The sequence below is a fragment of the Bos indicus x Bos taurus genome, chromosome 11 (genome assembly GCF_003369695.1).
Source record: "Bos indicus x Bos taurus breed Angus x Brahman F1 hybrid chromosome 11, Bos_hybrid_MaternalHap_v2.0, whole genome shotgun sequence".
Taxonomy (NCBI): domain Eukaryota; kingdom Metazoa; phylum Chordata; class Mammalia; order Artiodactyla; family Bovidae; genus Bos; species Bos indicus x Bos taurus.
Window position 1 is genome coordinate 14,096,595 of NC_040086.1, and position 72,089 is coordinate 14,168,683.

The 72,089-nt window shown below is 45.9% G+C and overlaps 1 protein-coding gene across 1 annotated transcript; it reads right to left on the minus strand.

The window, feature by feature from the left end:
* Nucleotides 1-539: 539 nt before the first annotated feature.
* On the minus strand, nucleotides 540-60,649 carry XDH (xanthine dehydrogenase). Its single transcript, XM_027554952.1, is given in 37 exon segments — nucleotides 540-1,147; nucleotides 2,759-2,935; nucleotides 4,429-4,617; nucleotides 6,185-6,250; nucleotides 6,890-7,004; nucleotides 8,942-8,994; nucleotides 11,904-11,978; nucleotides 12,603-12,731; nucleotides 13,367-13,462; nucleotides 14,170-14,251; nucleotides 15,330-15,475; nucleotides 15,653-15,844; nucleotides 19,318-19,404; nucleotides 20,336-20,423; nucleotides 20,795-20,928; nucleotides 21,657-21,781; nucleotides 22,904-22,991; nucleotides 22,993-23,001; nucleotides 23,489-23,608; nucleotides 25,337-25,460; nucleotides 27,124-27,293; nucleotides 29,516-29,599; nucleotides 30,975-31,146; nucleotides 32,699-32,883; nucleotides 34,838-34,947; nucleotides 36,319-36,412; nucleotides 37,659-37,810; nucleotides 38,378-38,470; nucleotides 40,989-41,130; nucleotides 42,222-42,308; nucleotides 42,645-42,713; nucleotides 46,417-46,478; nucleotides 47,423-47,549; nucleotides 50,571-50,679; nucleotides 52,276-52,372; nucleotides 55,216-55,273; nucleotides 60,511-60,649. Coding segments are annotated over 37 exon segments (3,999 nt in total). The 5' UTR covers nucleotides 60,553-60,649; the 3' UTR covers nucleotides 540-1,096.
* Between the last annotated feature and the right edge of the window lie 11,440 nt (nucleotides 60,650-72,089).

Genomic DNA, 72,089 nt, shown 5'->3' on the forward strand with positions numbered 1-72,089 from the left:
ATTTATAGACTTTCAGATCCAAAGAAGACCTTAAGAGAGTATTCCAGTCCCATCCTTTCATTTTGCAGTACAATGAATCACAGAATAGGGAAGTGACAGTCTAAGGTCACAGAGAAACAGCTGGGATAAGAACTCAGGGTCCTTGGCTGTTTTTTCTCCAGCTGACCTTAATTCGAGTAGCCTCATTTCTAGATGGGAACTACTGGCTTCAATTGAAGATTTTTAAGCCCGATCTTTTCTTAATGCACAGAGGAAGAGGAAGAAACTGGCACATTGTAGGTACTGAGTAATTGGGTTCGTTGGCTTTTGCTTTTATGGATTAATCTTACTTCATGCAACTTAAGAAGGTTAAACTCATGGGACTTCCCTGGTAGTCCAGTGGCTAAGACTGCACTCTCAATGCAGGGAACCTGGGTTCGATCCCCAGTCAGGGAACTAGAGCCCACACACAGCAACTAAAAGATCCTGTGTATCACAACTAAGACTCGGCGCAGCCAAATAAGTAAATTAAAAAAAAAAAATTTTTTTAAAGAAGACAATTCAAGTAATGAATTTCTCTCTTTATTCTCTCCAATGAAGTGATCAGAGGTTTGAATTGCACCCCACTGTCCCATTGCAAATCTAAGTGTGCATCTGAGGTTATAATATGATGTTTATTGAATCAAAGGAAAGGCTTTTTGAGGAAGACACCCAGGCTTAGAGTAACTCTGTTTTAAGCTTCTGGAGGCATGTTAGAATCTTCTTTGAAGGAGAGACGCTGTTAGCACTTGAGCGAATACAAGCTGTTTAGGGAGTTAGGACATAGCACGAATACTTCCTACACCTATTTCAAATACGTGATTAAAACAGACATGAAATGATACTAATTGCCTATTAGCCATTCAGGCCTAGTAGTTTTGAATTTGCTTATCATCATGATTATAAATCATATTTTTATCAAAATCTTCCAATCCATTCAATGTTCTTCCAACCATCATCCTGAAGAATAACACCTCTGTCATCCTGAAACTTTCAGAGATTCATGTTCTGCAGGGCAAGTTCCATCTTCCACGGAATCCCCAGGGTAGCATAAGAAGACTCCTATGGGGCTTCTTCTTCAGACCCTCAGAGACCAGGGTTTACAGTTTCCTGGTGCACCAGTGACACACTAGGAAGAACGACAGAGAACTGGTTGAAGGGTCTTCCTCCAGCTCAGGACGCTGCGCCACATCCCCGCACCGCCAACCACCACCCCCAGACCAAACACCACTCTGCAGTCCCAGCTGGGGGGATGCCTCCGGGGCAGGACCCCATCCCATCCTGGCCATTCGTTAATTTTCACTGTGCATGCCCCATGTGTCAAGCACTGCGGCAGACTCTGGAGATACTGGGATGACCAGATACAGAAGTGGTCCTTTCTCACATGGCGCTCACAGCTTTTCAAAAGCCCAGCTGGCTCATGGATCAGCTGCTCATGAAAATCCATAGCAGGGATTTTTAAATCACTTCTGTGTTGCAGCATAGCCAAGGCACTTGGGTTAGAATCTCTGCTTGAGTCCGGGGCCTCAGAGGGAGGGGCTCATCAGATGACTGACTTCTGCATTAGATCACTGACTTCTGCATCAGACGGTTTGCACGGAGCTAATTTTACAATCTCTGTGAGCTTACTGGGAGCCAGGCAGCAGCTCTGCTCTCAGAGAAGGTGGGTTTGGATTACTGTCAGCCCTGAGGCCATGGTGGGAAGGTTCTGGGCTACAGCGAGGTTGCTGTACATTTGTAGGCATCCTTGCTGCCTGGGAGCCCTGCACATGGTCTGTGTGTGTTTCACCCTGAGGCTAAAGCTATTGCAAAACTTGAAGGGCCGCCTGACTGGAGACCCATCTGCCTCCCTCACCCTCTGTGCTGACTGCAGATCTGCCTGTCTCCAGGGCCTCTCCTGTACCTTCCCCCTCTGAAACCCAAAATGTCTATCAAATTTCCTATCAAATACCCAGGAGGAGATATGACTTGGGTATCAGGAAGAATCTGGTTCTGCTAACTCAAAAGAGGCTGCAACAGCCTTTGGAGAGTGAGTGCAAGGCCCACTCGGCCCAACTCAGAGACTGGGCTGCTTCTGAGGCTCCGACAGTGGACGAATCTGTCCTGGCATGGTCTCCTTTCACCAGGCATTGTTCCCCACAAGTATCACACAGGGACTTCCCCAAATGATTCCAGAGACCATGGAGTTCTCTGCTACACACACCTCCAAGGCAGTAACCAGTCACCACACAGGGCAATCAACTGGTGTCTGAAAAGGTTGCGATGCCTTCCAGGGCACCTACACATCCCCGGAATCAGCATGGCACAGGGTGACCACAGGACAAATGTGCTCTGTCTCACAGATTCATTTTTTTCCCTGTCTCCTTAGTACCGCACACAGTGTCTTTAACAAAGAAGGGTCTCAAAAATGCCACTGCTGGACACTAAAGATCAGGCTCTTCTGGAGTTTTATCCATTACCCTCATCTTTATGCAAATAATGGAATCAGTGGGTGATAAGGGCATCACACAGCCCTCCTTCCTCTCAGGAGACCCAGCCCAAGCTGCAGCTTTAAGGGGATTCTTGTTATCTTCCTGCATGTTGGAGGCGGTGCCTCATGGCAGAAGGCGGTGTGGACCCATGGCTTCCCAGCCAAAAATACAGGAAGGCTGAGAGACAGCCTAACATCTCAGCCCTCCCTCTGCAGCAGAACTTTCCCCAGCCTGTGGCCCCACCTCCCTGGACTGCGGGGCCCTCGTACCAGAGTGGTGAACTTGTCCACGCAGGCATTGCGGATCTTCTCCGGGGTGGCAGGGCTATCTAGCCGGAAGAGCTCCTTCGTGTTATTATTTGTGTGCTGAGCTCGAGCCGCGCGGATGGCATCCTTGATGGCAAAGAAGACGGAGGCGCCCAGGAAGAGGGGCGGCTCCCCGACCGCCTGAGTAGACAAGAGCAGAGCACAGACAGGGAATCAGGGCCAACCTCCACAGCTGCAGGGCTGGAGACCCCAGGGACCCCAGAGCAAGGCAGGAGCTCAAAACTAAACAGGGGCCGAGAACAAGCAGTCTAATAAATGATTCCTCCTTGTGGGCACATGTCTTTTAAATTTCACTGTGTGATTTTCTCTGATGACACCATGCGAATATAATGGACCACTAAAAGTTGTATGAAGCATTATATTTTACAGACAAAAAAAAAAAAATCTGATCCTTTCCTCATAGCAATAAACCTCAGGGAATAATCTACCTGCAACTCTGTCACCAATATTTACAGTCACCATAATTATACTTACAAGTTGCTGAAACAGAGGTATCATGACCAACAGGATGGAAACTATTTTCTAGCAAAGGCCGTTTCATCCCCCAAAGCATAGATCAGAGACTGCGCATACCAGAGTCAGCAGGGAGACTTGTTAAAAATGCAGGCCTGGGCTTCCCTCGTGGTCCAGTGGTTAAGAATCCACCCACCAATGCAGGGGACATGGGTTCCATCCCTGATCTGGGAAGATCACATATGCTGTGGGGCAACTAAGCCCAGGCAACATAGTCACTGAGCCTGTCCTCTAGAGCCCGGGCACTGCAGGTAGAGAGCAGCCCCCATTCTCTGCAAAGAGAGAAAGCCCACGCAGAAACGAAGACCCAGGGAAGCCAAATATAAATAAATATATTTTTTTTAAATGCAGGTTTAAGGACCCTACCCCACACCTACTGAATCAAAATTTCTAAGGGTGAGTCCCATGGAGCTACCTTTTTACCCTGAGCCCCCAGTGACCCGACGCACGCTAAAGTGTGAGAGCCGACGGCAAGGACCACAGTGTTCCAGGCCCTCCCAACTGGAAAGTAAACTGAGATGTGTTTCATTGACGACAAGTAATTATCTGTCTTCCTTCTTAGACCAACAACTGTGTCAATCAGTTTAATGAATTTTATTAACTGTTTTTCATACTTATTGGGGACACGGAGGAAACCGAGGGTAGTTATAACCATCCAGGCATGCTGATCAAGCCTCAAGGTCTAGTGGCGGTCATTGAAGGAGGTGAAAGTGTGTGCACAGGGGAATGGGCTGATTCTCAAGAGACAACAGGGGAGCAGGACCTGCGACAGCATCTCTGGGACCAAGCCTCAAGGATGCACACCTGAGACGTGGGTGTAGGTCAGGACTTGACCTATAAGACTGACCTAAGGAATCCCTCTGAGTACACCCCGAAAGCTGGCTTAAATGACAGGGAGGTGGTGTCATCCTCAACCCAGTGCCCTGTGCTTCCAGGCAGGTCTGCTCACCGCCCCCCTCACCCCACCTCCAGCCCTGCCCGCCCATCATCTGCCCCAGGCCCTTCTCTCTCTCTTCCATGCGAGCTCCCTGCAGACCCCCATGGCGGGTGGTTTCCCACAATGCAGACCGGAAGGCAGCACAGACCGAGGGCAATAGTACCTTGGAGGCATAGATGGCCTTCTTGTTGGGGCAGTCGCGAAGCAGGGACACCCTGAACTCTGTGGGGATGCTGCCAAACGCGGGGATCTTGTAGGTGCTGGGGCCGCGGGTGTGCAGGCTCCCCTCAGGGGAATAGTGTAGCTCCTCCAGGGTGAAGAGGCCCAGGCCCTGGACAAACGCCCCTTCCACCTGCAGGACAGACAGAAACCATGGCTACCCTGCCTCCCACCCCTCATCCAAAGACAGGTGCTGCTTTCCACAGCAGGCACCAAGCCCCACCTGCCCAGGCGAACCGGAGAGAAGCTGGAAACAGCCCCTACTGCTTCCTTCTCCGGCTCCTGCCCCAGCCTGGGATAACCGATCTGGGCCTTTGCCAGCATTGGTGTAGGCAGAGCAAAGGCAGGGACACTGAAATCGGTTTCAGAACTTGTCAGCGGTTCCAGGAGCGGGACAGGCAGTGGTAGGCGTAATTTCCTATGAAACCTACTTCAGGGCCGATGCAGATGTTCCTTCCATGATGCCACAGGAGAAACGGCACCCCCGAGCTGAGAAGTGAGCTCGTGGGGTGATGGTGGCTGAGGGTGTCCCTCAGGGGACCACTACCCCCCGTGTACTGAGAGGGACCATGCACTTTGGGGCAGTCCCACAAGACAGGCTCGATCTCTGGGTTGCGAAGATCCCCTGGGGGAGGCCATGGCAACTCATTCCAGTGTTCTTGTCTAGAGAATCCCCATGGACAGAGGAGCCTGGCGGGCTACAGTCCAGAGGGCTGCACAGAGGGGGACACAAATGAGCGACTAAGCACGCAGCACAAGACAGGACTTTCGTGGTTAGTAGATTCCAGGCTTTTTGAACTCCCAGTCCTGCCTGCCCTCTGGGAGAAGACGGCCCCTGCTGCAGCTCACAGATCTCTTGAAGGGCACACGCCACGCTCTGCTGGCCCACGTGTCTGCTCTCCCAGCCTCACTGCTCAGAATCATGGTATGTGGCACCATCACGGCTAAACAAGTGTGTTCAGAGGGAGACCAGACGCTGAGCATCTCTGTGTCTGCTATGCCAAGCTCAGTGCCTGCCCATAGGAGGGGCTCCCCACACCGCTGTTCAATGACTTAAGAAACAGTTTTATGACTAAGTTTCTATATACTCAGTGATTGTCCAGTTTTGGGAAATACAACGAACCTTTTCTACCGCATGTTCGATACGTCGGTTCTTGATTTCTCCCCCTGACTCTGTTCTACCTGCTCTGCTCAATATTCTCATATTTTCCCAAAGTGACTTTCTTCCAGCCATCCCTTTATTCCTCTTGCTGGAACCTGGGGTGGACTCTCCACAACCTCAGGCTTGGTAGCATTTACTTGCTAGAGTACAACAGCCATCATCAGTGGAAGAGGAATAAAGAGGGAGAAGATGCCTCTGCCCTGAGACCCCACTGCCTGCACACTGAACTCAAACTCGATCTTCACTCCCCTCGGTGCCACGTGTGTGTCTGAATATTCAGTGTTCCCACTGCCCATCATCTTGCTTTCTGCCGTGTGAATGCCCTTTTCAAGTTTATCCATGTGGATCTGTCTTCTGCCTCAGGAATTGGGTGGACTCTCATCCACTAAATCCCACTCTCAGGGGGACTCACTTGGCACCATGCTCAGACCTCCTTAAAAATAACAGCGGGGGAGACACTGTGGCCAGGGATCCTAGGAGGCAGTGGGGCACATCGGTGGCCAAGTCCCTCACCACCCTGATCCCCCTGGAGCCTTACCTGTCCAATATCGATGGCAGGGTTCAGACTGGAGCCAACATCCATGACAATGTCTGTACGGAGGTTCTAGAATGGATAGCACAACAAAAGCAGTTTGAGAAGAAAGGGATGTATGGAATAACAGATGGGTCAGAGCAACCCTTAGGTTATTAAGAGCAATAGGAATAGTTCTTTCCCAAGCAGAGAGCTCCAGGCACCCTCAGACAGCAGTGTGAGTAGGAGGGGCAGGCACCCAGCTTCCTGGGGCTTTGAACCTGAGTCCAGGTCAGTCATGTAAGAAAGGCAGTGACAAATACATCCTATGGGCTGAAAGCAGCCCGTCCTCTGCTTCTGTGGAACTTGTGAGCTAATAATGGTTTTCATGGTTTTAAATGACTGACAAAAATAATAAGAATATGTTGTGACATGAAAACGATATGAAAATCACATTCCAGGTGCATAAATTACATTTTGTGGGAACACATTCACGCTCATCTCTTTGCATACATTCATATCTATTTTCCTACTACAAGACAGAGTGGAATAACTGAGGCAGAGTCTCAGAAAATCTAAAATATTTAGTTTTGGGTTCTTTTCAGGAAGTTTGCCAAGCCACGACTTGGCACACTGTTTTCCCAACCAGGAAGCTCATTCCTCCGCTCTTCGTATTACAGTTTTAGAGTTTCTCTTTTCCCCTTTCATTCTAACGTTTTGCAAACTTCTCACCTTATGATCCCCTGTCAAACAGTCAATTTCTACTTCTGAGCAAGCCACCCCGTAGGTGAAATAGTGGAAGGCATTCCCTGAGTTGGTCTCAAAGCTGTAGCCAAGGTTGGGTGTCCTGGGGAGAAGAGAAAATATCGCATATGAATAAGATGGACATGTCCCCCCTCCCAACTCATACACATACAAAGAGTTTGTCCCATAAAATCTTAAGACCCTAAAGGCTTTATTTTTTATTCAGCTGTTCTTTAAAAAGTCTGTGAGTTCTGAGCACTTTGAACCTGTCTGTGAAACCCCTGCACGGCTGAGCATCTTGCCCCTTGTCTCTGCTCCATTTTGCCAATGGCCTTCATATGAATCACTCTGCAGAGCTGAGCGGTGCAGGGTCCCAGCACGCCGGCCTCTATGTGGTAGAAACAGAGGTGACAAGTTTGCCTGAGCTCATGGAGGACGTGCAAGTCATGCTCCAAAGGATCTACTGAATTAGAATTCAAGAGCTCAGAACCAAAGGTTCCTTCTGGGCTGGCTCCTGGGCTGTTCATACAAGCTCACCCGGGGCTGCTCACCTTTCTCAAGGTGAAAGGTAACAAGATCAGTAACCCGTGCCAACACGGGTGCAGCCACCTGGTATTACTCTTCATCTACGGACCCCTCCTAAGTTTCAACAGATGATTTGAGCAAAGCGCTGTTAAAAAAAAGCAGATTTTCTTTTTTACATTTTTTCTTTTTTTTCTATTCCTTTTTAAAAATTTATTAGCAAGTTTATTCTAGCATTTGGTGTTAGGTTTTAGACTTGGTTCATTTCTTTTTTTTTTAATTTCTGTATTTTGATTGAAGGATAATTGCTTTACAGAATTTTGTTCTCTGCCAAATATCAACATGACTTTTTTTTTTTCAATCCTGACTATCTTATATTATGATTCCAATTTTGCATGAGCTACATTAGTTGTGTGTATGTATTCTCTGTTTATAGCACTCTGTACCTGAGCTATTCTATACCTTACACAGAAAGAATAATGTGAGCTGATGTGATAAGAATTTGCATGAAAACAAAACCAATACAGGGCTGAGGGAAAAGTCTTTTCCCAAGAGATGGCCATGTTCTTTGACCTCTAACCTTATCAAGTTCATCTGGGTGTTCCCTGATAAAACTCCAGTTCTATCAACTCTAACAATGAAATAGGAACTTATAAGAAAATCTTCATTAGTTTGTGTTTGTGTAAGTCAAATATTACATAACCAGGGAGCACTGGCAAAACATTGCTTTGCCCTAAAAAATACATATGTATATTTATTTTACGTATATAGTGTATATATTTATAAATTTTCACACAAGACCTTTTAAAGTAAACATCCAACTATTTTGCACATCCACTGATCCGTGGAAGAAAAGGTCTTAGTTAGATTTCCCAGAAAAAGCTAAAACATTATGGCTAACAGTAAATACGATCATTTCTTTTCACAGCTTCTAGATCAGACAGGCAAGGCCTCTGCTGAAACAGGGTCTCACTGAATTTTCAAGTTTCAGAAGATGCTTTTTTCTAAATCCCATTTTATGTTCCACTCTACATTTTGTAACAAGACCACGTGCTCTAGATCCTCCTCTCATTCTTTTGCAGGAGAGCCTGCTTAAAGCAATCTGACGCAAAGCACAAATAACACACACGGGTGACCCTCAGAACACCAGACGCCCCTGGTTCTTACAGGAGAATGCTGAGGGGCATGGCTGGTGACTGACCCATTATGTCATAAAAAAGGAGACAGGTTGAGAGAGGGACCAGTGACCTCCCAATGGAATGGTACACTTTAAGACCAGAACTAGAACAGAGGTCTTTCGATACGATAGCTCATGCTTTTGGCACATAGTTTGGTAAGCTCACGTATTTCAGGGCCCCTTCAATACACTGAAGTTAGTGGCAGTCCATTGGAGAGAGAAGCATTTTGGTGGACCTGCTCTCTCCTGACCAAAGGCTGATAGAGTGCAGCGCTGGAGGGGCCTGCAGAGGTTAGGATGACAACTCATTGTGAGAGGGGCAAGGTCAGCACCTTACTTACCTGTAAAACCCAGTGGTAGATAAGCTCACTCTATCCTGGTAGGCAGCCATGACCTGAAGAGAGGGAATGGCATCAGGAAGGGGGAAGCATGGCTTCCAGAAACCCTGGCCCGGCACCAAGCTTTCATGAGCTCCTCCTCCTCACCTGGAAGCTGATCAGCTTTTTTTCAATAGTGACTCTCGCTTCCACATGGCACCTCCTGCTCTTCACCACCACCCCCTGCACTAGGCCCTGGTCATCTGAAGCCTGGAGCACCACAGTAGCCTCTTAACTGGTCTTCCAGCCTCAAGTCGCCTCCCGCCCTGCCATGTAGCCCAGTCCAGTCAGAGGGATCATCTTAACACACCACACAGTCCTTGTCACTTACCTACTCTAGAGCTTTCCATGATTCTGCATTGTGTACAGAGCCACTGAGCAAATGCCTGACAGTAAGGATTCCAGTCTTCTCTATGGCTTCCAGTAATCCACACAGCATTGCTACTCAAATCAAAACTCCAGCGTTAACTCTCTCCCAATCCTTCTCATCCCTACACTTCTGCACCTTCATTTATGTGGTTCCTCTGCTGTATCTGTCAAAATCCTTTGCTTCATCAACAATCAGCTCAAGCTTGCCTCTTCATTCACCTCTCCTGTGATGACTCCCTACTCTGGCCATTACAACAGCAACTCTGTACAATGCTCATTCCTTACTTAACATATTAGACTTGTGTTCTATTAATAAAGTTGTCCACCTCTCCACCCATTCTGTCTCTTTAGTCACTGCAGACAGTGACTTCAGCCATGAAATTAAAAGATGCTTGCCCCTTGGAAGAAAGCTATGACAAACCTAGACAGTGTATCAAAAGGCAGAGACATTACTCTGCCGACAAAGGTGTGTTTAGTCAAAGCTATGGTTTTTCCAGTAGTTGTGTACAGATGTGAGAGGCCATAAAGAAGGCTGAGCATTGAAGAATTGATGCTTCTGAACTGGGTGCTGGAGAAGACTCTCACCGAGAGTCCCTTGGACTGCAAGGAGCTCAAACCAGTCACTTCTAAAGGAAATCAATCCTGAACATTCACTGGAAGGACTGATGCTGAAACTGAACTTCAATACTTTGGCCACTTGATGTAAAGAGCTGACTCACTGGAAAAGACCCTGATGCTGGGAAAGATTGAGGGCAGAAGGAGAAGGGGATAATAGAGGATGAGATAATTGGATGGCATCACTGACTCAATGGACATGAGTTTGAGCAAACTCCAGGAGACGGTGAAGGCCAGGGAAGCCTGGTGTGCTGCAGTTCATGGGGTTGCAAAGAGTCAGACACGACTTAGCAACCGAACAACAACTACATAATAAATTTTTATTTTATTCTTCCTTCCTTTCTTCATTCCTTCTCTCTCTTTCAATATTCACAGTTCTAAATTTAATTTGTTGTTGATGTAGCTTGCCTCATGATCATTGTCAACTTCCAAGGACTTTACTATATAAAAGATGCTATTGAGTCCTTTGCAGACACTGCCTTACTTAGTGTTCAGTACAACCCTATAAGATCAGTACTATTATTACATTCATTTTACAGATGAGAAAACTAAAGTTTACAGAAAGAATTTCTCTAGGGTCTTTGCTATATGACATCAGATATATACATAGATAGTAGTGGTGGCAGTAATAGCTTGCCTTTTTCAATACAGTACAGACACTAAAAAGCTTTGATGCCTGTCATGTCCCAATCACACTCTTCTGATAAAACCCTTTTGGAGGGTTACCTGCTTATAAGGAACACTGGACTACATGGCCAGTAGATGAAGACAAAGCCCAGGTCAACAGATTGTAGAGACTGTCGTTGAAAATGTTGACATTGTCTTACAAATCCATGCTAAAACCCACACTACCAAAATCAACCCACATTCACGTGGTATCTGTGAGTGTGGACAGGGAAGGACAGGTTGTGTGAGGCACAGTAAGATGAGTAGGTCTAGGAGAAACAGCTTATTTTCTTTGGCTGTTTTGAGGGAGACTTGCACAATCTGAGTTGGTTCATGTGTGGTCACATTTTATGGGTTACTATTGTATCCAGTCCTTTCATTGGAACATGAGGGGAAGGTCAAGTGGGGCCACCATCGCATGTTTGCTTGTGGGCGGAGCTGAGTCTCCCATCGGAGAGACACTTCCTGGCAGCTTCCCTCTGAGGGTTTCTGACATGCAGGCTTCTAAACCAGAAATCAGAGAACTGGGCTCATTCCTCTCATGAGTGCTCGTATCACTCCTAAAATCACAGGCATGATATAAATTTGTGGGGAACATCTTTTGGAGTTTCCCAGGTGGCTCAGTGGTAAAGAATCTTCCTCCCAAGCAGGAAACACGGGTTCAATCCCTGGGTCAAGAAGATCCCCTGGAGGAGAGCGTGGCAACACACTCCAGTAGTCTTGCCTGGGAAATCCCACACAGAGGCGCCTGGCGGGCTATAGTCCACAGGGTCCCCAAGAGTCGGACACAACTGAAGTGACTGAGCATGGACACAATGTCTTTTTCCCTGTTCCCTCACAGACAAGAGTCTCTGTGGACCCAGACTCCAGAGCTGGGTAATGCAGGAGGCTCCTGGGGCAGCCCTCTCAGAAATGGAGGTTTGAAGAAATTGAGACTCTTTAAGACTGCAGATGAATGGGACATGGGATGACCTCTGAGAGAAGTCTCAGTAAGGCAGGAGTAGCAGTCACCCCCATCTTATGATGCTCAGGGCAGGTGAACCCCCAATTCCCTCAGGGCTGTCAAGATCTTGGATCAAAAATTCTCAAGTGACTTCCCTCAACTATGAACGCTGTAGAGAAGGGGGCCAGCAAGGCTGAACATTTGCTTCTCCTGTGAAAGCATACAGACACCTCAACTTCTCTTTGCCTTTGTGACTAGATCCTGACCTCCTCTTCCTGCCCAGGGTCGGGGACACAACCCTGCTTTTAATTTCTCTTTTGTCTGCAAACTTACCCAGTCTTCCCAGGAGCCATCAGGATTCTTTTTCTTGAAGGGTTCCAACCTTTTCAGGATGGTCTGGCAAGCTTCCTAAAGAGGACAGCCCACATGGCAGACACATCAGTCCTCTGCATTCCCCAACTCAAGCAAAATCCTGAGGTTCTCCAAGCAGTGCTGTGCCCAGAGTGCCACTCAGACAGCCATGCCACCCTCTCAGGAATGTTCCAGGCCCTGGGTAGGAGCCACTTGCCCTTGTGCAGAGAGCACTTCACGACTCAGTCCTGAAGTTGACACGAGGGGGAAATGCTGAAGGATCCCTAAGGAGGTGCCTTCTCCCTTCAAACTCCTTTGTTTGATGACATTACCCACCTTGAGGTGGGGGAAGCACGGGGATGACCTGGCTGACCCCCAATCAAGGTTCAATTTTGATCCATTGTCTCCTGCTCAGTTCTACCACCAGGGTGTGTGTCCTCCCAGAATCCCCTGCATTCCTCCAACTCCCCTCCCCCTCTACGCTCATCCTTCCAGGCCTTGATGGAAGTGGTAATGGTTCCTGGGCCCCTCTTTTAGCCTGGTGTCCTCCTGGTGAAGAGAACCAGAGGCACGGCCATCGCCACAAGCCCGCAAGGGAGCCATTGCAGCTCCTATCTGGGGACTCTCCCGAACCCCTGCCTTGGGCTGGCCCTCAGCTCGGCAGCCCCCGAGGCTCCTTACATAGACGGCCTGTCCATAGATGTCGGTACTGACGGAGGCGGCCGTGGGAGAGGAGTTGGGCACCGTGTTAGTGCTCGTCTCGCTGATATAGATCTTAGAGATGGGGATCTTCAGAGCTTTGCTGGCCACCTGCGAACAAAGAGGACACTACCTTCTAGGGAAGGCCCTGGCAGGGCTTGGCTGCCTTCTCCCCAAGGTGGGATTCAGATTCACTCTTAACAGGCAAGAAAATAATTTCATAAACCACAATTCTACTGAGGCTGGGATGTTCTCACATCAGTCTGAATCTGAAGTAACACTTTATGGAGTGGTTTGGTTGGATTCAAAATATTCAGAAACCTGATGGTGATGAACAATGCCTTTTTAAAACTAACCCTGGCTTTAAAAAAGATTCAGCTTGGCCAGTGCCCACAAGCCAAGCAGGTGTGACAACTCTAATCCAGCTCCACTGAGAGGAGTCTCATATGTGTGAGGGAAGCCAGTTACCTTTAACACACACCTTACACACGGGCACAGAGCCCTTAAGTGCTGGTGATGGAAGTGGCCCGAATCATCACCAACACCTTTGCATAGATGGGGAAACTGAGGCCAAGAGGAGGAGCAGGCTTGCCCAAGGTCACATGTAAATAAGCAGCTGGGCAAGGGCCAGAACCTGGGCCTGCCTCTGCTTCTGGGATGTGGCACTGCTCACTTTTTCACAGCATCATACTTCCCCCAGACATCACGGTGCTGGGGAGGATGGACACTGTCTCCAGACTGCTCACCTGCACCATCTTGGTGTGAAGGCCTTGGCCCATCTCTGTGCCCCCGTGGCTCACCAGCACGGAGCCATCTGTGTATACGTGGATCAGGGCTCCTGCCTAAGAGAAGAGAAGAATGCCAAACACAAAATTCAGCAAATCCTAACTCAGTTTAAGGCCCGGGACCAAAAGTACTGGAGCCCAGGAAAAAGAAAACCAGCAGTAGCATTTTGAATAGAAACCTCAGACAAAAATATCAAAGTAGTATACATCTCATGATTTAATAATGTAGACCTTCAGTAGTTTGCAAAACTTTAAAAAAAAATCTCTGTCACCCATCCTCAGAGGGAGGGCAGTCATATATGTTTGTCCCGCTTCTCTAGACAAAGAGATGGGATTAGAAAGGCAGAGCAGCTGTCCATAGTCCAATAGTCAGGAAAATAATAACTAGGCATTGACCCCAGGTCCAATAGGGAGGTACAGATTAAACAGCAGAGAGTTCCTCTGGTCAGCCCTGCTCCCATGACAATATGTTCTTGTTGTGTCGTGCTCAGTCATATCTGACTCTTTGCAACCCCATGGACTGTAGCCTGCCAGGCTCCTCTGTCCATGGAATCTTCCAGACAAGAACACTGGAGTGGGTTGCCATTTCCTACGACAGGGGATCTTCCCTGATCCAAGGATCAAATCTGCATCGCTTGTATCTCCTGCATTGGCAGGCAGATCATTATTACCACTGTGCCACTTGGGAAGTCTTGGAACAGTGCAAACAAGGGGAATGGGACCCCAGGGCAGTGAAGATGGACAAAATTATGCAAAGCAATTACCTGATTTAGAAAAGGAACTGTGAAGCTTATTCCAAATTTGGTAGGAATTATGCACAATCCTCTCTTTTTCCAACAATTCTCCCTAGAGGAAAGAAAAAAAATCTCATAGTAACTTCTCCACCATATTCATGTCAGATTGGACATGTTTCATGCAATATCTTTGTAAAATTGGAACAAGGTGTCCTTGGAAGTGCCCACTCAGTCTTGGTCATAACTGAATTGTGCTTCGATTGGGCAGACAAAGTGAGAACAGTGGGCATTTGGGTTCTGGATCCTCCAGTGGAGCTGGAACAAGGTCCACCCTTGAAAGTCTCGACCTTAAAGAGTCATCACTCTGCTTCCCTGAGAGGGATCAGGATTGGGTCAGAGCGCTCTGGTGGTCTTGGACTGTGACGATGCCAGGAAAGAACTGTGGCTTGTTGCTGATAATACTTCCTCTGTGCTGTATATTTGCTTATCCAAGTAACTCTGTGAGAGAGAGGCCAGCACAATTATCCCTACTCTCCAGATAATGAAGCTGAGACCCAAGGAGATGGAGTGACTACCAAGGTCACATTTATAGATTGGTGTCAGAGGCAGGCACATAATTATGGTGTTCTTAGTCCTGGGCCAAAGCATCGTCTGCCCAGAAGGCAGACAAAAGTGCGAAAATGTACCACACTGCTATGATCCTGAGTGCTGTGACCCGGGGTCCCCTGGGCTGCAGAACATATCAGGATCTCAAAGAGATGGCCATGGATGAGTCAGCAAACACAGCAGCCTTCTCCGTTATCTGTTGCTGCTGCTGCTAAGTCGCTTCAGTCGTGCCCGACTCTGTGCGACCCCAGAGACTGCAGCCCACCAGGCTCCCCCTCCCTGGGATTCTCCAGGCAAGAACACTGGAGTGGGTTGCCATTTCCTTCTCCAATGCATGAAAGTGAAAAGTGAAAGTGAAGTTGCTCAGTCGTGTCCGACTCCTAGCGACCCCGTGGACTGCAGCCTACCAGGCTCCTCTATCCATGGGATTTTCCAGGCAAGAGTACTGGAGTGGGGTGCCATTGCCTTCTCCGTCTCAGTTATCTACTACGTTATTATTCTTATTTTGAGTTCAGCGAAAGGGCTATAAAATCTGAAACCCTAGAGAACCCCAGAACGTCAGGCTCCTCCCCCACGGCGCTTACTTGTTGAACTTGTCGACCTCACTCTTCCGAGCGTAATACTCAGAGCTCTTCAGGCACTCATCCCAGCACCTGGGCACGCTGAACCCCTCAAGCTTCTGGTTGAAGTGGGTCAGGTCCCCTTCTTTGTACATGTTCTTCCACCGCACCTTCCCAAGCAGAGAGACGCTGAGGCCATGGCCGTGGCAAGAGACCAGCGGGGCGTAACCGGAAGTGGAGTTTCCCGCCCCTCCCAGGCGCCTGCCCATCGTCTACCCCGACGGAGATGTCCAAAATCCAAAGTAGGCTAAGCCCCTCTGACTTGTTCCTCCAAATTCCCAGCTTACTTCCTCTGCAGGCAGCCCACAGGTCACTGCAACTTCGCTCATCCAGTTCTCGGCAATGAACAGAGCCTGGGGCCCCCCAAAGCCCCGGAAGGCCGTGTTGGAGGACAGGTTGGTCTTGCACAGCCGCCCAGTGCCCCGGATGTTGGGGATTTTATAGCAGTTGTCCATGTGGAATAGAGCTCGTTCCATTATCTGAAGCACACACAAGAAACCAGATTGGGAGAGAACAGTGCATGTATCTCATTGGCTCCTCAGAAAAGGAGGCGAGCTTTCAACGTCTGCAGCCATCCCTGCCTTTGCCAGCCCCACAGTTAAACGCTCTTCTTTGGGCCCACAGTATTGTTTTCCTGGGATATCACAACACTTTCCTTAGTGCACTCCTGGCCTGCGTCTCTTCCCTCTAATCTATGCTTCATACTAAAAGGTAAGATCATAGCATGTCAAGCACTTGCTTCAGAGTGCCACTTGTTAACACCAGAATAAAGTCTGTATATCTTTAAGTGTGGAATTCAGGACACTTTCTGACCTTTCCCCAGTATATCTTTTATCCTCTTTTCTGATAGCCTGTTACTCTCACCTTAACGCCCCTCCCCACCATATCCACCTGCTAAAATCCCCATTACGGCTCCCACATGAGGAAGCCCCTCCCAGATCCTCTAGTTGGAATTGATCATTTGCCTCTTTTAAAAAAGTTGGTGAGTTTATTCCATTAAACTTGTACTACAAATAGTTCTAAGAATCTAATACTTCCGTAAGTCATGTAATGCAAACCAGCAGCCCCTCCTTCCACTCCCCAGAAGCAACCACTTACTCTGCCAGTCGTTTACATTGTCTTCCACGTCTCTAAATAATGTATTTACATTTCCATTTCTTGTTCACTTTTAGACTTTTATACTGTTTTCCCATCATGGGAAAGGAGGATTTAGTCCTCTCTCCCCCACCCCCGCCCCAACCCTCTTTCTCTTTGTACACACCGGCCTCCTGTCTCCCACCATCCCTATATAGTTATATATTGATCTGATTAACCGTCCATGTAATAATTCTGTAAACATCACTTACAGTTGAACCCTGGAGTTATGCTAGAATTACTTCTCTCTTTATTGATAATATTTCCCACTTGGAGCTAATAATTATCTTTACTTTTTACCTTGGCTTTGTTTTCTATGCACATATTTCAAAAAAAACTGTTTTCAATATGTTCAAACATATTTGATTTTCTATCAAGTCTCATCTTTTTTAAAACATTGTTTCTGGAGCCTTCTGACCAACTTTCATTTAAATTGGCTGCCCCAGGCGTCTGTGGTGGTGCTTCCCTGGTGGCTCAGATGGTAAAGAGTCTGCCTGCAGTGCAGGAGACCCAGGTTTGATCCCTGGATTGGGAAGATCCCCTGGAGAAGGAAATGGCAACCCACTCCAGTATTCTTGCCTCGAGAACTCCATGGACAAGAACCTGGTATGCTACAGTCTGACGCATCTGTTCAGCTGTCACTCACGGGTTTTCCCCTCAAATTCATCCCAATGATTCCTTCTGCCTCTCTCTACATTGCATTTCCTCTTTCTAGATTCCATGTCTTCCCCTTTCTTAGTTTTACACCTTCATATTATTGGAGTACAACCTTCAATCTTTCCAAAAAGAGTATATAGAGAGGTGCCTTTTTGAGAACTTGCATGTCTGAAATGTCTTTATTCTGCTTTCAGTTTTAATTCATGATTTGGCTGTATATAGAATTCCAGGTTGGAAATAAATTTCTCATTTACCCTCAGCATTTTGAAATCATTAGCTCACCAGTACTGAGAAATCTTATCAATACCTTTTCAATTCTTGAAATGAGTCCTGGTTTTGTCCTCTCTGAAAATTGTGAAATCTCCTTTGTCCCCAGGTTTTTGAAATTTCACAATAATGTAAATTAGCATAAGTCTATTTTCTTTTTTTTAATTTTTAAAAATATTTAAAAATTTTATTTATTTACTCTATTGGAGGATAATTACTTTACAATATTGTGAAGGCTTTTGCCATACATCAACATGCATCGGTCAAACTGATGCAACCACTATGGAGAACAGTATGAAGATTCCTTAAAAAACTAGGAAAAGAACTACCATAAGTCTATTTTCCTTTATTGTGCTGGTTCCTGGATGGGCTCTTTTAATCTCAAAATGTATGCCCACCAGTTTGGGGAAATTTCTTGAATTCCTTCTTAACAGTTTTCCTCCTCGCTGTTCTTTCTATTCTTTCTTTCTGAAGCTTCTATTATTTGGCTCTCCTGGATAGGTCCTCAGATTTTCTTGTATTTTCTCTACTATTTTCTGCATTGTTTCCTCCTTTTTAAGAGTGTGTCTTCAGTTTCTTTCAACCCTTTCACTTTCACAGTTTTAATTCACAAGACTTCATTTTTATTCTTGGACTGCTCAATTTTAATAGCATTCTGTTCTTTCTTTCTTTTTTTTTTTTTTTAATTGAGGGACTTCCCTGGTGGCCCAGAGGTTAAGACTCCTTGCTTCCAAGGCAGGAGGCTCAGGTTCAATCCTTGGTTAGGGAACTAAGATCTGTTCTTTCTTTAAAGTGTAATGTCTCATCTCTTTGATGAGCTAAGTGATAGCTTTTATTTGTTTGTTTCATTTTGACTTTAGTTTACTTCCCCATTTGTAGTCTCTTTCCCACAGGTTACTTTTCAGTCTTAGTCATCTTAGATGATTTTCATGTGTCTCAATTCCATTTTTTGCTTTCCTTAGTACTTTCAATTGTACTTCTATTTCATTTTGTCTTTTATTATCTGTCTCCACCATATTGTAACCTTCTTGAGGGTGGAAACAATGTCATATTCTTTATGTCACCACCCTAGGGGTTCAATAAATATTTGCTGGATTGAATTTTAACACTTGTAAAATCTTTGGGAATAAGCCCTGTATCTTTCTCAACCTGATTTTCCTATAACATCAAGAAGCAAGCTTTATAGTTAGTAAGACTACTAGAAATGTTTTCTTTTCTGAACAGTTTCTTACCCTAGATCTGAAGTATAAAGCTTCCAAATTGAGCCAATTAGAGAAGCCCTTAGCATGTCCAAAGTGGGAATAATAGAGAACTTCTGTTTTTCTGAAATTTCTTTTTTACAGGAATCTATAAAATCCCATGGACGGAGGAGCCTGGTAGGCTGCAGTCCATGGGGTCATGAAGAGTCGGACATGACTGAGCGACTTCACTTTCACTTTTCACTTTCATGCATTGGAGAAAGAAATGGCAACCCACTCCAGTGTTCTTGCCTGGAGAATCCCAGGGACAGGGACGCCTGGTGGGCTGCCATCTATGGTGTTGTACAGAGTCGGACACGATGAAGCAACTTAGCAGCAGCAGCAGCATACATATATAACTAATATAGTCATAAAGTTAAGATTTAAAAATCTTAAAGATAGTACCATCAAAGTAACTTTGTTAGTTTTTAAAATGACAAAAATCTGTGTCATATGGGAAGATTCAAAGCAGCATTGTCCATAAAAACTAAAGAGTTGAAACAGCCCAATTGTCCATCTAGTGATGAATGGGAAACAAAATATGGTCCTTTCATACAATGGAATATTCTTCATCAATAAAAAGGAATGAAGGAACGATCCATGCTATAACATGGACCTCCCAGTCACCCCAGGATGCAGGGGCAGGTCTGACATACACTGTGAGAGAGGTCCCGGCTGTTCCCGGCATTGCTGTAGTGATCCACCTCTAGAGCCACAATCGTCCCTGTCTTCATGAAGCCAACCTGGTAAAAAGGAGAGTGAGCTCTCAATAATTCCCTTCCTTTGTCTGTCTCTAACCATCTCCTCCCACTTAAGCTACCTGGAAAAAAACAGAAAGAATAAGACAGCACACCATGAAATAAAGGAGAACTTAAGAGATCCGCAGACTTCACAGGTAAAGAAGAAAGGAACTAACATCTCCCACCGATGGACCCTTCTCCCTGTACTTGTCGTTTTTCCTCTCTGCTCCTGGCTTCTGTTCTACCAGCAGATGTGAGGAGGTAGAAAAGAGACCATTGGTCATGACAGGTCAGGGAGGGAAATGTTGGGAAGAGAAACTAGGAGAGGAACCAGAGACCCCCCCCTCATAGCTTTTGGGCAGCAGATAGCAGAAGTTACACTTTGCACAAGCATGAACATGCTTTCACTTCCCCAACCTCTTGTGAACTAGACACACAAACCCTGACAGGCCATTTCTTGAGCAAGGAGCCTGAAACCTCCAAAGACCAAGTTACTTGCTTGGAGCCCATAAGAATTTGGGAATGAGCAAAACAGTTTCTTTTGGTAAGTTAAGTCATGGAATGAAGTCAGAAGAGGCCAAAGAGGAGGGCTCCCAGGATTATAGCAAATTAACATTAGACCACTTTGCAGAATGGATTTACCCCAGGTCTGCTGATAAATTGTGTTTGAGCCTGAGTGGACAAAGACCAGGCTTGGACCACAGCAATTTCACAGAAGTTGTGCATAACAACCCGGGCATCTCCTGGGAGCTGGCCTGCATTACCCTCCTATGTTGCTGTTGGCTTATTTGAATTTCTCTCCTTGCTATTTCTTCTTTGAAATTCATTGGTTATCATGACAAAAGTCAGAGTGTATCCCAGGATCCCTGAATCTTCATCCCCAGTTTCCTAAGCAGATGACACTGCCCACCCGGCACAACCCGACATCTATAACCTTGTATCTGGCCAAGAAGGGGTGTCTGCCGCCAGTTATCAGCATATCCTCATTACGATCCAGCATGCAGCGCACCGGGTGTCCAGTCCTGAGGGAGACACCAGAGGGTGAGAAATCTCTACAACAACCGAGCCTGGTGAGTCTCAGGGATAAAAACTGCAAGGAAGCCTTCTTTCTCCACCAGGACACTATGCTGGACAAGGTAGAGATATATGGGTGTGGGTTATGGGATGTGGGCTGTGTCCTTGCCATCAAGGTACTCACAGCCAGATAGAGGAGATAAGACATGGACACAATGAGCCAGGGGATATTGCCTTCACCCCTATATTCAAGAGTTCTATAAACAGAGGGCTGTGCAAATTCCAAGCAAAAGGTATCTACTTTCCAACAAAGGAAACCCAGGAAGTCTTCCCAGCAGAGGCAGCCTTATTTTTCTCCCCAGAGCCCATTGGAACTCACTTGTATGCAGCCAGGGCCACAGCCACAGACACCAGGGTGCTCCGGGTCTCCTTCCCTCCAAAGCCTCCTCCCATTCTCTTCACTCGGACCAAAATCCGGTTTACTGGAACCCCCAACATTTTTGCAACAAAGGACTGTGGGCAAAAGAACAAAATACTCCCAGTGAATGCATCACAGGACTTTCTTCATGCTTGACCCAGAGCCTACCTGACACACAGAAGCCTAATTATTGCTGTGAATTCTGAAATTCCTTGATTCAAGAATCCCCTTCCTGTCCCAGGGCACCCCTTGGGTAGTGGTGCCAGGGTCCGGCACACATCAGTTACTGCACACTGAGTTCACATACTTGTTTAGTTGTTTTATTCAGAGGGGTAAGCAGCTGTTCACAGCATACTATCAGGGTCAAAACCCATTCCATTTAGCCAAGAACTGGTGGGTCATGAGGGTAAGACCAGTTGCCAAAAACACTGGCAACCACTGTCATGTTACACACAATAGAGAAATGAGGACTAGCTGAGCCACTGCAGATCATCTCGTGGTCCCCGTGGCTCTCATTAAGCTCAACTCCTTCATTTAACAGATGAGGAAACTGAGGTCAGATATGATCTGTCCAAAGCAATACAGCATTGGAATGACAACAGCTAACACTTTCTAGGCTCTATCCAAGTTTTAAAACTCATCTAACCATTACAACATCCATGCCAGGCCCTATTTTATAGATGAAAAAGGTTATATAACAAGTTCAGTCATACCAACTTGTTGGAGACAGGGCCTGGCTTCAGACTACAACCCTCACGTCCCCTCCTGGACCAGCCCACATCTCCCTCTCCCCTGGCCCCTTGTTGACCTGCTGGATTCCTACCTGGGTTTTCATGGCATTCTGTGTGGACACAAAGAGCTCCATCTCCCCTTCCTCGCCTTTCGGGATAGCAATGGTGCAGTGAGTCTCCAGGTAGAAGTGGTCTTGGCCACCAATGTACAGCTCACCTGGGGAAGCAACAACACTGCCCACAGTGAACCCAATGCTGCAGAGGTTGTGAGTTTGCTTAAGGACAGAATGTACTTGTCCAGGGCCCTGGGCAGTACCAACGGTCCACAAGGAACCTTTCAGTTCCCTAACCAGGGTGGGCAAGAGTCTCAAAGTCTAATCCATCTGGCAGCCAAACCCCAACAAAGAAACCAGGACAACACTGAAATACGTCGGATGTGAAGCTTTCTTCTCATTGCAGCCAATGGAAATCAAAGATTTTTAAACTACCATTGTGAAGTGAAGTGAAGTCGCTCAGTCATGTCCGACTGTTTTCGACTCCATGGACTGTAGCCTACTATGCTCCTGTCCATGGGATTTTCCAGGCAAGAGTACTGGAGTGGGTTGCCATTTCCTTCTCCAGAGGATCTTCCTGACCCAGGGATCGAATCCAGGTCTCCCGCACTGTAGGCAGATGCTTTACCATCTGAGCCACCAGGGAAGTCCTTTTGTAAACCTTTTAAACCATTGTAAACCTTTTTAAAAAATAGAAAAAGAGTTAATGAATGTGACTGAGAAGAAAATAAACCGCATCTTCCAGAGCTGAGGTTTTCAGGCCAATTGGAGAGTTGGCTTATTAGTTACAGCAATGCACAGAAACTGATGTAAAAAACAAACCCCAAAGGGGTCTGATCAGTAGCCTTGCCCTAGGATGTGAGCTCTAGACCTAATTGCACAGTGGGAGGAGGAGGAGGTGGGGAGAGGAGAGAGCACTAGCTGTCAATGGGTGAGGACTGCCTTCATGCAGATGGGGAGGACAAGGATTCTGTGCAGCTTGGAGCCTGGTGGACCCAAGGCTGGCTAGACATCTGTGATTCTTATCTTCTCTAGGCAGTCTTCCAAATCCAACATGCCTAGAATCACTTAGGTGTGTCTGGTCTAGAGACAGGAGAGTGGAGACTAATGCTAACGTTCCATCTTTCCCAGCCACCTGTCTAGTATTTTTTACAAACATCAGAGAGACTCTTTTGTTAAGAAATGTCAGGAAATCACTTCCTTGCTGCAGGGCTCAGGTACATCTCTTAAATTTCACTCAGAAACCAGGGCCACCCCATTCCTACCGTTGCATGGTGCAGCCATACCTGAAACCACATTATCTGCTTCTGAAAACCCCTTCTTGAGGTCTCCTTTCTCAATCTTCAGCTCAGATCCATAAAAGGAATTATTTTTTTATAGCATCCTGAGGATTAAAAAGAAGTTTCAATGACTTGACTTTAAAGGATGGAAGGTGAGTTTAAGGGGCTGGGGAAAAGAAGCTCCTGAATGATTACTTCTTTCTCCTCGCATAAATCACACAGGCATCTCTATCAGTATTTTAAGCAGACTAAAAGTAAGCTCAGTTGTAACCCAGGGTGTCTTGTTTCTCTGTTTCCTCAGATATAGACACACAACCCTGGTTCTTGGGGAAAAGCAAAGAACCTCTCAAGAAACCAGTTGAAATTGAAATTGTAAAGGAAGAACTCAGTTTGGCCATTAGTGGACTGAGTCTAGGATCACGATGGGGGAGGATTCACAGGATCACATAATCACAGGACTGGAGAGATTTAAAAGCCTATCTGGGAAAATCCCACCTGCACCTCACATCTCCTCTAGAGTATCTTAATAAAGGTGCCTCCAGGAACAGAAAGCGTTCCCCTCTCCAAGCCAGCCCATCATCCCCCAGTTACCTCAATTGTGATAATGGCAGGAAGATCCTCATAGGTGACTTTCACTACATGGGCAGCTCTCTCTGCATGTTCTGGGGTGTCAGCGACCACAGCACCAATGATGTGACCAACACAAGTCACCTAGGAGCAGAGTCAGACCGTTAAAGAACATAACACATTCCTCATGAAGCAAATTATTTTGGATTGTTCAAAACAACAAAGGAAGTCCCGCCCCCATAGTTTTCTAAGGTACATTTAAGGAATGTCCTGGGACCGTTTCATGTTCTTATCTTACTACTGGGGCTTATGTGCTTCTTCCTAAGTGTTTTGAATTAGCAGAATTGGAGTAGGACTTGGAGATAACTAGTCTCAGAATAGCAAACTTGATTCATCCCTAGGGCCAATTCTGAGTGCAACCTGTTGAGAAGCTGCTCAGGATAAAGTGTGGTGATTGATTAGTGATTTTGCCATGAGCAGCAGAAGGAAAGCATGGCACCGTGAAGTGTATCTGTCCACTCAGAGCCACACAACACCCTTGTTCTTCATATGAAGAGATGGAAACCAAGACAGAAAGATCTAAATTGGCTTATTTCTGGACCATAACTAAATCTTAATCCCTGACTTGTAGTATTATTTTCTTTCTACCACTCCACTCTTTTTTATCTTCTCTTTCTCAGATTTATACCAAAAGTTTCTCAAAGGCAGCAATCATGTCCCATAGTTCATCTAGATGCCCCAACGCGGTAGTTCTCAAATACTGGTTCTTAGTCATGATAGTCTACAAGTCAGTTTTTTTGGTTATTAGACTTATAAACTAATTAATAATTATTATTTTCTCTTCATTGAATGAACTCAGTTTCTATTTTAAAAACTTTATGTATCTCCTTCAGGGATGTTTTCCAACATCATCCCCAACAACAAAAATTGTCCAGCTCATCACTTTGGAACATAATATTTTTTGACAATAGGAACCAATATTTAACATGTCTGTCTCTCATAATTACCTCTTTAGGACTCAATTAAGCTCTTGACTTAGCTGGTTAGCATAGAGGATTTCCAACCTGGACAACTCTCACTAACCATAATTATGATCTTAGAGGCTCTTGAAGTTCGTAAAGCAATTTGTCTTCTATCAAATGCTCTCCTTTAGTTCTAATGACTCAGGGTTGTAGTTTTGAATTCTCTCCTTCATGTTTACATCAGTAATAAGTTGAATTTGTCCTTAAGCAACACCTACTCACTGTCAACTTGCAATATTTGATCTGTACTGGAATTATAAAATGACTATCTGAGAACTATCCTATAAGTATACAGGTTTTTGTAGCACCTGCCTTGAATGCTTAAATTTTTTTTTTTTTGGCAGAACTCCATATATGGTTGAACTCAATAGTTAAACGCTCATGTAAGTGAATTATCAGTTCACATAGTAGTGGTAGTATAATTATTTTTATTCTGTTTACTTTCTGCTTAATGTATAGATTAATGTATGTAATACATTCTGCTTAATGTACTTTTATTTCCTTTTAATAAAGGAGCTTAATATTGTACCCTAAGAACCTGATTTTTAGTTAAAATACAGTCACCAGCCTTTTTTTTAATACCACTCTGGCATGGAGTCATCCTACCATGTCTGATACTCAAAGCAGCAGCCATCAATTAAATAAGTAAGTACATCTTAAGTTAACAGTGCTGCCAGGCATATTTCTCCCTTTACTGATTGTCCCAAATACTGCCCAGTTGGATGATGGCCACAGTATGTGCAAATGCATAATCTTTTCAAGATTAGGGGTTTGAAGAAATGAACACAAATTAAAGCTTAGATACTCATTCCACTGACTTCATATTTAAAAAAAAAAATCCAAGATATACCGTATCCTTCGCAAAGACTGTCTCATCATTAAAGAGTCCGGTTTCATTACTCCCGGGAATATCATCAGCAGAGAGAAAGCAAACAAATCCTGGCACTTTCTGAGCTTCTGAAACATCAATGGACCTGCAAGAAGGAGTGTGAGGAGTCAGGAAGGAAAACTGAAGCGGAAGACCTGTCACCTGATAAAGTGCCAAACTACGCCACACCTCAACCTTGTGTATCAGTCATTTTTTCCCCAAAGATTGTATAGTAGAGAAAGTCTCTGAAATACCTTCAACTGTATTTTGATACCTTATAAGTCTTGCTCTTTGTAGTTCCCCATCCAATACCATCCATCCCTTTGCAGGAAGAACAGATACTATCATTTAGAAAAGAGATCTATATCCTCGAGGGGTCCACTGATAGAATTCAAGGATCCATGAAGTTAAATGGCAAAACATTTTCCTTTTAAAAAAAAGATGACCCATTAACCAATCAGATAACCTTATCTTCTTTTCGACAGGCTTTCCTTCACCCTAATTCTTCCTCTTGCTCCCTCCTATCCTATCCTATTTGGCAAATGCTGCTTAGATACTTACCATGTGGAGGCCATGAGCTGAGTGCTGGGGGGATATAAGATGAATAGGACAAGTCTGTCCCCATAGGCCCTGTTCTGGTCTCCACATACAAGGGAACCAAACAGCATTTACTCTGGAGAGCTCCAACTAACACCCACATCATAGTTAATAACCATCCAGAATCAGCACGTTAGGGCTCTTGCTGTACCACTCAGTTTCCTTACCTGGAACATGGGGATAATAATAAGACCTGCCTATAGGGCTGTGGAGAGGAATAGATTAAACATTATGTATAAAATGCTTAAACCAGGCTACAGCAAACATTAAGTGTGATATGAGTATCTATTCTTTATTATCATCATCGTCTTAGAGGTGGCAATTCTTGCCATTTGGGCTTTCAAAATTTAATAAACAAGTACAAGTGACTGTTCTCTACTGAGTCCTTTGTGGACACTATCATTTTAAATATGCTATTATACATGGGGAAAATGAGAGCTTAAGCACAAGGTCAAGGTCAACTTGCTAGGCACTGGAACAGGAAGTCAATGCCAGCTATGCTAAGGCCTCCTTCTTCCCTTTAGTGCTGACTCAAGTTTTCTGAAGATTTGTACTGAAGTTTAGCCTATTATGCGGAAGGCAATGGCACCCCACTCCAGTACTCTTGCCTGGAAAATCCCATGGACGAAGGAGCCTGGTAGGCTGCAGTCCATGGGGTCTCGAAGAATCGGACACGACTGAGCGACTTCACTTTCACTTTTCACTTTTCATGCATTGGAGAAGGAAATGGCAGCCCACTCCAGTGTTCTTGCCTGGAGAATCCCAGGGGCAGGAGAGCCTGGTGGGCTGACGTCTGTGGGGTCACACAGAGTCGGACACGACTGAAGCAACTTAGCAGTAGCAGCAGTTAGCCCATTATCCACAGTGCAGATCTAAGAAAGGTCTTTCAGCAGCTCCTCATCACTTTTTGGGCCAAGTGTAACATCCCTGGTCAGCACCCCTAAGGCTTTCCTGATCTGGGCCCTGACTATGTCTCCATTATCATCACCCCACCCTCCCAGGCACCACTGAGCCCCTCTTGTATCCTGCTCCTCTCCTGTCTGGGTTTAACACAAGTCACTGTGCTCCTCTCTGGACCAGGAGGCCCTGGAGAAGGCTCATTGTTGTGGCATCTCCAGTGCCTGGCAGATGCTCCCGGCGCCCTCCTCCCCAAGTGTTTTCACTGCACGCACTTGATCTTGGCGTGGGCCCGGGTGCTGGTGACCAGCCGGAGGAACAGCTCATTCTCGTAGCGAGGGATGTCGTCACAGTATACGGCCTCCCCAGAGGCTTGCATGGCCGCGGCCAGGTGGGGCAGGGGCCGGCCCACTGTGTCCTCCTTGGACTGACCATTGGGCACCTCCTGGAACAACATGGTCACAGGTTTCAGAGGACACTGTTCCTCTATAGGCCCTGGGGAACCGTGGAGAGCTTCAGGCCAAGGCAAATGTGAGGAGTGAGAATGGAGGAGGCAGGAGAGCACAGGGGCAAGGAAACAGTAGGCAGGTAAGAAGTCACTTGAAGAGTGGTCACAGTATCACTGTACAGTCATCAGCAGTGTCTGTGGGGGACTGGGTCCAGGTCACCCCCCGGAGAGCAAATCTACAGGTGCTCAAGTCCCTTCTATAAAGTGGTGTGGTCCAGCCGGCCCTCTGTATCCATGGATTCCACATACACAGATGAGGGCTAACTGTATACAGGAACAAACAAAACAAGGAGCCTAAAGGTCCATTTGTTGAAGGTTGGGTAAATAAACTAGGCTATGCTCACAGGATGGAAAATACACAATTGCTAAGAGATATTTTTGAGGAATTTTAATTAGAAGGAAATGCTCATGTTAAGTGTAAAAACAGGGCATACACTATTGTATGTGTACATGTAATGATTCAAATTCTGTGGGAAAAACATGGTAAAATGCAAATATGTCCATATACACATAGGAAAAAAATGGAGAGAAGTACACAAACATATGGGCTTCCCTGATAGTTCAGGTGGTAAAGAATCTGCCTGCAGTGTAGGAGACTCATATTCGATCCCTGGGTCAGGAAGATCCTCTAGAGAATGGCAACCCACTCCAGTATTCTTGCCCAGAGAATCCCATGGACAGAGGAGCCTGGTGGGCTACAGTTCATGGGGTCACAAAGCATTGGACACAACTGAGCAACTAACTCTCTCACTGTCTCACACAAACATAATAATAATTTTCTCTTGGAGGTAATAAGCTTCCCTGTTGGCTCAGAGGGTAAAGCATCTGCCTGCAAGGTAGAAGACCTGGGTTCTATCCCTGGGTCAGGAACATCCCCTGGAGAAGGAAATGGCAACACACTCCAGTACTGTTGCCTGGAAAATCCCATGGACAGAAGAGCCTGGTGCAGGCTACAAGTCCACGGGGTCACAAAGAGTCGGATATGACTGAGCGACTTCACTTTCACTTTAACTTGGAGGTAAGGTTTGGTGTGATTTCTATTTTCTTTTTTATGTTTTTCTATATTTTTCAAAATGTTCTAAAGTGTATTCAGTTTAAAATAAAATTCCGTTTTATGTGTTTTTTTTTTTCAAAGTAATAATAATGATGGCTAGTATTTATTTAGAGTTTACTATATACTGGAATTATCTGAGTTATTTACTTTTATTAACAAATTGAATCCTCAAAACTGTGCTGTGAAACAGGGACCCACCTTACCCACATCTGCAGCTGGGTATAATTATCTTGCCCAAGAGGCACAGAGAGAAAGTCACTTGTCCAGATGTTACATGATGGCAGAGTTTGGATTCAAGTCCTGGCAGTCAGGCCCAGAGTTCATGCTTTGGATTGTTACACTCAGGAGCAGAGGTCTTCAAATTGTGGACAATGGCCAAATCTGGCCCACTCTCCGCTTTTGTAAAGTTTCAGTAGTGCACAGTCACGCACATTCATTTATGTATTGCCTCTGGCCCCTTTTGTGTTACAATGACCAAGTTGAGGAATTGTAGCAGAACCTATGTGGCCCACAAAATCCGAAAAGTTGATCCTTTACCTAGTGCCTCTCAAAAAATTGCTGTTAATAGAAATTTTTTAAAAAAATTTTGTTTACTTGGTATGCTCAAGAGAATGCCTAGCTTTGCACATTAGCCCATGGAGGAACCAGAAAAAAAACAAAATGGAAAAAAAAAAATTTAAGAAACAGATGAAGGTGAGAGTAAGCCCAAGAGAGAAATGAGGTGAGCAAAAGGGGAAATAGCTTCATTCACATTGATATAATTCCTGTTTCCCTCACTAGACATTTATGCACAATGGTAAGGAGATTTAGGCACTGACATACAATGTAAATCAGCCACTCACCAATGGTCAGCATCTCTGAAGTGAAGTCACTCAGTCGTGTCCGATTCTTTGTGACCCCATGGACTATAGCCTACCAGGCTCCTCAGTCCGTGGAATTTTCCAGGCAAGAATACTGGAGTGGGTTACCATTTCCTTCTCCAGGGGATCTTCCCGACCCAGGGACTGAACCCGGGTCTCCCACATTGCAGGCAGACACTTTATCATTTCAGCCACCAGGGAAGCTCCAGGGCCCCTGATAATAGCCACATAAAGTATGTACTCACTTGGAAGAGCTGGATGTTGGCTGGAGGGTCTTTCTGAAAGAGTAAAGTGGCGCTGGTGTAGGTGGGGTCCAGTTTACCACACTTCTGTGGAGACAAGGTGACAGGTGATCATGACCATTTCTATCATTGGTCCCAACCTTGGTTGCTCCCAAGTGGTAAAAGTAACAGCTTTCTCATCTCCTCATCTGCACTCCTTCTGATACTGGCTGGATCTATCTCAACATTTTAACGTGGGCTCTGTCAGCGTCTCTTCTCCCATCCCTGCACCCTATTTCCTCTGACATGCCCAACCAAGTTTTCCCTGCTTCCTGCACTGATGTGTGCTGCTCTGTTGGGAATATCTTTCTCCCCCAGCCTTCCTGGAAAAGTCATTATTTTCCCCCTCAATTTTGTGGGAAATATCTAATATAGGGGAATTATTCATAATATAATCTCAACAAAATTCAGTGGCATGTGAAACTCTGTATGCAGCATGATACCAAATCTGTTTAGAAAATAATATATCCAGATCAAAAGACAGGAAGATGATAGGTTTCTAGGTAGACAGATGGAAGGGAGACAGAAAGACAGGGCAGACAAAAAGGATTACACACAGATTGGACAGATAGACATGGGGAAAAGATCAGAGGAATAAGCAAAATACTAGCAGTGGTTTTATCTAAGATCTGAGAGTAATTTTAAATTTTTCTTTATACATTTTTGTATTTCTAAAGTTTTCCACAAGTTTTTTACTTCCATAATCAGAAAAATTATTATAAATGTTTATAAAAGAGGTATCTCTGCTGTCCCCACAGATGTGAAGCCTTTTCTCCTTGGTGTTCCCCCCTCCCAACTCCCTCGCCTCAGTAGTCACACCAGGCTGGCCTTTATTGATCCTATTCTCTCCCACACTTAGCCACCCACCATGTGCAGTACAATCTTATGACATAAAAAGTACGAAATAAATGCTTGCTGGCAAACCCACCTCAGGAGCTGGGCTCCACTTCAACTAACACCCTGTTCTGAATGCACAACAATCCCACCCACCCTGGCTGCAGCAGCCCCACCTCACATTCTTATCACACTACACTCCCATTCAAAGTACATAATCACAGTTGTATCAGCTACGCTGCAGAAGGCTCATCAGGTCTACCCACCCCCAGATTTTACAGCTAATGCTTAGCAAGAGTGGTGACCTATTCAAGTTCTCATCTGAGGTAATGACACAGCCAGGACAAGAACCCACATCCCTGACTCCCAGCCCAGTGCTCTGTCTCTCAACCACCAAGTTGGCTCATTTCCATGTGACTCTCTAGGCTGGGTCCCTGGTCCCTACTCCTCTGTCCTTAGACATCCAGAGGAGAGGAGCATTTGCCACCTTGTCCACAGCCCGTTCCTACCTCAGTCAGCTTCCCAGATCCCAAAACACAAGTGTTCCAGGAGCACACAAGTGCTTGGCCTCGCCAGGCTCCACACTCACATCTTTCGAGTCCTTGCCCAGTTTCTTCAGTACTGTCAGGTAGAACTTGAAGAAGAAGCTGAGGGTGAGGGTGCGTCGGAATTCAATCATGCCTCCAGGGGCGTCTGGGGATAAGGACAGTTCTTCCGCCAGGCCTGCACACACGTCCTGTAGCAGCTTCTCATTCCAGAACCTGCCAGAGAGCAGGTCATGGGAGAGTGTTCCCAACCAGCTCTCAGAATCACTTGTGTGAGTGGAGTCATGAACCTCAGCTCAAAAATGTGACTCAGATACTTATAGTTATGTGACTTTACCTAGTGCTTCAGATAGTAAAGAATCTGTCTGCAATGCAGAGACCTGAATCTGATCCCTGGGTCAGGAAGATCTCCTGGAGAAGGCAATGGCAACCCACTCCAATATTCTTGCCTAGGAAATTCCATGGACAGAGGAGCCTGGGGGGCTACAGTCCATGGGGTCGCAAAGAGTCAGACTCGGCTGAGCAACTTTCACTTTCACTTCACACAAGTTACTTAACCTCCTTAAGGCTCCATTTCCTCTTCTTTAAGATTAAATACAAATTTTAAAAGACCACACAAAAAAATAATAGTTAAATCTATTGAGTTCCTACCACACACTGAGCAATGTCCTAAGTGCTTCATACATTACTTTTAATGTAAATTAAAAGGTACAGTAGGGAAAATTGTTATACTCACTTTACCGTGAGAAAACTGAGATATGGGAGAATTAAGTAACTTGACTTATATTACCCATCTGTTAAGTGTTCAAGCCAGGAATTGGAACCAAGGAGCCTAACTCCAAAGTTAAGCTTTATCAAGACATATGGTTATTGTAAGGATTACATAGAACAGTGCCAGCAAAGTGCTTGCTACAATTGCTACCATATGATAGCCTTAGTAATAGCAGTTGCTGTACTAATAGTGTAGCAGCAGTAACAGTAGCAGTAACAACAGCAATAGTAGTAGCAGCAGTACTAGTACTAGTGACAGAAGCATTAATAGTAGTAGTGGAAGCAATAGTAATAGCAGTAGAAGCAGAAGTAATAGTAGAAATAAGAGAAGCACCAGTAGTAATAGCAACAGTACAAGCAATACTACTAGTAGGAGAAGTAACAGCACCAGCAATAGGGATACTTCTATTAGCAGTAATAGTGGCAGCAGCAGTGCTAGCTGCAACAGTAATAGTTATTGTAGCTGTAAAGTAGTAGTAATAGCATTAATAATAGCTTCTGTAACAGAAACATCAGTAGCGGTAACACTAGGAGTAGCAACAACAATAGTATTAGCAGCAGAAGAGACAGCACAGTAGTAGCAACTGTAAGAGTAGCAGTAGCCACAATAGTAGTATTAGTCATAGTAGTGATAGCAGTAGGAATAGCAGTAATGATAATAGTAGAACAATAGTAACAGTAGTAGAAGAAATGAGATGAGTAGCACCAGCAGTAGTAATTGGAGTAATAAAAGCAGCAGCAGCAGTAGTAATAGTAGTTGTGGCTGTAGAAATAAGTAGTAATAGTACTAATAGTAGCAGCAGCAGTAGTAATGCTAACAGTAGTACAGCAGCAGCAATACTACTAATAGTAATACCACTAGTGGCAGCTGTAATCATAGTAGTGGTAGCAGCTCTGGTAGTAGCAGTAGTAATAGCAATAGTTGCAGCAATGGTAGCACTACTGGTAATCACAGTAGCAGGAGCAGCAGGAGCTTTGTTACAGTTTCAGCTCTTACTTTGACAGCTGCTTCTGCGTGGTCTTGAGGGCTGAGATGGTTCTGTCCGCCATTCCGCCATAGCAGAGGGCTAGCTCCTTTACCTGCATGCTTCCTGGCTGGAACAGGACTCTCATGCCGCAGGTCACCTTGGCTATGTCATCTTCTCTCCGGCTTGCCTGCTTGAATGCTGAGAAAAACTCATCCTAAAAATAACAGAAAAATACCTCTTTCCCACCTTGCTTTGCAAAGGCTGCAAACAATGAGTCTGAAGCAGGAAGGGTGCGGTGAAGTCAGAAGACCATCACAGAGCAGCCAGGAGCTGGTGGTAGGGGTCAAAGATAAGGACATAACTACCGCCTTTCCCAGAGGATTTCCAGGTAACATTCCCAGAAACTGGGAAAGGGTCAGGATTTCTGACCATTGGTCAGGAAAACAGGAAGTCCAGGGACACAGCCAGGCGCTGTGCCAAAGCCTCTATCAACATGACTGCCTCTCAAGCAGATACAATGAGATGCCAAAGGGTGTTGAAACCCAGTGTCACCTTGGGGCCTCCATAGATGCTCTCCCTGACTTGTCTCTCCCACCAGTCTACTGGCTTCAGTTAGAATTCTCTTTTCCTGAAAGGAAGACTCACACTATGAAACAGTAGCTTTCTTTGTGTTTTGAGCATACATTTCCCCTGGGTCCAAGCCAGGCTCTTTCTTTGGAGATGGGAGGAGAGTGTGAGTAGTTTCTAGGTAAAGACCCATCTGTGTCAGGTTCTGCACAAGGTTTGAACTGTCCCTGGCACCAAGTTCTGATGAACATCAGTGGTGGGAGGTTTAAGGGAAAGTGTATTGGAGAAACACTGTTGAGGTTCAAAATGACCCCGGGCTTTTGCTGAAGAAGCCAAGGAGAGCCCTCCTGATGAGATTTCTGATGTCTAACATAGCACTGGGGCTATGAGCCCAGAGCTGAACTTGATTCTGGAACACAGGTTCCAACCACTTCCAGGACTGTGCTAGCCCAAAGCAACATTTTCCCCAGGGTTCATGCAGGGTCAGAGTCAGGCCATTGGCTGTTCTTTCTTGAGAAAGACTTCCAAATTCTTGGTGTGAAAATCTTTCATTTATGAAATGTTTTTTGTTTATGTCTCTACCCAGGAGAATACAAACTGGACCGTTTCCTCCTTCTTTCCCCATCTCATAAGTTTTTTTTAAAAAAATCTATTGATCTGTGAAATACAAAAACTCTGGGAATCACTGTTCAAAATAGCCCATAAAGACAAGCTGGAAAATCATTAAGAAACACCACAGGGACATAACTGCTTTAATTTAATCAGCATTCTCATTAAGGAGGTCAAAATCAGCAAGGGCAAGCATGCCTTGTAACACTTGCTAGAGCACCAGCTCTGTAAACCCTTAATGCTCTCCTTTACTGCTGGTGCCCGGCCTTTCCCAGATCACTCTTCTAAACGCCCATGGAATGTGTAGGACAAAACCACGCCAGGTCAGGATACCACAGGCCCCAAGGAACACAAGCAAGGTGGCCAGAGGATCCCAGACCTGCTGCACCAGACCAGAAAATCCTCCCATGAAGCAGAAACCCATCCAAGGGAACCCAGGGCATGATCGGTGAAAAAGCACCTGGTCGAGCCCAAGTTTAACAGATGAGGACCTGACTCACATTGGAGGTGCCACTCCATCTGGCACGCACATCGCATGCCTCATCATATGAAAACTGGGGCAGAGATTTACCACAGCTGGGTATATTCTTGGAATTGTGTCGCTAGCACCAGCTGCTGATCCCCACCGACTCCCAGACACCCGCCAGGAACCTTATGAATCCTTTCTTTCTGGTCCTCGCAATAATCTGCACAGTCAGTAAATGTGGGCCCGTTTTACAGATGAGGATTTGGGGCTCAGAAAGATGAATGACTTGTTCAGAACCATACATCTACCTGTCTGGTTTCCTTGTCTGTGCCCTGTGCCCAATACCCTGAAACTCCTCATTTTCCAGAAAGGAATATGGTTTGTTAATAAAGGCCAGGCTCAGAGACAAGAACATCAGTGTTAAAGTGGAGAGATGCTAAGCGTGGTCCTTGAGGCAGACTCTGATCTCTTCGTCTGGAGCCTGGCAGGAGCAGGGCTGATTTGGGTTGTTCTGACAGCATCTCACCTCCCTGCTGTAGGGGATCTCAATGGAGAGCAGTATCTCCTCTGGACCCAGCAGGGTCTTTCTGTAGCTGGGGAAGAAGGTGTGGTCCATTGGAACTGTTCTTCTGGTGCCTGTACAGAGGCAAGACAGAGAGGGACCGGTGTGAGAAAGCACGGGACAGATCACCAGGGGAAATTCTCCTTCCTGGCCCCTGATGCCCATAGTCAGAGGGAGTGGCTGGCATGGCAGGGACCCAGGTGCTCCATCCGAAACCCTTAAGCATTGATGTGCTGGTGACAGTTTAACAATCAGTTCTTTAAGAAAAAGCCCTGACTCAGCATTCACAAGCTTCTGTGGTATAAATACTTCTACAACGGCCAATGTCAAGCTACCAGAGCAGCATAGCTCAGTGTGAAGTTGAAAAGAGGGTAGCAAAGAGTTGACACAGCAGGCCTACCACCCTCTGAGAGGTCTGCTTACAAGGCTGGCCACTGGCTGTCCTCTGGGACCTTAGCTTTCAGGAGAGTTCCCACCATTCCCTGATAAGAACAGTTCACAATGCCTAAAATGTTTGTATAAATCATATGGTTTATGGTCAACACCTGACTTTCCTTCTGGAAGTCTGGACTTCTGGTACGTGCCAGGCGGAGCTACATGACCAGCCCCACTAAAAGCCCAGGGTGCTGAGTCTCTAATGAGCATTCCCAGTAGACAATCCTTCATGTGTGTTGTCACAGCTCAAATTATTCCTGGGGAGAATGAGAGTGTCCTGTGTGACTCCCCTGGGAGGAGGCCCTGGAAGCTTGTGCCTGGTTTCTTCTGCCCCATGCTTCTTTTCCCTTTGCTGATTTTGCTCTCTATTCTCCTTCTGTAATAAGTCATAGCCATGAGCGGACTCAACACTGAGTCCTGTGAGTCTTCCTTGTCCTCCTGAGAGTCATTAAACCTAGAGGTGGTCTTGGGGAAACCCTTGAGCAAGGAAAGAGGCACAGGAGTAAACTATTACATAGCATTTCTAGTCTACAAATGGAATAAATGGAAATAACCTCAAAGATATAGACAGCTGTAACATGAAGGAAAATAATGAGGAAATGGTGAATTTTGAGTATTTATTACCTTTGTTTTTAATATAATTTATTTCATTGTGAGGGTATATAGTTTACTGTTTAATAATAGCCATGCTTAACAAATGGTCAGACTCCCTGAAAACCCAGCCATCAGCTATGCTGAGTGGCATACTCTGGCCCCAGCACACACCACTGAGTATGGCTCAGTGGTGTGACCTGGGTGACAGGTCCTGTTGTGAATTCTTAATAAAGTGATGGTCCAGCCCTCCTGGCCCCCAGCCTGGGTGCATCTCCTTTTATAGTTTCCAGGGATCCAAGCTTTAGGAAAGCTGCATTATTGAACTTTGGGTTCTGCTTCTGCATTAAGTGACTTATCCTGTGAGACTCCACTCCAGCCCTGGCCCTCTTTCCTGACCTCTGCATGAGGCAGCTCACCTCTGGACACGATGGTCAGCTTGGTCCCACTGGCCATGAACACAGGGTTGAGGTCAGAGATGGGGCTGGCTGTGATGATGTTCCCTCCAAGGGACTAGGACAAGCAAGGAGAACGTGTGAGAGCCCACCCCAGCAAAGTCCAGCTCACACATCTGGCTCCCAAATGCGGAAGGTGGGGGACACCTGCTGAAGGGAGAGCTCTGAGATCCTCCACCCACTGTAGACACCAGACCAGCACAGTAAGAACCCGGGCATTTGGGCAACATGCAAAACTTGAGATTCCAATGCCTGGGGTTGGGTCCCAGCTCTGAAGTTTACCTATATGTAAACCAGGATCAGCTCCTTTACATTTGTTTGTTTGATTGATTTCACCCAACCTTTTTCTGAAAGGGCTGAGACGGTTTATCACTGAGGCTGTAGAGAGTTAGTGAAAGAGAAATAAAAGACAAAGATCAAGGAAAGAGAATAGGAAGCCTTAAGGATGAACAATGTGTTCTAACTGAGCCTCCTTGGCAAAGAATATAAGGAGAATCAGACACAGAATTCCCATTATTAGAAAAAGGGAAGAAAACCAGTTGCTCCAGGGAGGAAAAAAAAAATCCTTCCCACAAATAGATTTCATCTGAATTGGGGAACTTAGAGTTTTCTGGGTTTGCATCTCCTTATCTGTAATTGGAAGAGGTGCTTGAGGTAGGGCGAGGGGAATGGGAGTAGGTTGTTTTGCTTTGTTTTTTGTTCTAATTTAAAACAACAGCTACAACAGTAGAATGGAAGGGTCAGCTTTCCTCCCAACCCCATCAACAGTTGTGAGACTCAAATGGCGCCAAGTGTGAGAACGCCGTCTGCAAACCCTGGATTTGGGGGCTCGTCTGAAGGCTGATTGCAGTCAACGCATGGGCCCCTCTCTCCTCTCAAGGGGCTTTACCTCTGGTTCTACCCCTGACTCTGAAAGGCAGTCCGCCTTCCTGTTTTGGCTTCTCCCTAACTTATCTCTCATCCACCTGCTGGCAGCCTCGGCTAAGTTCAGAAATAGATGGGCAGGCGGCCCCATCTCTCCAGCCTCAGGGGTGAAGATGGAGTCACAGCACGCGTGCCCCCAGGGTGGCCCTCGGGTCACATCAGAAGCACCCGTGGGGCTCGTTAAAGCCTGACCCCTGCGCCCCAACCCAGATCTGCAGTCAGGTTCTCTGAGAGCGGGGTCCAGGAGTCTGCATTTTCAACAAGCCCCCAGGAAATCCTAAACACAAGTTTGAGGCCTATTTGGGCTGTAATAGAACCCAGACTGGCCCCCTCGCCTTGTGGGGAAAGTGCCCATCCTGGGCCCCTAACTAGGGACTCACCGCCACAGACTTGACCTGCTTCCCAGCGAACCAGCGCAGCTGCTCCAGGACTCCTCTGAACACCTCCGTTTTCTGGGTGGGAAGCTTGGCAACGGCCTCGAGCAGGGTCTTTTCCACAGAGCTCAGGGCACAAGCAGCTCCAAAGGAGATCCCTGGGAACACATGCTCGGAATGACAGCCATCCACCGCACAGCTCAAGAAGCACTTCCACACACAGCTCCTAGGAAGCTTCATAGCAACTGAGTAAGGATGAACCAGGATGCACGTCCTTATATGGGTGAAGAAATTAAGGCCCAGAGAGGTCTGGTGACCTGCCCAATGCCACACAGTTAATAAAAGAGCCAGGACTCAAGCCCAGGCCTAAAACCAGAGTGCTTTTCTCTCTAAACCAGTGACTCGCAATAAAATCAGATCTCTGAGGGTGAACTCTTGGCATTTCTTTCTAACAAAGCACCCCAACCCCCCTCCCCACCTACCCCCTATTCTCATGAATGAGTCTGTGTGCAGCCAGGATTGAGAATGATCACTGAAAATATCAAGCCCCGAGCCCATTGGTACCCGACCATGGATGCTCAGTGGAGGAGAGCAGTGAGGGTGTCCGCTTCCCCCGTGCAGGGTGACTCTTGAAAAAGCAGGTGCAGCAGGATCGCCACCATCCTCTGCACAACCCACCCCCAGGATGCCAGCCCCTCTGTGGGCTCAGGCAGGCCCCCCCTTACCCTCAGGTCCGTGCTCCACTGCATTCAGCTCAGGGATCCAGGCTGGGCAGATGATCATAGGAAATAGCTGATTCTTAAACTTCATCTCAATGCCTCGAGAGAAATGAAAAGCCCCAAGTTGCAGGGCTCCCACCTCTGCAGACAGCACGGATTTCACATGCTCTGTGGGTGTCTCGGGACTTGGAGGTGCAATGGACAAGACATGGGATAAAGTGCAGTTTCCACATGATCAGCCAGGAAGCTATGTCTTTTTCTCTCTCATCAGAACTCAAATAAGATGAACTTGACTTCATGTGTGTCTATGTGCATGTGTGTTTATTCACAATATTAGAAAAAGGGCATGAAAATAAGTCAGAAACCCTTCTAAACACTTTACATAACTCATTTAATCCTCATAATAACCCTATGAAATACTGTGATTTTCTCTGTTCATAGGTAAGAAGGGTTTCCTGGTGGCTCAACGGTAAAGAATCTGCATGCAATTCAGAAGACATGGGTTTGATCCCTGGGTCGGGAACATCCCCTGGAGAAGGAAATGTCAACCCACTCTAGTATTCTTGTCTGGAAAACCCCATGGACAGAGGAGCCTGGTGGGCTACTGTCCGTGGGGTCGCCAAGAGTCAGACACGACTGAGCCACTAAACAACAATAGATAGGAAACTGGAGCACAAGGAGGTTAAGTTTCTTTCCTAAATTATACAGCTAAGAATGGGCACATTTCAGTACCAGGGCAATTATTAGAGTTGGGATATAATAGTAATATACTGTGAAGGTCTAACTTTCAGACAAAAAGGAAAAATGACTGAGAGAAAAATTCAAATCAACTCCTAGTTCCCAATATCTGTCTGAGTTCTTACGGTGCATGGCTTGATGAGACCGAATGTTTGTGTTTGATTTCTGTCCTTCCAGTGAACCAAGAAACCTCTCTGAACAGACCTGCCTCTATTCCTCAGACCCAGTCAGCACAGCACCCCTCCCAGCCCCACCCACAGGGTTGCAAATAGAAAAGGTTAAAAAGGAAATATCTGTGCATTGTCCGCATTGTGCTGCGAAGGGTCTCTGAAGGGTGGAGCAGGCTTTGAGAAGCCTGGTCTGTTTGAATATCAGCTCATAGAATAAAGAAGGGAGAGGGCAATAAGTGGTTCATCTTGATAAGGTTTTCTCGATGCCCAGCTTCCCCCAGCATCACGGCAGTAGATGGTTACACTGGGGGAGGTAGGGTGTGGGAGGGAGGAGGAGTAGAGCTGTGGAGTGATCTTAGGCAATTCTTTCTAATTTGGAGCTCGTAGTATCTTTGTGAATACATTTCCTCTTAGAATCTAACTAAGTCCAAGACATTGTGTGATTCTTGGTAAGGAATATGCCATACCTCCAAGGGCCCCAAAGATTCTTCCAGCCAGTCATTCTCCACCTTAGCTCTTGTGACCCCGGGCCCTCGGGTCATGGCCGCACAGGCCGTCACGATCCTATCCCCTGAAGCACGTCTCACCCTGCCATCCAGTGAGTCCCGGTGTTGCAGCGGGGGACTCCATATGGCACGTGTGCTCACAAGCGTGGCTCAGTTCTGCACTTCGCCAGTACACACCTGAGCCGGGCCCTCCTCTCTGCAGCTGCAGAACCAACCAGAACCCAGGGCTTGGGGTGGGGGCGTTCTTCCAGAGCCAGAGATAGGAGCCCCGACAGGCTAGAATGGGCTGCTCTGAGACGGCCCCGGCCTCTGAGGGTCCTCTGAGACCATCCTGACCTGTGCCTCCATCCTCTCCCCAGATCCTCACTGGGCTTGGGGACCCAGCCAAGGGGAAACGGGCCACACCAGGTGTAGGAATGGACTGAGCCTAGCAGGGGCTGGGGCATCTCTGCTCCTGAGTCTTCAAGCACCGGGGCTGAGAACGGCACCTCTGGAGCCTCCTTGGCCTGTTTACATTCTGTGAGGCTCACGTCTGGGGGGTGGCACCACAGGGCAGGTGGCCACAGACATGGGCAACACAGCAAGCACACTTGGGCCTTTCCTCTCCCTTGCCTTACCACATCACCCTCAGAAAAAGGGGGCAGGAGAGTGACATTCATGGAACCCCTAGGGTCTGTCAGGTACTGGCCCAGACGCTTGACTCATGTTGCTCCCTTACCCTCAGACTGGGAGACCCTCAAGGGAAGGAGTCTGGTCTAGGTGATCTGGGTACCCCTGGCTCCCCTAGAATACCTGGCATAGGGCCAGGTCTCTGTCAATGTTTATGGAGAACAATCAGCGAGGATCTCAGTTAATACTCAGAGCAACCCTTGAAAAGTGAGTGTTAGTCGCTCAATTGTGTCCAACTCTTGGTGACCCCATGGACTGTGGCCCACCAGGCACCACTGTCCATGGAATTCTAAAAGCAAGAATATTGGAGTGGGAAGCCATTCCCTTCTCCAGGGGATCTTTCCGACTCAGGGATCAAACCCAGGTCTCCCACACTGCAGGCAGATTCTTTCCTGTCTGAGCCACCAGGGAAGCCCCTTAGAGGAGGCACTATCACCTCCACCTATGAAGTGGGGAAATGAAGGCAGAGTAGGACACACAGAGCCACAAGGGGCTGAACTGGACAGACTGCCCAGAGCTGCCCCACACCCTTACCGATCTCTGTGTTCCCCACCACCAGCTTGGCCTCGGGATGCTGAGCTTTGAGGTCCAGCAACTCCTTCAAGGTGGAGGCTTGGATCCAGGTCACACGCTCCCCTTCAAAACGCAGCTGCTTCGGTGGAACGTCTTTCAGCCTCTGGAAAATGCCATTTTCTTACCGTGTGGCCTCCTCCTCCCCGCTGTGATTCCCAGGGCCATTGCTTTCAGTTTGCAAGAGGATCAACTATGGATTTGCTTCGTACTTAATTCAGAGGGAAAGTGCATGTCAGGGAAGAAGTGAGGGGAAACACTTGGTACTGAGGCAGGACTTGGGTCGCGGCTCTTTCACATACGTTATTTCATTTAGTCTTTAGAAGAGCTCGGGGAAGAAGGTGCTGTTAGTCTCTTCTTTTGCAGGAAAGGAGAAGCCTGAGGATCAAGTTTACAGGACCTGTTGAAGGTCGCCGCCACAAGGTGACTTCAACTGTCCCACATTGTCTCCAGGAGGTGAGAGGCGGGGACGGGGTGGCAGGAGCAGGGCTATCAGAAGGGAACGTAATGGAAGGCCACTTCTAGTGCGTGAGGGGAGATGCAGAGTCAGGAGGGAAAATCCCCGAATCAAACTGATGGTTTTTTAAAGTTTCATGATCCAGAGAAATATATTCTGGTGGTCTGCTACAAAGCCATTCTTTCTGGCCCAGTGAACTCTTAAAGTCATCTTCATATGTTCACCACTCCTAGAAAAGTCTGCACCTGAGAATCTTTGAGAGTGGCTTGAGTTTTTTCTGTTTGCCGTAAACGTTGGTGTGGAGGAGCAAGATCATCAAGGTGAGAAAATGGGCATGAGAGGTCCTTAAGACAGGGCTGCAGATCATGGATTGTGTCCTTTGAACACGGCTTTTTTTTTTTTTTTCCTTTGTTTGTTTTGTAAATAAATGGACAGCTTACAGAAAGGAAAATGCATTGCTTTGGGGCTTAGACAAAAGATTTAGGCAGAATGTAAGCAAACACTTCTGGAGCTCCTACTACTGTACGTGGCATGACAGACAGATCCACTTCTCACATGTGAGCAACACGTGTGAAGAGGAGAAGTGTGGGTCCCTGTGGGAACATGCGGCACAGGGACCTGGAGTAAGACAAACAAAGGAAAATTCAGGCTGAAACCCAGAGGAGAAAGAGGACACAAAGACCCCAGTGGGTGCTAGTGGGACTCAGCAGGTCTCCAGGGGCTCAGGGGGCATCACCTACCAGCAACTCTGGAGGGAAGATGGGTTCCTGGGTAGGATCCAGGGGCATGAACTCCTCTGGGTTGAATAAAGATGGTGAGAGAGTAACCTGCTAGAAAGGGGAGAAGATAAGGGATACACTGTCCCCTGCATTAAAATGCCCCATAGGGCTGGCCCAGCCCTCTGTCCAAGTGAGCTCATCCACAGCCCCCAGGCAGGCTGGTTGGGGTGGGGGTTGGGTTGGGGGAGAGGTAGCTCCCAGGAAGCAGGGACAAAGAGGTTTTGCCAGAGGATCCAGGGCTAAGGTGTACATTCACCAACTTCACAGTTTGAACATAGTGGTTTCCTCTTCCAGCTGCCACAGCCCAGAGTGTGGAGATAGCCCACTGGCTCCTTTGACCTGAGGTTGGCCCTCAGGCTTCCAGGCCAAAAAAGACCCACTTACGGTGTGGTCTTTCTTCTGGTTCATGCAGCAGTTTGGGTTGTTCCCATTTCCTCCACAGCATCCACCATTCTAGAGAAATGACCACAAATGTCACACAAAGATATTTGCAGAGTTTTCACAGAAGCTAAAGAACCTAGATTATTCCTGTCAAATGAAACCTGGGTTTGAAGCCCACCCCAGCATCTAGAGGAGCAGCAGATACTGCACCCCCACAGCCCACTTGCCTCTGCCCATAGGGAGGGCCTCTGCTTTAGCTACTTTCTCTCATTTGATAAATATAGATTAAATAACTTGAGGATATGTAAACAGGATCTCTCCTGGAAGTAACAGAGAAATTTAATTTTAAGAAAATTTCTCCATAAAAACTAGGTCCTATTTTATCAAAACATCTTTTTGTGCTCACTTTCCTGCTTCAGTACTGCTTCCTGAGGAAGCCTCCCCGAGAGAAATTCCCATTGGTTCTCACAGCACTCATGCCTCTACTTCTAAACCATCAAGTCCTGGGCACCTCCCAGGCTGGAGTCTTTGTGGGGCTCCTGCCAAAGATGTCTAGGACCAGAACTGGGTCAGGGATGTGCCTGACAGCCTCTCACTCCTTATCAGGCACTTCTTGCCAGAAAGTTCACACTCTTTGTTCCTCACCATGGACCTGTTCGGGAGGGTATGTACAGGTCTGCTGACTCAACACCTATGGACAGAGGACTTGTTCAAGACCTCTCAAGGTGCCAATGACGGAGCACAGACTATGGCCCAGATTGCTACATCCCCAAACCAATGCACTGAAGGTGGGAAAGGGAGTGTTTACCTGACTGATCTGCCCTAAGGAGGCAGAAGTCTCAGCTCAGGGCCCCAGAAGACACTATAGAATCGTGGAGTTCTACAAGAGTGGGGAAAACTCCCAGGCTCAGTCCTAGAAACATTTCCAGAGCAGCCAGCTCCTACGGGAGTAGTCGGGAGGAACCTTTCTCTACATGAATCATGGAAGACAGCGTTCATGCCACCATTTACTAAACGATGAGTCGCAGCTCATCAGTGTCCCTGAAGAAGTTCTCAGAGGGCCACGGAGGCTGAAGGTCCTTTGGAAACCTGCAAGAATTCTCAGGCTTGCCTCAACCACCCTGCTGGCAGACCCCTCCTGTAGTCACTACTTTACCCCTGGATCTCAGAGCTGTCTATTTTCTACCCGCCCCCCCCCCACTACTCTTGAGAGTCCCTGCAAAGAGATCAAACCAGTCAATCCTAAAGGAAATCAACCCTGAACATTCATTAGAAGGACTGAGGCTGAAGCTCCAATACTTTGGACACTTGACATGAGGAGCCGGCTCACTGGAAAAGACCTGATGCTGGGAAAGATTGAGGGCAAGAGGAGAAGGGAGTGACAGAGGATGAGATGGTTGGATGGCATCAGTGACTCAATGGACATGAGTTTGAGCAAACGCCAGGAGATAGAGTGAAGGACAGGGAAGCCTGGTATGCTGCAGTCCATGGGGTCACAAAGAATCGAACATGACTTCGTGACTAAACAACACTTTGCCTTTCCCCTCTGTGTTTGGACGGAAAGAAGAGGGCCTCTTCTCATCTCTCTTTTTGGAGAAGGAGTAATGTAGGGGAATACTAGGCCCTGCATACAGTAAGACAATAGCCTCTCTCACCTGATCCCTGTTGGGGAGGATGTATTTCACAAAAGTATGTTTCACAAATAATTAAAGTACCAGCATATTCTTACTTAGATATTTTTTCTTAATAATTCACTGATTTTTTTTATGACATAATTTGTTGTGATGTACGATTATGTGTCACTGCCCTCAAGGTCTGCTGAGGTTGGATAAGATTAGGGTTTTTCCCCAGAGAGATTTCCCCTTTCTGGGTGTGTGCATGCTCAGTCTCTCAGTCACATCCGACTCTTTGCAACCCTATGGACTGTAACCCATCAGATTCCTCTATCCATGGACTTTTCTAGACAAGAATACTGGAATACGTTGCCATTTCTTCCTCCAGGGGATCTTCCCAACCCAGAGATCAAACATGCATCTCTTGCATGTCCTGCATTGGCAGGCAGATTCTTTACCACTGTGCCACCTGAGAAGTCCAGGCTAAAATGATTAGGCTCAAGATTATTTTTATGATTCCTCATTTCCTTCTTTGTTATCATTTCTTGCTGTGAACAGGCTGCCTTCCTATAGCATAGCTTCCTCACTCTTTTCCAGTGTGGCCATGTAAACTAGATACCTGAGTTTGTCAGAACTGTGTGTAAAACAAGAGTTAAAAGGCTCTGAAGAGGGCCTTGGGGGCTCCAGTGAGTAACATGCATGAGCTTCTGAGCACACTCTGTGTGCCGGTCACCTGGGCTACTTAAAGCACCGAGCTCTACTTGACTCTGCTCTACATGCCAGGCAGCAGGATTGAGGGAGGTATGGCTATAAAGGGGGCTTAGGAGACATTTCAACAATGATAAAACTCTGACTCTCAGAAGGAGGATACTTTCCAGCTACACCCAAAAGTCCTTCTCTTTTGAGAAACTAGGAGGACTGGTCAGATTATCTTTCTTTGAGAAGCCTCCTATGAAATAAATACATGGACAAGATTAACAATCCATGGTTCTCAGGGAAGCCTAAGCAGCACATGAAGATTAAATGTTGGGTAACGGGAAAAAATGTACCAGCATCATAATTTATATTGCCGTTTACTGAAAATGTAGGATCTGCCAGGCACTGTTCTAAGAGCTTTACAAGGAGTTCTTTCCACAAGCACTTTAAGGTAGGTATTATTATAATCCCTATTTTAGAAATGAGGAAATTTGCCCAATATCATGTATCAATTAAGTGATGGAATGGGATTTGAACCCAGGTCTGCAGACTGAATCTAAGCTTTCAATCACTTTCATTTAAATTCATACTTCCTGGTTCCTCAATATCAACAGCATTCACCAGGGTGTGCTGTTTCCCATCCTTAGAAGTCCCACCTCCACCCTTTTGGACTATTTGGACACAATACTCCTTTTTTTGCACTGTACCAACCCTAAGGTCAGTGAAAGACTCAGGAGTCTGTGACTCTCCCCTCAACCCAGAATCAAACTGAGATGAGACAGTTTGATAGGAGTTAGGATCAACTTGACCCATTTGGGGAATCAGGTGAAATCTGGGGAGATTAAGCAAAGAAAGGGGAAGCCAGCTCTCGGTCCTCCTTACCATATGGCAGGTGTGTGTGCTACATTTATGTAATCGGTGCCTCTTCATCCCAGCTGTGGTTTCTCACTCAGAGTTATATGAATACTGCAGGGCTTCACACACTATCTAGAGATCTAATTAGCAGTTTCGTAAATCCGGGAGAGTGCCAGCTGCAGAAAGCAGCCTGGATGGCAAGGGAGGAGGGACGCGAGTGCTGAGTCAGGCTGGGTTGTTACTAAATGTCACATTCAGCACCTGCACCATGACTGAGCATGCCAGACACCAAGGCAGGATGCCAAGCCCGAACGCCCTGTAGGAAGTTTACTCTTAGGTGGCGTGTCTCTTTCAGGAGCCAGCTCTCCAGGCCTTTCCTGGAAGGAAAGTCTCTGGTCTATTGACGAGAACCACCACTTCCCCTCACACCCCAAAAAAGAATGGCAGAGCCCAGCGTCCTTGCTAGGTACCTACAGCGGAAGTTCCTGCCAGCTGGCCAACTTATCTTTTTTCTCTGTAACCCACATGCCCTTGGCATCGCTCCCAACTGTGATTCCTGAGTGTTGCTGCTTCAGGAACTGGGCCACTGCTGTCCCAGAGCCCCCACTCACCTTGGCAAAGGTCCGGAAGCCCTGGAGGATGGGTCTGTAGCCTGTACAGCGGCATAAGTTTCCTGTGGGCGGAGGAAAAACCTGCAATGTCAGCACTGGCCCCAGGGCAGCTAAGGGGTCTGTGGCTTTGCTCCCAGCTCAGTTAAATGCTCTCTTTACATATTCTATTTTCTTTACTTGGAATGATCCTCCTCTTACTTGTACCCCTGACTTCCAAACATCTACCACTTCTTCCAAGAAGCCTTTTTAGAATGCTTAGACTGAATTGAGTGCCCCCCCTAAGTCCTCCCATGGTGACTCCTAGTCAAAGCTTTATCAGTGAGCTTATCAAACTATAAACTCTCTTCCCCTTCTGAACATGGACTCCTTGAGGAGAGGGGCTATCTTCCATTCCTGTGTCCTTGTACCCTGTCTAGTGCCTGACATATGACCAGACTTCATATAACTGACTGGAATAAATGATGCACTGAAAGAAATTGAATGGATAGGAAGCCTTCTCTATTCAATTCAGAGGAAGACATAGCAGGTCCAGCCACCTGGGTCCATTTGCAGAAGGCAAAGTGGGGAGCCAGTCCCTGCCCGAGACTGAGAATCAGGGCCGCCTTCCTCATACATGGCCTTTACCCCATGGAACCCTGCTCTGGGGAAGCTGCCAGGGCAGATGCCATGTCATTGGCTTCCGTGCAATTTCCCAGATGATCTCCTCCCACGCCAGCCACTCAAGGTCACCCTTCCCAGCACAGAGTGGGGTCAGGAAGACAGTGCAGGAAGATGGACACCAAGGCAGGAGAACCCAGAAGGTCTTCAAACCAACCAAGTGCTCTTCAAATTAAGATAGGGCCAATTTCCCAGTAAATCTTAGCTACCATGATGGGATCGCCTGAGCCTTTCCCTCAAAAGTGCCTGGAACTCCTAGTTCACTCCTGGCTTCCACTCTGCCCCTGCCCTGCCCTCCTCAGAAACCCACTTGCCCCTTTGCCTCCTGGGCCCTGCACAAGGCCCATACCTTGGAAAGCATCCTCGATTTCTTCAACAGTGGGCTCGGGCTGATTCCGAAGCAGTGTGTACATGCTCATGACGATGCCGGGGGTGCAGAACCCACACTGAGAGCCGTGACTTTTGGCGATTCTCTCCTAAAAGGGGCAGATGACATAGACACCTGTGTTGGCAGAACCCCTGCCAGGCTCCCTCCGTGACTCAACTGAAGACAGCCCGCGTTGACGGTCTGCACTGCCCAAAGTCAAACCCAAGTGTCCCCACTTACCAGGTTACCAAGCCTCCCTAAACCTTGTCCATTTGTTTAGCGCTACCCTAGCACTTATCTCCAGAGCTGTGCTGAGAATTCAGTGAGATCATTCATGTAAAACGCTTAGCCATCACACCTAGCACAGAGTAGGGAGTCAACCAGTGGCAGTTATAAATAGAACACCCCCCTCAAAGAACAGCAGCAATTAGAACCACTCTCTTCACTAAAGACAGAGGAGGAAGATTTAAGAGATTTACGTATGTGTGTAAGATCGCACGTGGGGAATGCAAGAACTGTGTCAGGTTCTTTCAACTACACTACCCCGCAATCCAAAATCAACCAGATGAATGCATTTTATTCCAAATTAGAATGCCTCTGTATTCTTAAATGAAGGCAATTCTTGAAGTCCAATGGATGGAGATTTAAGAATTGGGGAATGTGTGCTATAGAATTCACTGAAAGCATTGAATGTCACAGAGTTTTCAGACCTGCCAGATCTTTATTACAACGGAATTCTCCTCATCTACATTAGTTTTTAATCTCTTGGAAATCTCTCTTGGAATGTACGTCAAGTAAAATTGCTAGAATGTTAGCACAGATAATCATTCATTTGAGAAGTATTTACTGAGAATCTATCATGTGCCAGGCATAGTATAGGCCCTGGGGATGGAGCATGTAGAAGAGAGATGAAGTCCCTGGTCTCATGAAGCTCACATCCTTGTGGGGGAAATACTGACAAAAACAAAGAAGATAATTCGAGGTGAAGGTTGGTGCTATATAGAGTATTAGTACAAGATGACATGACTCAGAGTGACTAGTGGCTATTTGGAGTGGTCAGAAGGGCCATTCTGATAAAGCGACCTTTAAGGTGAATTTGATTTGGAACAAGGAAGTAAGTTACCCAGGCAGAAGGAACAGTGAGTAAAAAGGCTCTGAGCACAGACAGTGTGAAAATCTGCTGAAAGGCCGGGACAGGTGGAACCCTGGGACGAGAGATGTCAGCTGGGGGAATAGGAAGCAGCCAGAGCTGCAGCTCTTCACAGCCAGGATTAGGGATCCTGACTGTGATTCTGGGTGGGATGACAGGAAGCCTTTAGGAGAATTTCAGCAGGGCTTGATATGATTGAATTTGTGTTTTTAAAGAATCACTCTAGCTGTTGAGTAGAGAATGGCTGTGGGGGCATGAGAAGACACAGGGGATCGTGACACTGACGTGGCCTAGGCGGAAGGGGATGTGACTTGGATGAAACAGTAGTAGGGGAGACAGAGAAACAAATGAAGAATCATTGTAAAGTCTGGAGGCAGAGTAGCTATTACTTCTGGATGGACTGGGTGTAGGGAATGCAAACATCACAGGGGACTCCTAGATTTTTGTCGTGAGCAATTGGGTGGATGCTTTGCCATTGACTCAGACGGAGGAAGACCAGAGGAGAACGAAGTTGAGAGGAAATAGAGTTTTTGTTAAGTCTGAGATCAGACATCCATCTAGTGATTCAAGTAGGCAGCTGGAAATCGGAGTCTGATTTCTGAGGAGAGGTTGAACCTGAAGATATGGAGATGGCCTTAAACTCATGTCGGGAGAGTATGAAGGTGGAGAAGGCACTGGGCCCAGGCCAGAACCCAGGGCGCTGCAGCGGTCAGGGACTGAGCTGAGGAGGGGCTGCACATGGTTCCACCACGGAGGGAGGGGGAAATGTGGTGTCATAGAATCCCAGAGGAAAATGCAAACGGACAAGGGAAAGTGGAATCTAAGCTTATCTGGAGCCAAAAGAAGTGCATCGGGAATAAGGCTCTGTACCATTGGAAAAGGAGGGCTTTCCCCTGATTCTACAGATGTGATCCCTGTGTTTAAATAGTTCCTTCTTTCTTTCGTCTATTTGTTTCAAAGTAAATTACAAGCCCTCATTAACCCTCTCACCCCTGCTGCAAGTTGGAGAAGTTTAGTAACCTACCACTTTCCTGCCTAGGAAGCGAAGCCACACAGGTGACGTAATACCACCTCGCCCCACTCTGATGTAATACCACCTCACCCCACTATGACTGGTCCAAGATGCTCCATCTCGGGGTATAATTGGCTTGCTCAACTGGCAGCCCTGGCTCCAGGATTCATGTCAGGGATGCAAGGAAGACAAGATCTGAATGATATGGTACAGGGAATATTAAGAAAAGGGTCTAGCTCAGACACCTTCTGTGATTACACCCTCCCAAAGACCTCAGTTTAACATGAGCACTGGGAACAGCGGCCTTTCCTTCCACTGTGCTCTGTTCCCGTGTGGGCCCTCTTCCACCTAGTCTGTGAACATCCTTTCTCACTCCACAGAACCCTGACTACTGCCCACTCTTGTCCAAAGAGTTCCCAATCCCAACCCATCATCAGGTGCTCTATACCATCAGGGAGAAAGCCTTGGTCAGACACCCATGTGTCTCTGACTCAGCCCTTGCTAACCACCATTTTAATGAGCCTGTGTCTGGGTGATCTGTGGGAGGGAGGTGAGAGGTGCAATGGAATTCCTGTGGGAGGGAGCAGGGAGTAGGTGGGCTTTTGATCAAAGGCACACAGCATTTGGAATCTTCAATCCGAGAAGGCAGGGGGCTTCCTAAGCACACTTGGGCACAGAGAGGAAGGTCCTCTGCCCCTCCCCCCCCCAGCTCTGGTACAGCTAGACCTCCAGCCACCAGATCCAGTTGATCTCTTGATTCCCACGGGGCCATGCAATGTCACCAGCCACTCAAACACAGGAGAGAGCTTCAGGCTCGGGTGTCTCCTCTTGCCACCTCACAGCTAGCTCCTGACCTCCACAAGGAATTGAGGGGGGTGGCTGGCTAGAATGCCTCCTTGCCTCAGGCTGCAATCCTCATCCCAGCAATCCAGAGCAAGTCTGCAGCCTTGGGAAGAGCCTCTGGTTACCTGCACAGGATGCAGCCTCGTCTTGGTGCTTCCAATTCCTTCCACAGTCGTCACAGCCACGTGGTGCAAGGTGCAGATGGGAGCCAGGCAGGCATTGGCAGAAAAGTGGCTGGAACCCCAGATTAAGGTCATCCCATTGACCATTTAGGCCATCAGAGCAGACCCGAGTGCAGGGTCTGGGAGATTTGTGATGCTTGTGTCACTTCTCCTCACTCTACATTATGTTCTCTTTTCCACAGGTATCCTCATCTCTCCACCCAGGCCAGGGCCTGAGCCCCTCCAGTGTCCTGTGGGGTCACGCTGGTGCACCCTAGGCCTCTGGGCTGGAGCATGGAAGCCAGGGGCACTTTCAGCTGCCTCTTACTCAGGTAGATCCTGGAGGCTGAGCTAAGAGGAAGCCTCTGGGAGGTCCCTTTTTCTCTATGTGCTTAGTTGCTCAGTCATGTGATCCCATGGACTGTAGCCCGCCAGGCTACTCTGTCCACGGGGATTCTCCAGGCAAGAATACTGGAGTGGGCTGCCATGCCCTCTTCTAGGGAATCGTCCCAACCCAGGGATCTAACCCAAGTCTCCTGCATTGCAAGCAGATTCTTTACAGTCTGAGCCACCAGGGAAGCCTAAGAATATTAGAGTGGGTAGCCTATCCCTTTTCCAGGAGATCTTCCCAATCCAGGAATCAAACTGCATTGCAGGAAGATCCTTTACCAGCTGAGCTACTAGGGAGGCCCTTAGCCACTTCAATTTCAGAACCTCCTGTCACTTTTGCTTCTCTGCTTTCACTCACCTCCATTTCTCCCATTCAAAGAGGGAGGCAAAAATCCCCAGATGAATAGCCCTTAGAGCTTCCCCACCTCCATCCTTTTACTCATCTCTCACTCACTCATGCAACCAACATCAGTTACTGAAGACCAACCTTATACCAGGCACCCTGCTGAGGGCTGAGGAAATTAAGGTGAATCAGACAAAACCTCTGTCCTTTAATAGCTTGCCTTCAACTCAGGAAAGCAGAAACCAGCGTGAAGATGCAGTTTAAATATCTTATGGTAAAGGGTTGCAGGAGGGCTGTGCACGTGGCACCAAAGAACCAGCACAAAGGGCTCCCAACCCAGTCTTAGGAGGTCAAGGAAGTCTTCCTGGAGGAGGTGGTATTTTGCCCAGTCCTAAGGTGTTAATAAGAGTTAGTCAGGTAGAGAAGTCCTTGAAAAAAGGACATTCAAGATGGGAAACAGCTTGTGCAGAGACCAAGAAATGAGTGGACATGGAGCACTGGTAGTTCATATCTGTTTCTGCATGAGCGGAGTGCTGGACCCATGGAGAGAAAGAAAACTGGAGAGGAAAGGTGGGGCAAATTGAAAGACCTCACATGTTGAGCAAAAAAATTGGACTTAGATTGGGGGCAATGGAGGCCTATTGAAGGATTTCATGGGATGTGAAATGAGTCTGAATTTTAGAAAGCTCATTTTATCAGCAGTGGAGAATCTTGTCCATATTTAAAAGCCAGGAAGATGCTCCCTAAGAAATCATTCTATTATATCCCTGGTCATGATCAAAGCCTATTCAGGAACACAGGGATTTACCCACATGTGTGCATACACACACATACAGACACACACATGCACACAGATACACACAGATACACCATCATTCAAAAGCTGACCCCTGCATCCTAGTCCCCAAAGGCAACCAGCCAGCAAGCAAAGGATACATGATCTTGTCTTGGAGACGATCATACTTGGAAAGCATCACTGTACAAGCCCCACAGCCCCCTTCTCCACAGCCCAGCTTGGTTCCTCTCAGCCCCACTGGAAAGTCAAGGGTTAAGGAATATGAACTCAAAGAAAAAAGTCTTTGTTGGGCTGCTGGGAAATGCCTGGGCTGAGCTGCAAGTGAACAGTCATCCATCTGCACACGGCTCAGGGCCCTCAGCCCCGAGGCCCAAACAGCCTCCCACTCAGAGAGGCTGCCCTGCAGCCCGGGGAGGCAGGGATGGGGCCAGCTCCACTTGCAGAGGAGGAAAGGCCCTGGCCCACGTGTCATTCCCCTGGGACTGGAGCACCACTGCTCTCTATACCTGGAGATCTTCTTGGGATCACAGTCTTCTAGGTGTGGCCTTAACAGGCCCCCAAACTGGTCGGCTCACTGAGCAGGTGAATCAGGTGCCTCAAAGATGGAGCATGTGGGGCAACCCTCATCACCCTAGCTGGACATGCAGCGAAGCCACTCAGGCCAGTATAGGACTTGCTGAGTTTGGCATCCCTCATTCCCTCGCCAAACCTCTTGGACTGATGAAGTCTGGGGACAAAAATTAGAGCTGCGTTAAGGGCTTCTGAATATCCATCCCATAAGATATGTGAAAGGAAATTAAAATGAGGATATTTTTGGGGTCAAAAGCCAATATTGGAGACATCGCTTATGTCCTGGGAGAAATTAAGACTCTGATACTTTTTGAAGTTTGAAAAGTGCCTAACTAATAGGCTGCTTTGGAGAACAGTAATTATGGTGGCCTCTTTCCCATGGGACACACAAGCCGCACTGCTGCTTCTCCCTCAAGCCCCCAGGCCTCCAAGCCTTTCAGCTTCCTGCTGAAGATGGAGAGGGCTGGGTATCTTATCTCCTGGCTATTTCCCTAATTTTAAGATAAAGTTAATAACTAACAATGATAGAGCATCTTCTACTTGGAAAGCATTCATACCCATGTTTGATGTTCACAATAATTTGGTTAGTGAGTAGGGCAGGAACTGCTGTAAGAAACAGTGAAATGAAAGAAAGAAAGAAAGGAGGGAGGGAGGGAAGGAAGGAAAGAAGGAGGAAAGACTGAGACCCAAGACGTAATGTGAGCCCTTCAAGGTAACAGTCAGTTACTTTGAGTGTTAGGGCCCAAACACAGTCCTCTGATTCTGGATTTGGGGCCTCCTCCTTCACCATGCTGCTGCCTCTTTTAAGGTACAGCTGAAGAGGGCTTTCTAGATCTAGAGTTTTTCCTTTCACTAATCTGGACCTATGAGATTAGCAGTTAAGATCATTCTAGGGGCTCATGAGGATGAAAGGAAGCAGCCCAAAGTAGTCTAGAGGTCTTCTGCTAGCCTGGGGATCTTTCTGGAAGCCAAGGTAGAAGTCAAGTTTAGAGTCTTCTCTCTTGCCTGGAACTCTGACAAATAAACTCTTAACACAGGCAGCAACAAGCCACAAGGACTTCATATTTACATGAAACTATCTTTCAGGGTTGGATTTTATTTGAGATTCGGCATTTAAACCAACCAATGCTATGATCAGGAACTTGTGAGCCTGCTGGGTCTTTACAACCTTATTAGAAAACTAAAATTGATGCCAAGAATCTAAGAATGAGCCTCTCTTTCCAGGCTGCCTAGGTAGATGGGCTGGAAATGGAATTTCGTGCAGTTCCCTCATCCTGCTGAGTGACTCTGCCTCTACAAAAATACCATCAGGTCCATGTGCTGTGAATCTCCAGACCTGCCCCCTCCAGGTCAAAAATCCAGGACAAAGTACACTAGAGCCAGCCACTCTCTGATAGGAGGTGAAAGAACAAGAGGGAAGGCCATGGAGTCCAGGTTCGCTCCTGTGGGTGGGAACACCTTTTTGCTGTTCCAAAATACATCACTGGAAAGAGCCACAAGACACCCCCACCTCTGGGAGCTGTAAGGGTTTGTTGACAGAGGTCAGGATGGGCATCACTCTACAGCAGACCCCTAGAAAGTTTCCAGTGGTGGGTGGGAGGTTCAGACCTTGGCGCTGGGCTTCAGTCCAGCTCTCCCAGCATGTGTCCAGAAAACATGATGTGGGGGAGGCAGGTGCCTGAACACTCCCAGCCTCACTTCCTCCTCTATCAAAGGGATCGCTGTGGAGTCAGTGAGACAGCCTACACAAATCTCCTGCACTCTGCCTGTACATGAGCAGTGCCCATTAGATGTTATCTCCTATTGTCTTTACTGTTGGTTTTGTTCCAAGGTCTCAGAATCCTTTCCTACTATGAAAGAACAAAAGGGATGCGGGATCTTACAGAAGCCCTCCCCACACTGGGGGCGGAGCAACACCCCACCCCCCAGGAGTCCCCCACCCCATGCTTCCCGGCACCTGCCACTCCCACAGTGGATGGTGCCTCTTCACGATTCCTACCTCAGGCATCCCTTTCCCCCAGAATACCCCCTCCTCTGAGTTTCCCTTTCCTTTCACAGAGCTTGAAAGCCTTCCTGGGAAGCGCATTCCTGCATTAACAAAGGTCCGCTGAGCCAGGCCCCACACCCATTCTTCCTGGTGGGGAGGGGAAAGGCCATGAAGCTGGTCAGGGCTAAGGATGGCCTTTTTGAACTGTTTGTTTTATAGGCCCAGGATTAAACCTCAGTGTTACTGGAGTCTTAAATGCAAGAGACCTTGAAGAATATCAAGGACAACATTCTTACTTGGCAGCTGAGAATTTCAGACCAACAGAGTTCAAATGACTTCCTGGGGTCAGAGAGCTGCCAACTGACAGAGTTGTGGCTAAAATGCAGAGATCCAGAGCCCTAATCCAGCACTGTTTTCTCTGTACTCCATGGCCTCCAGACCAGTTACTAGCAAATGGCCTAGGGCCCAGAGAATGAGTTCCCAGTGGCCCCTCTCCCTCATCCTCACTCCAAAGTCAGGATACACTTTCTTCTCAGGTAGGCCAAAAGGGTTGTTTCTGGATCTGCATTTTTCTCCACCACCTATAAAAACAAACACAAAAGAAAACTATATTAAACACATACTTAGCCATTGTCTCACCCAAGAATTTGCAGAGGTAATGGAGGTGAGTTAAACATATCATGAAAATGAAGGTACTTTTCTTGACCATTCCATAAGATGAACATATTATCTGCAAGCCAAATTGTGTGCAAATGGACACCCTGAAATTCTAAAATTCTGTATTCATGTTGGGCTCTGGACCCATGACAGACACGTAGGTGTGGCACCTGCCATGCTGGGCTGATCAAGGCAAAGTCCCCTTTGAGATAAGTATATCATTTCATTTCCAACTGCTGGATAACATCTGTGTACCCCAGGGACAGACCTCTGGCTTTGCCTCCTGGAGAGTAGACTCTTAGGCAGTAGATGGCCAGACTCGGTCGGCCTGTGATCATAGCAGAGTATATTTGAGTTGGGTTATCACAATCAACAGCACTAACACGGGTTAGAAATGGAGGAAAAGTCTCAAACCAAAGGCCCATGAACAGAATGTTCAATAAGATAGAAAGCTTGTCTTACAAAGTGCAGTGCCAGGTCCTGATGGAAATCATCGAAGGAAATTTGTAAAAACCTGTTTCACTTCTCCTCTTGCATCATCAAGCACAATAGGGTTTCGATGACTGGGGTGATTAAAGGGAGAGCACATGTCATAAGGGGCTTCCCAGGGGGCACTAGTGGTAAAGAACCTGCCTGCCAATGCAGGAGACATAAGAGATGAGGGTTCGATCCCTGGGTCAGGAAGATCCCCTGAAGGAGAGCATGGCAACCCACTCCAGTATTCTTGCCTGGAGAATCCCATGGACAGAGGAGTCTGGCTTGCTACAGCTCATAGGTTCACAAAGAATCAGACACAACTGAAGCCACTTAGCATACATACACACACAGAGAGACGTGTGATAAGAGTTTCTTTAGAGAACCTGTACTAGGGGTCCCACATGTTCTTGAATTATAAGGAAAAGGTATCTGAAATTAAACGACGCTTGCTCCTTGGAAGAAAAGCTATGATAAACCTAGACAGAGTATTACAAAGCAGAGACATCACTTTGCCGACAAAGGTCCGTATAGTCAAAGCTATGGCTTTTCCAGTGGTCGTGTATAAATGTGAGAGTGGGACCATAAAGGAGGCTGAGTGCCAAAGAATTGATGCTTTTGAACTGTGGTGTTGGAGAAGACTCTTGAGAGTCCCTTGGACTGCAAGGAGATCAAACCAGTCAAGTTTAAAGGAAACCAACCCTGAATAGTCATTGGCAGGACTGATGCTGAAGCTGAAGCCCCAATACTTTGGCCACCTGATACAAAGTGCCAACCCATTGGAAAAGACCCTGATGCTGGGAAAGATTGAGGGCATGAGGAGAAGGGGGCAACATAAGATGAGACAGAGGTTGGATGGCATCATCAACTCAATGGACATGAACTTGAGCAAACTCTGGGACATAGTGGTGAACAGAGGAGCCTGGCATGCTGCAGTCCATAAGGTCACAAAGAGTCAGAGATGAGTTAGTGACTGAACAATAACAACAACAAAAACGGACTTGAGAACTAAGTACAAGGCATGATCCTGGGTCCCGGGTTGTGGAGAGAAAGCTATAAATTACATTTTTAGGAAAATTGGAGTCATGCTGCATAAAGTCTATAGATTAGATAATAATGATATAGTAACACTAGATTTCTGATTTTTTATAAATAGATTGTGGTTATGTAAGAATACCCTTATTCTTAGTTTAAGGGAGAAAGAAGTATGATATCTGAAATTTATCCTTAATGGTTCGTAAAGAAAATTTTATACTTTATATGTTCATCCCAACTAATTACATATTTAAATATATAAAATTATGTACTTATAGATCTATATATCTAGGTACCTATATATCATTTTGTTGGCATTCATTTAGCAAGATTTGATTTCTTTGTTGGCATTCATTTAGCAAGATTTCTTGCAACTTCATTCTAAGTTTAACTTTTTTTTTAAGTTTAACTTTTATTTTTTTTTTCTCTCAGTCTCTTGGTGAGCCTGTGTGTCTGGACTTTGAACTTCACAAGTATTTTTCTCCACGCTTTGGTGGGACAGGATGGGATGGAGTTGAGTATACCCCTTCCCCAAGTCCAGTTAGGCTCCTAAGTTTAACTTTTAAAGTTCAAAGTTTGAAAAATAAATTTCTTTAGTAGAGGATTTCTCAGGGTTTTGATATCCATCCATTCATCCTTTCCACATTAATTGGGCACCTACTATGTGCCAACAAAATGGTCTAAGAATATCTAAGAAGAACATCTTGTGGGGATTCTTGTCTTTGAAATACATTTTGGAATATGGTAATTTACCTGATCACAATCTACTCTGCCAACCGGTTCATTAGCTCCCAAATGGTAAATGCCCGGTCTTGGAGACTGTATTCCTCTCATGCCTGTGTGTCCCATAGGCTCAGGCCTGGGAGGAGCTTGTAAATGTTGATAACAAGGGGAGTAGGTGGGTAGGTGACTGAATGTTGACTTATCACTGACTGCTGCTTCTCGTGGGCGTCACTCCTGGACACTTTCAGCTGTACCCTCCATGCAGAATTTTCTAGACTTCTCCAGGGGTCAACATCTTCACTAACCAGAGAGGGACTGTTTGAATAACAAGAATACAGCACTCCCCGCCCCCGCCCAACCCAACCGCCCCACAGCTAGGAACAGAGATGCAGACACAGAGAATGGACTGCAGAGAGGCAGACACAGAGAATGGACTGCAGAGAGGCAGACATAGAGAATGGACGTGTGGACACAGTGGAGGAAGCAGAGGGCAGGACAAATTGAGACAGCAACACTGACATGTCTGCACTACCATGTGTGGGTAGATAGCTGGTGGGAAGCAGATGTATAGCACAGGGAGCTCAGCTCAGTGCTCTGTAACGACCTAGAGGGGTGGGATGGCGGTTGGGAGAGAGGCTCAAGAAGGAGGGGATATATGCACACTTATAGCTGATTCACGTTGTCATACAGCAGAAACCAACACAACATTGTAAAGCAATTATCCTCCAATTAAAAATACATTAAAAAAAAAAGGATTCCAGCCAAAAGCATGGTCACTACAGTGATACCAAAATACCGGGCAACTCTTTCCCTTTGACTCTGACTTCAAATCAGAGGAAGTGGAAGCCATAGTCACCAAGGCCTGTCACCACCACAGAAAGGCTCTGGAGATATTTGATCATTTGTATCTTACACCCTCTCCAGGATCACAGCGAGTGAAGACAAGAGTCCTAGACAGTGGTCTGAAACAGGAAGAGGAGGAAGTGCACATTTAAGAGTGAGTCAGCAGGTTCCATCAGCTTCTTTGGTAACCTCCTTGCACAGTGTCTGGTAAAGAGAGATCTAGACCACCTTGAGAATAGAATCGCGAAGAAACAGCCGCCTCTATTGACTGGGAATTCCTTGGTTGGTCCAGGTTTACAGCACTGTTTCCACCTCCTCTCTCCTCGCCTTGCCTCACCACCTTTCCAGTAGATTCTCAAAAGTCCGTGTTTACAAAATTAAATGTGCCAATATTCATCACAGAGACTGGAGGTAGTCGAAGTTTCAAGAGATGGTAGGGTTTGATGCCATAAGAGCATCTAAAAAATTTTAAATTGCTTTCCTAAGGTGAAAATAAAATACACAGGGAAACAATTTTCAACAAACCAGACTGACCTTGAAATGCTGCTTTCTAGATTTGGTGCATCACAGCAACCATCCCTAAAGCAAGAACCTTGCACTGTCACACATGAATTGATGGCTTCATAAATCATCAAACCTTTGAGTTAAGTCGCTGAATCCAGCTGCTCACTCATTACAAAAATCACTTAGAAAAATGCCACGGAAGATGCCTCTGTGTAAGTAATATGTGAAGAAGACCTATTCAGCAACTGTTTCTTAATCTCTCCAATGTACCTGCTGCGTGTGACACCATTGTTGGAATTCTTGGCTGCAGAAATCTTACAACCACCAACGTGGAAGCTTTGCCTTACCTCTTGGTTTGCTGTCAGAGGCCAACCCTGAAAGCAAGTCAACTCAGGGAAACCACTCTGCACCCGAAAGAGCGCGGGGGACCTCCTTCCCCAGGGCCACCCGCTGACACCACTGAAAGTGAGTGCGACCACCTTGGAAGCCCCTTACACTGCAGCAGCTCACAGCATTCCCCTGCTAGTCACCCAAACACACCCGACAATTTCAGCACTAGTTGCATTTTAATTCTTGAAAACTTCCTCCAAAGTCGCCTAGTTTCTCAACTTAAAATTGCCAATATTGCGAAACAAAACTGCTCTGACTCCTGGGTGTGGTCCTCGCTCATAAAATCCACATGGCCATTCACAATGTACAACCACAGCTACCCTTTTACTGTCCACTTCATTCCCAATCAGGGAGCTGAAGCAAGCACCTCAGCACAGGAGGAGGGAGGGCAAGTGGAGGACAAGGGAGACAATGCGATGTGTTTACAGCTCTCTCCAACTGCCTTAAAATTTGCAAAGATTCTTACCCTTCTGGTGCTGCAAGGACTGGTACCCATGTCATAAGACCCTCCTCTGCCCCATTCCATCCCCACTTTTCCTAGGTCCCTATGCACACAGTGAAGTTGATCCAAGTGGGCAATTTTTATCAAAGTAAGAGGTTTGCAATATTTATACATATAACCAAGTGTGGGGTGGGGGACCCATGCCCTTCAGGAAACAAGAATTGTGACTTGCCACAAGATGTCAGTATATGTCCTCACGCAAGTGAGCTCTTACATTGATATGGATGAAATTTCAGAATCAAAGCTGTGTACACGTTATACCCTGAGATTAACAAGAAAACACATTCCTGTTGCTTTTCTCAGTAAAGAAAGCAACAAAAGCCTTAGGGTACATTTGATTAAACACCAAAATAGAGGTGGGGTGGGTGACCTCCAATCTCACTGAGAACCCTGTCCACATTTCTGAGCTTGGTGCCAGCATCTCTACAGGCTGGCAGCCTGGAGGAGGGAAGTGCTCACATATACCCCTCTTCTCTCTTCCCTCCCCATCGCTCCTCTGCCCCATGAAGATCTTGACTGGGTTCTAGACCCGAGAAAGTCTTCTCTGCCCAGTGATACCCCAAATTCAGGAATAGCTTTGAAGGAAGAGAAAGAGAGAAGGCGAACAAGTGAGTGAGAACCCAAAATAGAGAGGACAAACATTCCTCCCAGGGATCAGGGAAACCAGAGGAAAAGTCAGCTTCTGCTTACCTTTTTGCCATTCACAAAGAAAACCAATTCATCTGCTGTCATTGTCAACAGGTTGGGGGTCCCTGAACTCCAGGTACCTCACGCCCGAGAGGCACTGCCAGTTGCCTCACTGCCCGGCAACTTGACAAATACACCTCCCCCAAAAAGGAAATGAAGTCAGCCCAGGGGAGGGACCAACCTCAGAGCTTTGGGGAATGGAATGTTCTTGGCACAAGCCACCAGTTTACATAATCAAGGAAAATCCAAACAGCCATACACAGCTCATCACACCCCCAACACGTGTGTCCAAGAGCACAGAGGAAGACACGGTGGATACAGCCTTGGTGCTAGATGACCGAGAGTCTTAGGCCTCACCCACATGGCAACTGCTTCATCCCCCTACTTGAAGACAGAGAAGGGAGAGGGGCCATGGTCATGGTCACAGTCGGCAATAGAGATGAGTCGCATCCTGCAAGTCCACACTTGCCATCTCGCCATTTAGTTATAGAGGCCCAGACTCAGCACGTAACAGAGGGCTCACTCTCCCAGAGCTGGAGGAGTCTGGAGTCACCAGAGGCAGAGTCCAGTGCTTCAGATGCAAACTCTGGCATTTGACTCCAGCAGGTCTCTTCTCACTTTCAGAACTCATTGATTTTCTTCTGTAAATGGGCAAATGAATGACATCAAGAGCAAAAGGCTGAGGGATAGATGATGTATTTGGGAAGTGCTTTGTAAATTGGCAAACAACCGAACTTTTTTTTTCTGTTGCAAATGTATTCTCAACAGCACAATAAAAATAATCCTTAAAACAAACCATTTATGAGATTTCCCTTTTGTTTCTCTCCATGAAACACCATAGATTAAACTGTCAGAATAACTCATAAACATATTTTAAAATACTGCACCAAATGAGATGTGCCTATCTCATAGTCATAGGCCAAATTAATACAGAGCTGGTATTATACCATCAACTCCTGTATAAACACACATGCATATCACCTACCTGACACCACCAATGGGCTCTAAAGTCCAGCCCCCCAATGCCCCTCCCAGCTCTCTGTCTCTGGCTCTGACACACGCACATACACACCAGCATTCTCTCTGGTTTCCTACTCTGCTAGCCTCTCTGAGGTAGGTCACTTTCCCTATACCCCTTGAAGGATACAAGGAGGGAGAAAAGCAGACGTGCTTGTACAGAAGTAACTTAGAGAAACCAAAGACTGGCAGGACAACCACCACGATATCAACCAATGCCCCTCTCACAACAGCCTCCACTTAAGCAGGAGATGAAATTCCACTTGTTGGGCGGCTGATCCTCCCAGTTTGCCTCCAGATGTCTTGATTTTAGCACTAAAGCCTTGACGTATCTCAGTCCAGGGCAAACGAGGATGACTGGTCAACATAAAACAGTAGTTCTTACCCGGGAAGAGATGATGCCCATCCCAGGAGCCTTTTGGCAATGCCTGGAGATATGTCTTGGTGACAGCAATCATCAGTAATCAATCTATAATAATAATGACAACAATAACAATAATAAAAGAGAGTTTTATCTGAGCCAAACTGAGGCCTACAGTTCAGGAGGCAGTTTCTCCGGTAGTTCTGAAAAACAGTTCCAGAAAAGCATGGTTTGGGGAAGTTTTATATCTTGTCAGAAAAAAATAACAACATCTACCATGATAGGAGTACATTTCTTCATAGTTTCAAAAAAGACAGGTCAGCACACACATAGGGAGTCAGGAAAGCCCTGGTGCCTGGGAAAGAAGGCTTATCACCCAAGAAGCACCAGAACTGGTGTCTTAGGAAAGGAGGCATTTATCTTTAAAATGGACAGTTTCACTCTAGTCAATGCAGACCCAGTTTTTCTTACTGTTAAAGCAGATGTACAACATATGTTAATAGGTCACAAAACAGGCTGTCCTAGTTAGGATAAAGTTTAAGTTAATTCATGGATAAGCCAAAATGGCTTCCTCATGCCTCCATATGTGAATATTTCCACCATCCTTTCCCTTTTCTGATCAAACAAAATCTTTGAACAGAAAGCAGTGATGACCAGATTCTTTGTCCCTTGATGCCAGAGTAGTTGCTCCCTACCCACAGGTCTCTCAGGGCTAGGACTTCCTCTCTTTTTATTTTTTATAGGAAAAGAGTTGCCGAATTACTCTCATTGAAAGTGAAAGTCTCTCATTCATATCTGCAACTCCATGGACTGTAGCCTTCCAGGCTCCTCTGTCCATGGAATTCTCCAGACCAGAATACTGCAGTGGGTAGTCACTCCCTTCTCCAAGGGATCTTCCCAACCCAGGGATCGAACCTAGGTCTCCCACATTGCAGGTGCATTCCTTACCATCTGAGCCACCAGGGAAACCCAATCATTCTCATTACTGGGGAAGGTAATTGATTAATGGAACAAAGTAAACACAGAGGTATATGATGATGGGTAAACATTTTATAAGATATATTATCAATTATATCAAATTGTTGCTCCAACATTGTACATGTGCTTTTAGCAGTCAGCTTAGAGCAAAGAGCAGTACATACCACGTGTACCTTGACAGCTAGGAAAAGAATAACAACGCATACTATGACGATGATAATCCTCTGTAAAGCAAGCTGAAACAAATTGCCTATTACTGATGGACTGTAACCAGATTGTTTAAAGGATCTGTTTCCCATACATCTTTTAGCTTTTTTGCAATTTTTTTTCTAAATGTATAACTGACTTTTCCTCAGGTGTTGATATGAGTGCAACAAGAAATGTGAGCAATGGCACAAACATCTCTTTGTTTAGCCAGCAAAAAATCTAAGGCAGCCCTGTTATCCAGTACTACTTGGACTAAGTGGTTGAGGGATGTCTGTTGTGCTCTACTGTTGTTTGCACTGTCCTCTGCCAAGTTTTGTCCTTTTGTCCTTTGACCAAAAGTGACTGATAGATTTCTAATCATCTCTCTGTGTACATATACTCCTGCACTAAGAATCAAGATTCCCCAAAGACTTTGCCACCACCTATCTTGGTATTCTGCTAAAATGGATCTCTTGACTCCATAATGAAAAGAGAAAGAAGGTTCATCTATTGCCTTCTACAGAGATGATGGGCTAGCATTATGTACCAGTCAACATAATTATTTTATTTACCATAAAGACATTTATGTGCCCATCTCTGAGAAGGTGGGTCAGTTCTAAAGCCACATGCAAAGATAAAACTCCAGGGAGCACAAACAATCTCACTGACAGCTTTGTTAACTGGAAGCTTTCTTAACAGTATTAAAGCATGGATTTTTTTTTTTTTTTTGCAGGTTTTCCAAAAGTTATCTGTATGACATTTAATATTTGAGAGTAGCTGGCATAATATACACACGTTATTCTCTTTAAGACGTTTGTTAATTAAAGCATACTTCATTTCAAGTATATTCCCAAATATGACATTTTCGTCAAAGCCATGGTAATATAGCCAATGTTTCCAGTTGTGTCTTGCTATTAATATAATATCAACAACTTCAGATATGCAGATGACACCACTTTAATGGCAGAAAGCAAAGAGGAGCTAAAGAGCCTCTTGATGAAGGTGAAAGAAGAGAGTGAAAAAACTGGCTTAAAACTTAACATTCAAAAAACGAAGATCATGGCCTCCAGTCACATCACTTCATAGGAAATAGATGGGGGAAAAGTGTAAACAATGACAAATATTATTTTCTTGGGCTCCAAAATCAGTGCAGATGGTGACTGCAGCCATGAAATTAAAAGCTGCTTTCTCCTTGGAAAGAAAGCTATGACAAATCTGCTGCTACTGCTAAGTCACTTCAGTCATGTCCAACTCTGTGCGACCCCATAGACGGCAGCCCACCAGGCTCCCCTGTCCCTGGGATTCTCCAGGCAAGAACACTGGAGTGGGTTACCATTTCCTTCTCCAATGCATGAAAGTGAAAAGTGAAACTGAAGTTGCTGAGTCCTGTCCGACTCTTAGCGACCCCATAGACTGCGGCCCACCAGGCTCCTCCATTCATGGGATTTTCCAGGCAAGAGTGCTGGAGTGGGGTGCCATTGCCGTCTCTGATGACAAATCTAGACAGTGTATTAAAAAGCAGAGACATCACTTTACCAACAAAGGTCTATACAGTCAAAGCTATGGTTTTTCCAGTAGAAGTGTCCAGATGTGAGAATTGGACCATAAAGAAGGCTGAGTGCCGAAAAACTAGCGCTTTAGAACTATGGTGCTGGAGAAGACTCATGAGAGTCCCTTGGACAGCAAGGAGATCTAACCAGTCAATCCTAAAGGAAATCAACCCTGAATATTCATTGGAAGGACTGGCGCTGAAGCTGAAGCTCCAATACTTTGGCCACCTGATGCAAAGACCGATTCATTGGTAAAGAGCCTGATGCTGGGAAAGATTGAGGGCAAGAGAAGAGGGTGACAGAGGAGGAGATAGTTGGGTGGCATCACTGACTAGTGGACATGAGTTAGAGCAAACTCCGGGAGAGAGTGAAGGACAGGGAAGGCTGACGTGGTGCCATCCATGGGTTCACAGAGAGTCAGACCTGGCGACTAAACAACAATAATCAATACAAGGAGAAAAAATTCTTATTAAACTCGTGCGAGTAACTATTATCATGAACTTAAGAATACTCCACATTCTGGTGGAAACAGGTAGAGAGGAAAGACAAAAGTTTTCATTCTGACTACAAAGGTTTAATTTACCAAATTGGTGTAAGTCATAATTAGCTTGGGCTTCTCTGATAGTTCAGTTGGTAAAGAATCTGCCTGCAATTCAGGAGACCTGGGGTTGATTCCTGAGTCAGGAAGATATGCTGGAGAAGGGAGAGGCTACCCACTCCATTACTCTTGGGCTTCCCTTGTGGCTCAGCTCGTATAGAATCTACTTGCAACGCGGGAGACCTGGGTTTGATCCCTGGGTTGGGATGACCCCCTGGAGAAGGGAAAGGCTACCCACTCAGTATTCTGGCCTGGAGAATTCCATGGATTGTATAATCCATGGGGTCGCAAAGAGTTGGACACGACTGAGTGACTTTCACTTTCATAATTAGCTTAGGGGAAATGTTTCCTTATATCTGAAAAAGAAAGATAAAAAGCCAGTAATATTTCAGATCACAAAGTCACTAAAATTATTATTCTATTTATCAGTTCATTCAACCCATAGAACTAATTCTTGTTTTGCTTAAACCCAATTTTTCCTTTAGTTTTATTACTCTTGCCTGATGATGGAAGGTGATAATGTCAGTGATCATCTCAAGAAGTTTGCAAGGTTTTTGTTAAGGCTCATAGAATTGGCCCAGGGAGACTGTGGACGATATACCCCAAGTAGAAAACACATTTATTTTCCAGTAGTTCCTTTGTGATTGTGAGGGCATCAGCCTTGCTGTAAGGGGAAGCTCTAACCCATCAAAAGAAAAGTGGAGTTTGCCAGGAATCCAGGAAGAGCCAAGCAGTCAACTTGAGTTTCCCAAGGCCCAACTATTTAATTTACAGCTATTCCTCACTCATCTTAATTCCTCTGATTTAGGAGCAGACATTTGCCATGTTACAAGGATGTTAGGATGGCAAAAGTCTGACAATGAGAAGTTAATTTCCGCTGCAGTAGCATGGACTTTATACATAACATAATCTTCAAGATTCTTTTGCTGTTGCCTTCACATGTGAGCAAACTGGGCACTTCCCTGATGCTCGAGTTCAATCTCTGCGAAAATGAAAGTGGCTTCAGTCATGACTTTGGTCTTTGTGACCCCATGGACTGTAGCCCATCAGGCTCCTCTGTCCGTGGGATTCTCCAGGAAAGAATACTGGAGTGATTTGCCATTTCCTTATTTAGTATAGACTCAATTTTGATGACAGATAACATTTCATGTTAGGACATATACGACTTCCAGGAATTTCACATAAAAATTTCTGGGACATTTATTTTGCATATTTACTAACAACATAAAGAAGTAACAACATAAAGAAGGCTGAATGTTACTTTTTATTTGACAATGCTTCCCATGACAACATGCTGGATTAGTTTAGGAGAGAAAAATATTTCAAAGTTAGTTCTAAACCAAAGGACTTCAGTTATAATTTGAACATGGGAAATTTTTTCAAAATGTCAAAAAGGTTTTTTAAAACCTTTAGTCAAATAAGTCACCGTGGAAAAACATTTAGTCATTAATTTAAGCAAAGTGACAATAAAATATTTCAAAGGCAAATACAGAAAGACAACAGATTGCTATAATGTATTAAAAAAAAAAAAAGACCTTTCACAATCCATTATCAAAACAGATCAATATTCTGAGAAAACTTTGTCCTCCTAACAGAGAAAACCAAACTCTAGTCCTGACCACTATCCTTTCTCAGGTCACCTCTTCCACAAACCTCCCACAACCTACCATATCTAAATTTGTCTATCTTCTTTCTCATTTAGAAATAACCAGATTCTGGACAAAATCACTTTCTTTTTACCTTAACAAAATGCATTTACATTCCTCATATCTTCTTTTATCGGAATCACATCCTACTTTCCTTGAATATTGAAATATTTTTCTTATTGTTTCTAGTAGGTTTAATTATATTACTATTGTTAACCCTTAAGAACCTTCAGTTCAGTTCAGTCACTCAGTCGTGTCCGACTCTTTGTAACCCCATGAATCGCAGCACAGCAAGCCTCCCTGTCCATCACCAACTCCCGGAGTTCACCCAGACTCATGTCTATCAAGTCAGTGATGCCATGCAGCCATCTCATCCTCTGTGGTTCCCTTCTCCTCCTGCCCCCAATCCCTCCCAGCATCAGGGTCTTTTCCAATGAGTCAACTCTTTGCATGAGGTGGCCAAAGTATTGGAGTTTCGGCTTTAGCATCAGTCCTTCCAAAGAAATCCCAGGACTGATCTTTAGGATGGACTGGTTGGACCTCCTTGCAGTCCAACGAACTCTCAAGCGTCTTCTCCAACACCTCAGTTCAAAAGCATCAATTTTTCAGCACTCAGCTTTCTTCACAGTCCAATTCTCACATCCATACATGACCTCTGGAAAAACCATAGCCTTGACTAGACAGACCTTTGTTGGCAAAGTAATGTCTCTGCTTTTTAATATGCTATCTAGGTTGGTCATAACTTTCTTTCCAAGGAGTAAGCACCTTTTAATTTCATGGCTGCAATCACCATCTGCAGTAATTTTGGAGCCCCCAAAAATGAAGTCTGACACTGTTTCCACTGTTTCCCCATCTATTTCCCATGAAGTGATGGGACCAGATGCCATGATCTTTGTTTTCTTAATGTTGAGCTTTAAGTCAACCTTTTCACTCTCCTCTTTCACTTTCATCAAGAGGCTTTTGAGTTCCTCTTCACTTTCTGCCATAAGGGTAGTGTCATCTCTAGCAAAAATCAAGAACCAATCATTGCAAGCTGTCTGTTTTATTAGCATTTCCTGATTGGCGTGTTTGCATACATATTCCATAACTTCTAGAAACATACATATTTTCACAACATAATTTCTCTCAATGTGGTATAAGATGTCTTTTCAATAAACCAAACATCTTCAGTTTTTCTCTAATAAAAGACAAAGGTAGGTAAACAGAGACTTGTTTAGCAATTAATGTTTCCACATTTATTAAAAACAATATAGACATTAAATGAATTCCCATCCTCAATTTAGCAAAACCCTAGTTTCAAGTAAAGATTTCAACAAAAATCTGGAGAAACTATTTTTTTTTGGATAAACTATTTTTAAGCAAATAGTGCCCCGAGGTCAGGGGCAGTGGCCAAGAGTACCAGACTGCGATGGCGCAGGAATGGCCAAGAGGAGCTACCCTGCGTCCCAGGTCAGGGGGGGCGGCTGAGAGGAAATACCCTGCGTCCGAGGTCAGGGGCTGCGACGAGAGGAGTTATCCCGTGTCTGAGGTCAGGGGCGGCGGCCGGGAGGGGATACCCCATGCCCCAAGCCTTAGGCCAGTGGTGGCGTGCGGGGGGAGCTACCCCACGCCCCTAAGCCCGAGGCCAAGGGCGGCAGCCAAGAGGAGCAACCCCAGTTCCAAGGAGCCGTGGCTGCGTGGGCGCAGGAGGGCCTAGAGGAGCTATCCCACGTTGAAGGTCAGGAAGGGCAGCGGTGAGGAGATACCCTTCATCCAAGGTAAGGAGCAATGGCTGTACTTTGCTGGAGCAGCCGTAAAGAGATACCCCACGCCCAAGGTAAAAGAAACCCAAGTAAGACCATAGGTGTTGCAAGAGGGCACCAGAGGGCAAAGACACTGAAACCATACTCACAGAAAACTAGTCAATCTAATCACATTAGGATCACAGCCTTGTCTAACTCAATGAAACTAAGCCATGCCCCTGGGGCAACCCAAGATGGGCGAGTCATAGTGGAGAGATCTGACAGAATGTGGTCCACTGAAGAAGGGAATGGCAAACCACTTCAGTATTCTTGCCTTGAGAACCCCATGAACAGTATGAAAAGGCAAAATGATAGGATACTGAAAGAGAAACTCCCTAGGTCAGTAGGTACCCAATATGCTACTGGAGATCAGTGGAGAAATAACTCCAGAAAGAATGAAGGGATGGAGCCAAAGCAAAAAAAAAAAAAAAATACCCAGCTGTGGCTATGACTGGTGATAGAAGCAAGGTCTGATGCTGTAAAGAGCAATATTGCATAGGAACCTGGAATGTCAGGTCCATGAATCAAGGCAAATTGGAAGTGGTCAAACAAGAGATGGCAAGAATGAATGTCGACATTCTAGAAATCAGCAAACTGAAATGGACTGGAATGGGTGAATTTAACTCAGATGACCATTATATCTACTACTGTGGGCAAGAATCCCTTAGAAGAAATGGAGTAACTATCATGGTCAACAAAAGAGTCCGAAATGCAGTACTTGCATGCAATCTCAAAAATGACAGAATGATCTGTGTTCGTTTCCAAGGCAAACCATTCAATATCACAGTAATCCAAGTCTATGCCCCAACCAGTAACACTGAAGAAGCTGAAGTTGAACGGTTCTATGAAGACCTACAAGACCTTTTAGAACTAACACCCAAAAAGGATGTCCTTTTCATTATAGGGGACTGGAATGCAAAAGTAGGAAGTCAAGAAACACCTGGAGTAACAGGCAATTTTGACCTTGGAATACAGAATGAAGCAGGGCAAAGACTAATAGAGTTTTGCCAAGAAAATGCACTGGTCATAACAAACACCCTCTTCCAACAACACAAGAGAAGACACTATACATGGACATCACCAGATGGTCAACACCGAAATCAGATTGATTATATTCTTTGCAGCCAAAGATGGAGAAGCTCTATACAGTCAGCAAAAACAAGACCAGGAGCTGACGGTGGCTCAGACCATGAACTCCTTATTGCCAAATTCAGACTGAAATTGAAGAAAGTAGGGAAAACCACTAGACCATTCAGGTATGACCTAAATCAAATCCCTTATGATTATACAGTGGAAGTGAGAAATAGATTTAAGGGCCTAGATCTGATAGATAGAGTGTCTGATGAACTATGGAATGAGGTTTGTGACACTGTACAGGAGACAGGGATCAAGACCATCCCCATGGAAAAGAAATGCAAAAAAGCAAAATGGCTGTCTGGGGAGGCCTTACAAATAGCTGTGAAAAGAAGAGAAGCGAAAAGCAAAGGAGAAAAGGAAAGACAAACATCTGAATGCAGAGTTCCAAAGAATAGCAAGAAGAGATAAGAAAGCCTTCTTCAGCAATCAATGCAAAGAAATAGAGGAAAACAACAGAATGGGAAAGGCTAGGGATCTGTTCAAGAAAATCAGAGATACCAAAGGAACATTTCATGCAAAGATGGGCTCGATAAAGGACAGAAATTGTACGGACCTAACAGAAGCAGAAGATATTAAGAAGAGATGGCAAGAATACACAGAAGAACTGTACAAAAAATATCTTCACGACCCAGATAATGCCAGAAAATTTGGAAAACTCAGCAGTGGCCACAGGACTGGAAAAGGACAGTTTTCATTCCAATCCCAAAGAAAGGCAATGCCAAAGAATGCTCAAGCTACCGCACAATTGCATTCATCTCACATGCTAGTAAATAATGCTCAAAATTCTCCAAGCCAGGCTTCAGCAATATGTGAACCGTGAACTTCCAGATGTTCAAGCTGGTTTTAGAAAAGGCAGAGGAACCAGAGATCAAATTGCCAACATCCGCTGGATCATGGAAAAAGCAAGAGAGTTCCAGAAAAGCATCTATTTCTGCTTTATTGACTATGCCAAAGCCTTTGACTGTGTGGAGCACAATAAAGTGTGGAAAATTCTGAAAGAGATGGGAATACCAGACCACCTGACCTGCCTCTTGAGAAATTTGTATGCAGGTCAGGAAGCAACAGTTAGAACTGGACATGAAACAACAGACTCGTTCCAAATAGGAAAAGGAGAACATCAAGGCTGTATATTGTCACCCTGCTTATTTAACTTCTATGCAGAGTACATCATGAGAAACACTGGACTGGAAGAAACACAAGCTGGAATCAAGATTGCCGGGAGAAATATCAATAACCAGAGATATGCAGATGACACCACCCTTATGGCAGAAAGTGAAAAGGAACTCAAAAGCCTGTTGATGAAAGTGAAAGTGGAGAGTGAAAAAGTTGGCTTAAAGCTCAACATTCAGAAAACAAAGATCATGGCATCCGGTCCCATCACTTCATGGGAAATAGATGGGGAAACAGTGTCAGGCTTTATTTTTCTGGGCTCCAAAATCACTGCAGATGGTGACTGCAGCCATGAAATTAAAAGATGCTTACTCCTTGGAAGGAAAGTTATGACCAACCTAGATAGCATATTCAAAAGCAGAGACATTACTTTGCCAACAAAGGTTCGTCTAGTCAAGGCTATGGTTTTTCCTGTGGTCATGTATGGATGTGAGGGTTGGACTGTGAAGAAGGCTGAGCTCCGAAGAATTGATGCCTTTGAACTGTGGTGTTGGAGAAGACTCTTGAGAGTCCCTTGGACTGCAAGGAGATCCAACCAGTCCATTCTGAAGGAGATCAGCCCTGGGATTTCTTTGGAAGGAATGATACTAAAGCTGAAACTCCAGTACTTTGGCCACCTCATGTGAAGAGTTGACTCATTGGAAAAGACTTTGATGCTGGGAGGGATTGGGGGCAGGAGGAGAAGGGGACGACAGAGGATGAGATGGCTGGATGGCATCACGGACTCGATGGACGTGAGTCTGAGTGAACTCCGGGAGTTGGTGATGGACAGGGAGGCCTGGCGTGCTGTGATTCACGGGGTCGCAAAGAGTCGGACACGACTGAGCGACTGATCTGATCTGATCTGATTTTTAAGCAAACTTACTGCGACTGAACTGAACTGAACTGAAGCATGAAACATAATTAGTCTTAAAGAATCTACCTAACATCCATTTGTCTCTATCTGTTTTATTATTTATGAAAATATCATCATAGCAAGTTAATTTTCTCTTTGAAAATTTTTCTAACAGAGATGACATGAGTTTATTGACTTTCATAAACCCAGGTACAATTAAAGTATTATTCTATTGTTGATGACTTGTAAAGACATGTCTGTATTAATTATACCAATAACTTAAGCTAACTTTAATACTGAATATTTCCCACATCTCATGAACC